Source organism: Puma concolor, chromosome E2, assembly GCF_028749965.1.
Source record: "Puma concolor isolate L17-30 chromosome E2, mPumCon1.1.hap2, whole genome shotgun sequence".
Lineage (NCBI taxonomy): Eukaryota > Metazoa > Chordata > Mammalia > Carnivora > Felidae > Puma > Puma concolor.
The window spans coordinates 35,483,541-35,555,629 of NC_141681.1; the positions used below are offsets into that span (position 1 = coordinate 35,483,541).

Below are 72,089 nucleotides of genomic sequence, written 5' to 3' on the forward strand. Positions count from 1 at the left end.
TACAGGAGTACTGATGCATAGGGGCACTTGTACCCCAATGTTTATAGCAGCACTCTCAACAATAGCCAAATGATGGAAGAGCCTAAATGTCCATCAACTGATGAATGGATAAAGAAATTGTGGTTTATGTACACAATGGAGTACTAAGTAGCAATGAGAAAGAATGAAATATGGCCCTTTGTAGCAACATGGATGGAACTGGAGAGTGTGATGCTAAGTGAAATAAGCCATACAGAGAAAGACGGATACCATATGTTTTCACTCTTATGTGGATCCTGAGAAACTTAACAGAAACCCATGGGGGAGGGGAAGGAAAAAAAAAAGAGGTTAGAGTGAAAGACAGCCAAAGCATAAGAGACTCTTAAAAACTGAGAATAAACTGAGTGTTGATGGGGGTGGAAGGGAGGGGAGGGTGGGTGATGGGTATTGAGGAGGGCACCTGTTGGGGTGAACACTGGGTATTGTATGGAAACCAATTTGACAATAAACTTCATATATTAAAAAAATACTGTTTTTTATTTAATTTAAAGCTTATTTATTTATTTATTTGAGAGAGAGAGAGAGAGAGTGAGTGAAAGTATGAGTGGAGGAGGCGCAGAGAGAGAGGGAGACAGAGAATCCCAAGCAGGCTCCATACTGTCAGTGTGGAGTCTGACACAGGCTTCAAACTCACGAACTGTGAGAAGATGACCTGAGCTGAAATCAAGAGTTGGATGCTTAATAGACTGAGCCACCCAGGGGCCTAGGCATCATGGACCAGTGCTTCCTTAAAGACCCATAAACTGAGCACAATTCCAACTCTGCTTGAGAGCTCTTTTACCTGCTTCTAAGAATCAGCAGAAAACCTACCAACTGCCCCTTCCTCTCTCTCTGCCTTCCTCCATCACTATCTGAATTCTCCTCTGCCTCTCACTGTTCCATATTCTGGGAGTTGATTTCACACTGGTCAACAACAATTATATGCACCAGCCCTCTGATGCACAGAAGACATTAATGAAGGGGGCTTCCCAGTGTCTTGGTTAATCAGTGCGTGGGATCCCACACACAGGCCACTCTCAAGATTTAAATGCTGGAACAACGTATCCAGGAAATGTCTTGATGCAGATCCCATTCTGACCAGACTCTATATAGAGTTAAAAAATTGTAAGTAGAAAAATCTTTGACCTGTTACTGGGCCAGTCAGCAACAGCAGCAAGGGGTTGCTCAGATCTTCCCTGAGAATCTACTCCACGTTTGCCAAGAAGATGCCCTCGTTCCAATTCCATACAGCCTAAGAACCCCAGGGAATATTTAGAACCCTGGAGACAGAAACAATATAAAGACAGTCATTTCTCTCTGAAACAACAATTTGTATTTTCATATCTTTGATACACAGTCTAATACTCAAATCAATAGGCCAGTGGAGATTCACCCAGTGCAAGTTTAATAAGGAAAATAGTTTTAAAAAAGGGGGGGAGAGATTGGGAAAGCAAGAGAGATATTACCTGCAGGTGTGTTCGATTGTGAGAGTGGGGTTGTCAGTGCTTTCTTCTTTCCCTAGTGTAATGAAATAGAGAAGCTAAACCTCTGAGTTGATTATGATCAGACAGAAATGGGAGCTTCTGGCTGTTTTCTGCTCCCTATCACCCTTCCTACGCTTGCCTCAATCAATACAACAAGTTTTATCTTCTCTGATGAAAACTCGACTTTCTGGCTGTTTTTTGTTTTTGTTGTTGTTGTTTTCGGGTGTTTTTTTTGTTTTGTTTTGTTTTGTTTTTTTTGTTTTTGTTTTGTTTTGTTTTGTTTTTTTGCAATTTAGGTTTCTTCATGCTTGGTCTGGGTTTGCAGTCAGGCAAATCAGCTTCTAAATCCAAGGCATGAGTTTTGGAAGCCCCCAGCAAAGGCCTATTCCAGAAGGTGGGTAGGCAAAATTGATTTTTTAAAAAAGTCCATAAAACAGGGTTAAGAAGGCCCAGAGAGGCTGGGCAGCAGATAGAAGCTTGCTCTTGAAGACCCCTTTCCTTATCCCATGGCTGTCTTCTCCTTGATGTGTTATGATTCCCTGGTTTTTAAGGTCAAACTCAGTTCACCAACACAATGGTTTCTGGCTCCTTTAAGAATAAGAAGTGTGACCATGAAGCTTCCATATTAGTGTTTGATTGGAGCAATTAGCTTCCAGGCTATATCTGTTCAATAAATATTCCCTGAATGCCTATTGTGTACCAAGTACTTTTCTAGGCCCTGGGGATACAGCAGTAAACAGTATAGACTAGCTCATGGAGCTTATATTCTAGTAGTTTATATTTTATTGTCTATATAAACACATAAATGAACAAGTTAATAAGATAATATCATATAGTGAACATGATATAAGGAAAATATTTAAAGGGGTACTAGAAATTGGAAAAGTACTTCTTTAAAAAAAGGTGGAGGACTTGAGCTAAGGTCTGAATGAAATGAAGGAGCCAGTTATGTAAAGATCCGGGTGAAAGGTCTTTCAGGTAGTTAAAAACTGCAAATACAAAGGCCCTGCGGTAGAAACAAGCTTGGTCAGAAGAATAAAGAATTTCTGTAGAGCCAGAGTATAGCATGGAGAGAGTTGTATGAGATAGTTTAAAATTTAGTCAAAATAAAGATCATCTAGAAACTTGTGGACTTTTATAAAAAGTTGTGATGGGAAATAATTACTGATTTACGTTTTGGAAATATCTTTTGGCTGCTGCATGGATAATGGGCTGTTAGGGGTGGGGTGGCATGGAAGAATGAATGTAGGGAAAACAGGGGCACCTGGGTGGCTCAGTTCGTTGGGCATCCAACTCTTGATTTTAGCTTAGGTCATGATCTCAGGGTCATAAGATCGAGCCCCACATTGGGCTCTGCAGTGGTCATGTAGCCTACTTAACATTCTCTCTCTTTCCCTCTGCCCCTCTCCCACACTCCTGCTCTCTGTTTCTCTAAAAGTAAAAAAAAAAAATAATTAAAATCAGAGAAAACAATTAGAAGGCTAAGGCTGTAGCCTAGGCAAGGGACAATGAACAGTTGATCCAGGGTAGTAGTAGCAGAGAGAGAGAACTGGATAGAAGTGGGGAATATTCTGGAGGTAGTGTTGATGCAACTATTTAATGCATTACTATGTAGGGAGAAATACAAAGAAAAAATTCAGAGATGACCCTTAGGTTTTGACTTAAGCATCTGGTTGATTGGATGTTTGCCCACTCCTGAGTTAGGAAGACAGGAGACAATCTAAGAGTCCTGTCTTGGATGTCTAATTTTTGGGATCATCATTTGACATCCAAGAAGAGAGGTCAGGAAGGTATTTGGATATAGGGGCCAAGAGCTCAGCTGTGGGAATTTAAATTCTCTGGACCAGCCTTTCTAACCATCAAGCTGTGGATTTCATTCTTGCAATCAGCTCATTGTTCATTTATTCAACAAGCATTCATTGAGTGTCTACTGTGCTAAAGGATCTATGCTCTGTGAGTTAAGATGAAGAAAATAAGACTTGAGGCGTGACCCTGCCAATAAGGACAGGACAGTCAACTCTGGATCCTTGATATATAACGGGACACTCTGAATTTTGTTTTTCTTGAAGAATGGCCATCTCATTCAATATTAGTGTTCTACTCATTTATTCCAGGAATTTCCCATTTTGGGATCCCAGAAACCCATTTAGAAAGGAATCTCAGGAGAGGGAAGATGGCGGTGTAGGAGGACGCTGGGCTCACCGCGTGTCCTGCTGATCACTTAGATTCCACCTACACCTGCCTAAATAACCCAGAAAACCGCCAGAGGATTAGCAGAACGGAGTCGCCGGAGCCAAGCGCAGACGAGAGGCCCACGGAAGAGGGTAGGAAGGGCGGCGAGGCGGTGCGCGCTCCACGGACTGGCGGGAGGGAGCCGGGGCGGAGGGGCGGCTCGCCGGCCAAGCAGAGCCCCCGAGTCTGGCTTGCAAAAAGCGGAGGGGCCTGACGGACTGTGTTCCCACAGCAAGCGCGACTTAGCGGCTGGGAGGTCATAAGTTAACAGCTCTGCTCAGAAAGCGGGAAGGCTGGAGGACAAAGGGAAGGAGAGCTGCTGAGCCCCCTGACTACAGAGCTCAGTTTGGTGGGGAACAAAGGCGCTCGCCAGCGCCATCTGCCCCGCCCATCCCCCAGCCAAAATGCCAAAGAGAACGAGTTCCTGCCAGGGAACTTTCTTGCTCCGCGCAAACACCCAACTCTGCGCTTCTGCGGAGCCAAACCTCCGGCAGCGGATCTGACTCCCTCCTGCTGCCACAGGGCCCCTCCTGAAGTGGATCACCTAAGGAGAAGCAAGCTAAGCCTGCCCCTCCTGCCCCCGTGCACCTTGCCTACCCACCCCAGCTAAGACGCCAGATCCCCAGCATCACAAGCCTGGCAGTGTGCAAGTAGCCCAGACAGGCCACCCCACCCCACAGTGAATCCCGCCCCTAGGAGAGGGGAAGAGAAGGCACACACCAGTCTGACTGTGGCCCCAGCGGTGGGCTGGGGGCAGACATCAGGTCTGACTGCGGCTCCGCCCACCAACTCCAGTTATACACCACAGCACAGGGGAAGTGCCCTGCAGGTCCTCACCACGCCAGGGACTATCCAAAATGACCAAGCGGAAGAATTCCCCTCAGAAGAATCTCCAGGAAATAACAACAGCTAATGAGCTGACCAAAAAGGATTTAAATAATATAACAGAAAGTGAATTTAGAATAATAGTCATAAAATTAATCGTTGGGCTTGAAAACAGTATAGCTGACAGCAGAGAATCTCTTGCTACAGAGATCAAGGGACTAAGGAACAGTCACGAGGAGCTGAAAAACGCTTTAAACGAAATGCATAACAAAATGGAAACCACCACGGCTCGGATTGAAGAGGCAGAGGAGAGAATAGGTGAACTAGAAGATAAAGTTATGGAAAAAGAGGAAGCTGAGAAAAAGAGAGATAAAAAAATCCAGGAATATGAGGGGAAAATTAGAGAACTAAGTGATACACTAAAAAGAAATAATATACGCATAATAGGTATCCCAGAGGAGGAAGAGAGAGGGAAAGGTGCTGAAGGGGTACTTGAAGAAATCATAGCTGAGAACTTCCCTGAAGTGGGGAAGGAAAAAGGCATTGAAATCCAAGAGGCACAGAGAACTCCCTTCAGACGTAACTTGAATCGATCTTCTGCACGACATATCATAGTGAAACTGGCAAAATACAAGGATAAAGAGAAAATTCTGAAAGCAGCAAGGGGTAAACGTGCCCTCACATATAAAGGGAGACCTATAAGACTCGTGACTGATCTCTCTTTTGAAACTTGGCAGGCCAGAAAGAATTGGCACGAGATTTTCAGTGTGCTAGACAGAAAAAATATGCAGCCGAGAATCCTTTATCCAGCAAGTCTGTCATTTAGAATAGAAGGAGAGATAAAGGTCTTCCCAAACAAACAAAAACTGAAGGAATTTGTCACCACTAAACCAGCCCTGCAAGAGATCCTAAGGGGGACCCTGTGAGACAAAGTACCAGAGACATCACTACAAGCATAAAACATACAGACATCACAATGACTCTAAACCCATATCTTTCTATAATAACACTGAATGTAAATGGATTAAATGCGCCAACCAAAAGACATAGGGTATCAGAATAGATAAAAAAACAAGACCCATCTATTTGCTGTCTACAAGAGACTCATTTTAGACCTGAGGACACCTTTAGATTGAGAGTGAAGGGATGGAGAACTATTTATCATGCTACTGGAAGCCAAAAGAAAGCTGGAGTAGCCATACTTCTATCAGACAAACTAGACTTTAAATTAAAGGCTGTAACAAGAGATGAAGAAGGACATTATATAATAGTGACAGGGTCTATCCATCAGGAAGAGCTAACAATTATAAATGTCTATGCGCCGAATACCGGAGCGCCCAAATATATAAAACAATTACTCATAAACATAAGCAACCTTATTGATAAGAATGTGGTAATTGCAGGGGACTTTAACACCCCACTTACAGAAATGGATAGATCATCTAGACACACGGTCAATAAAGAAACAAGGGCCCTGAATGAGACATTGGATCAGATGGACTTGACAGATATATTTAGAGCTCTGCATCCCAAAGCAACAGAATATACTTTCTCCTCGAGTGCACATGGAACATTCTCCAAGATAGATCATATACTGGGTCACAAAACAGCCCTTCATAAGTTTACAAGAATTGAAATCATACCATGCATACTTTCAGACCACAATGCTATGAAGCTTGAAATCAACCACAGAAAAAAGTCTGGAAAACCTCCAAAAGCAGGTTTTTTGAGCTGAGCCACCCAGGCCCACTACTAGCGAATGAGTGGGTCAACCAGGCAATTCGAGAAGAAATTAAAAAATATATGGAAACAAACGAAAATGAAAATACAACAATCCAGGGGCGCCTGGGTGGCGCAGTCGGTTAAGCGTCCGACTTCAACCAGGTCACGATCTCGCGGTCCGTGAGTTCGAGCCCCGCGTCAGGCTCTGGGCTGATGGCTCAGAGCCTGGAGCCTGTTTCCGATTCTGTGTCTCCCTCTCTCTCTGCCCCTCCCCCGTTCATGCTCTGTCTCTCTCTGTCCCAGAAATAAATAAACTTTGAAAAAAAAAAATTTTAGAAAATACAACAATCCAAACGCTTTGGGACGCAGCGAAGGCAGTCCTGAGAGGAAAATACATTGCAATCCAGGCCTATCTCAAGAAACAAGAAAAATCCCAAATACAAAATCTAACAGCACACCTAAAGGAAATAGAAGCAGAACAGCAAAGGCAGCCTAAACCCAGCAGAAGAAGAGAAATAATAAAGATCAGAGCAGAAATAAACAATATAGAATCTAAAAAAACTGTAGAGCAGATCAACGAAACCAAGAGTTGGTTTTTTGAAAAAATAAACAAAATTGACAAACCTCTAGCCAGGCTTCTCAAAAAGAAAAGGGAGATGACCCAAATAGATAAAATCATGAATGAAAATGGAATTATTACAACCAATCCCTCAGAGATACAAACAATTATCAGGGAATACTATGAAAAATTATATGCCAACAAATTGGACAACCTGGAAGAAATGGACAAATTCCTGAACACCCACACTCTTCCAAAACTCAATCAGGAGGAAATAGAAAGCTTGAACAGACCCATCACCAGCGAAGAAATTGAATCGGTTATCAAAAATCTCCCAACAAATAAGAGTCCAGGACCAGATGGCTTCCCAGGGGAGTTCTACCAGACGTTTAAAGCAGAGATAATACCTATCCTTCTCAAGCTATTCCAAGAAATAGAAAGGGAAGGAAAACTTCCAGACTCATTCTATGAAGCCAGTATTACTTTGATTCCTAAACCAGACAGAGACCCAGGAAAAAAAGAGAACTACAGGCCAATATCCCTGATGAATATGGATGCAAAAATTCTCGATAAGATACTAGCAAATCGAATTCAACGGCATATAAAAAGAATTATTCACCATGATCAAGTGGGATTCATTCCTGGGATGCAGGGCTGGTTCAACATTCGCAAATCAATCAACGTGATACATCACATTAACAAAAAAAAAGAGAAGAACCATATGATCCTGTCAATCGATGCAGAAAAGGCCTTTGACAAAATCCAGCACCCTTTCTTAATAAAAACTCTTGAGAAAGTCGGGATAGAAGGAACATACTTAAAGATCATAAAAGCCATTTATGAAAAGCCCACAGCTAACATCATCCTCAACGGGGAAAAACTGAGAGCTTTTTCCCTGAGATCAGGAACACGACAGGGATGCCCACTCTCACCGCTGTTGTTTAACATAGTGCTGGAAGTTCTAGCATCAGCAATCAGACAACAAAAGGAAATCAAAGGCATCAAAATTGGCAAAGATGAAGTCAAGCTTTCGCTTTTTGCAGATGACATGATATTATACATGGAAAATCCGATAGACTCCACCAAAAGTCTGCTAGAACTGATACATGAATTCAGCAAAGTTGCAGGATACAAAATCAATGTACAGAAATCAGTTGCATTCTTATACACTAACAACGAAGCAACAGGAAGACAAATAAAGAAACTGATCCCATTCACAATTGCACCAAGAAGCATAAAATACCTAGGAATAAATCTAACCAAAGATGTAAAGGATCTGTATGCTGAAAACTATAGAAAGCTTATGAAGGTAATTGAAGAAGATATAAAGAAATGGAAAGACATTCCCTGCTCATGGATTGGAAGAATAAATATTGTCAAAATGTCAATACTACCCAAAGCTATCTACACATTCAATGCAATCCCAATCAAGATTGCACCAGCATTCTTCTCGAAACTAGAACAAGCAATCCTAAAATTCATATGGAACAACAAAAGGCCCCGAATAGCCAAAGTAATTTTGAAGAAGAAGACCAAAGCAGGAGGCATCACAATCCCAGACTTTAGCCTCTACTACAAATCTGTCATCATCAAGACAGCATGGTATTGGCACAAAAACAGACACATAGACCAATGGAATAGAATAGAAACCCCAGAAAACCCCAGAACTAGACCCACAAACGTATGGCCAACTAATCTTTGACAAAGCAGGAAAGAACATCCAATGGAAAAAAGACAGTCTCTTTAACAAATGGTGCTGGGAGAACTGGACAGCAACATGCAGAAGGTTGAAACTAGACCACTTTCTCACACCATTCACAAAAATAAACTCAAAATGGATAAAGGACCTGAATGTGAGACAGGTAACCATCAAAACCTTAGAGGAGAAAGCAGGAAAAGACCTCTCTGACCTCAGCCGTAGCAATCTCTTACTCGACACATCCCCAAAGGCAAGGGAATTAAAAGCAGAAGTGAATTACTGGGACCTTATGAAGATAAAAAGCTTCTGCACAGCAAAGGAAACAACCAAGAAAACTAAAAGGCAACCAATGGAATGGGAAAAGATATTTGCAAATGACATATCGGACAAAGGGCGAGTATCCAAAATCTATAAAGAGCTCACCAAACTCCACACCCGAAAAGCAAATAACCCAGTGAAGAAATGGGCAGAAAACATGAATAGACACTTCTCTAAAGAAGACATCCGGATGGCCAACAGGCACATGAAAAGATGTTCAGCGTCGCTCCTTATCAGGGAAATACAAATCAAAACCACACTCAGGTATCACCTCACGCCAGTCAGAGTGGCCAAAATGAACAAATCAGGAGACTATAGATGCTGGCGAGGATGTGGAGAAACGGGAACCCTCTTGCACTGTTGGTGGGAATGCAAATTGGTGCAGCCGCTCTGGAAAACAGTGTGGAGGTTCCTCAGAAAATTAAAAATAGACCTACCCTATGACCCAGCAATAGCACTGCTAGGAATTTATCCAAGGGACACAGGAGTACTGATGCATAGGGGCACTTGTACCCCAATGTTCATAGCAGCACTCTCAACAATAGCCAAATTATGGAAAGAGCCTAAATGTCCATCAACTGATGAATGGATAAAGAAATTGTGGTTTATATACACAATGGAATACTACGTGGCAATGAGAAAAAATGAAATATGGCCTTTTGTAGCAACGTGGATGGAACTGGAGAGTGTGATGCTAAGTGAAATAAGCCATACAGAGAAAGACAGATACCATATGGTTTCACTCTTATGTGGATCCTGAGAAACTTAACAGGAACCCATGGGGGAGGGGAAGAAAAAAAAAAAAAAGAGGTTAGAGTGGGAGAGAGCCAAAGCATAAGAGACTGTTGAGAACTGAGAACAAACTAAGGGTTGATGGGGGGTGGGAGGGAGGAGAGGGTGGGTGATGGGTATTGAGGAGGGCACCTTTTGGGATGAGCACTGGGTGTTGTATGGAAACCAATTTGACAATAAATTTCATATATAAATAAAAAAAAAAAAAGAAAGGAATCTCAGAGTTATTACTCAAATGTCCTCCAGGTATATTCTTACATCAGATTTGAGTCAACTACTATGCTCTTTGAAAAATTCTTTTTTTTACTGTTATTACCCTCATTTTAATTTTTTTAATATGAAATTTACTGTCAAATTTGTTTCCATACAACACACAGTGCCCATCCCAACAGGTGCCCTCCTTAATACCCATCACCCACCTTCCCCTCCCTCCCACCCCCCATCAACCTTCAGTTTGTTCTCAGTTTTTAAGAGTCTCTTATGGTTTGGCTCCCTCCCTCTGTAACCTCTTTTTTTTTCCTTCCCTTCCCCCATGGTCTTCTGTTAAGTTTCTCAGGATCCACATAAGAGTGAAAACATATGGTATCTGTCTTTCTCTGTATGGCTTATTTCACTTAACATAACACTCTCCAGTTCCATCTACGTTGCTACAAAAAGGCCATATCCATTCTTTCTCATTGCCACATAGTATTCCATTATGTATATAAACCACAATTTCTTTATCCATTCATCAGTTGATGGACATTTAGGCTCTTTCCTATGACCCAGAAATATAGCACTGCTAGGAATTTACCCAAGGGATACAGGAGTGCTGATGCATAGGGGCACTTATACCCCAATGTTTATAGCAGCACTTTCAACAACAGGTCTTTGAAAAATTCTGATAAGTCTTTGGAATTGGGCTTCTCAGGGAGCAACAGAAAGTGTGGGGTCAAACTACCAAAATTTATAGTTACATGGTAAATCTTTTGTGAGCTGCCGGAGGGCCTCTAAGGGTACTGTGGAGGGTTTACAGATGGGTTCCAGACTTCCCCAGGAACTTAAGTGTTTTCATGTCTAGCCAGCCCACACTTAGAAGCTGAAGTATTTCTGGAAGAAGATAAGACAGGCAGAATGCATAGCTTTATTTTGGAGATAATTGAGCTCATGTTCCCAGGTATCTGCAGAGATAGGTATTGGTTAAAATTTATTACCCCCCTGAGACTGACAGAGCCACACACAAAACCCACAAGCTTTATTTATGGACTTTCTTCCATGGTCAGAGAGAAAATAGTAAAATCCCCCCTCCTCCCATTTAGAGAAGTCAATCCTTGGTACCTCCATATTTGACTCTGCCAGGGCCTGTGTCCACCCACCCACAGATGTTAGCTGCTCTCTCACCCCCTCAACCTCCACCTCCACCTGCTGTCATGTCTCAGCTCTCCTGAGTCACCCAAGCTTTAATTTGGGCTAATCTCCACTCCTGACTCAGGTAGGTGTGGTGGTGATAAATCAAAATGAGGACACAAGCTGTCAGTAATAAAACTGGAGAGACTTGTCAGTCTAATCAACTTTATTAGCAGCGAGTCACAGGAAAGTCTCCGGCAGCTTTTTCTCCTCTTTTCCTTAATTCTTCCCTTTAACTTCCATGAAGCTGCCAGCAAAGCAGATGCAACCAAGTTAGAGCTGAATTAGCAAAGAAGAGGTGGGGGCAGAGGAAGCTTCATGTGGCTCTCCAATGGGTGGCCATAAATACCACTGTGACCAGGGAAGCCTGGTTTTCTCAGGTGGTATTCTGAGGGTCTTCTCCCCCTGTGAATGGTGAAATTGTAGAGCCTTAGAGAACCTGTCTGGAGGTGGATGGGATGGAAAGACTCTATTAAAATTAACTTTTTGCTTCGGGAAAGATCTTTAACAAACTCTCCCCAAATAAGAGGGAGATAACATGTGATAGAAGTGGCCTTTAATACGTGGTGGCTTTGCAGCCTTAGTTCTAGACTTTGCTGAGGCCATGTTTCTTGCCTTGGGGTCTCAGACCTGTGTCTTTAAGATGTATCTTCCCTTTTTTGCTTTAGTAGCTCGAGTGGGCTTCTGTTTCTTACAACCATGGCGATCCTAATTAAGAGAGTATATTAAAGCACAGCATTTTGAAACATGCATATGCCAAATAAGTCTGCGAACTGGATTTTCTCTGAGCCTCAGAGTTGTACATCCAGCTGCCTGGTGGACTCACCTGATGGGGTCTTCCAGGCCCCTCAACTCAACAGCAGTCCTATTGTAAACATGGGAGGTAGAGCTAAAGGCCTTAACCACATTCTATGCTGTATCGCCTTTTTATATTTCAGATTATAAACAGCACTTCACAGAAATTCCTTTCAAAGGCTCTTTGGGACATGTGCAAGGGCTTCTCTGGGATAGGCGCTAAGGGCTAGATTTGCCACTTCTATCTTCTTTACCTGTCATGCAGCCCAAGGAAACCATGAGCCTGCCTTCTCACTGGCACTATCCAGGGTCTTGCCTTCCAAACTCATTTCCTCTGTTAGTCTTCCTGGTGCCTCTCTCTTTCAGACCCACTCCCCTCCTGCCTATACCACTGTACCACTGTGACTGACCACTTCCTTATTGCCTGACCACCCCCCTCCAAGCTCAGGCTTGGCCACTTCTGATCCACCTCTACCCTCTGCTAAAGAGACCCACTGAGAATGGAAACATAATGGGGTTGTCCACTGCCTATCCACAGGCTGCCCAGTGCTCTAAGGGTAAGTGCAAGGCCTTTGTGATCCAAGTCAGCTCCCCAACCCAGATTATTTCCCTGTCACTTCTGCCATTAGCTCTCTAGAAACAGAGAACTGGATATAGTTCTCCACTCATTTCCAAACCACTATATTTTGACTCCTTGCTTTTGCACATGCTGTGTCTTCTGTTTGGAGCACTCTTGCCCTATCTTGGATTAATCCCTACACCTTCTTTAAGATGAGAGCACCAGCTCAGGTGTCCCTCCTATCTCTCTGGAAGTATGTGCTTCCCCTCTAGTGCTGTCCTTCCTACCAGTGTACCTGTTCTTCCACCAGACTGAGTTCTGTGAGACGAACACTTGGTTTCAGCCACCTCTGTGCCTGAAGAGCATAAAACAGCTCTATCCCACTCTTAGCCCATCCTTTGGAGGGATTAGGCTTTACTTCCCAACTCCAACAGGTTGCCATGCGACCCAGGCTAAAGTCAGTCAGTGGAATTGGGAATCAAGCCCAGAACTTTTGTTCAAACTATTGGGGAAGAAAGGCTCTCTTTTCAGCTGCACTTGGATGAAAGGATATAAAGCTGGTGAATCTGCAGCCATCTGGCCACCCTTGGGAATTTACCCATGTGAGAATGGAAGCCAAGAGAAGGAAAGAATAAACACTGGGTCCAAATAGCTTCATTTGAGCTCCTAGATCCAGTCATGCATACTCCACTGGACTTTCCATTTCTCAAAATCAATATATTACTTTTCACTTTAAGCTTGCTTGAATTGTTCTCTGTCACTTGCAACTGAAGGAGTCTACTGATCATGCCAATAAAGAGCATGTATGCCTCATACTTTTGTGTAGTCCCTCCTACACTGAATAGGCTGTGACAAATAGGATACTGTAGATGTGACTATTTGTCACATCCAAGGCTAAGCCAGAAAGAGCCCTATAGTTTTCACCTCACTGCCTCTTAGATGGCACCCATGGGGGTGGGGGTGGGGGATGCCAGACACCGTACTGCGAGGACACTCAATAGTCTTGTGGGCCAGCCCATGTGGAGAAGAACTGAGACTTCACACCAAATTGCCCACCATGTAGGAGAGACACCTTGAAACCAGGTTATTCAGCATCGGTCAAGCCTTAAAAAGATTGCAACCTCAGGAGAGACTTCAAGCCGGCACCCCCAATTAACCCACTCCTGAATGAATGACCCACAGAAACTGGGAGAGATAATAAATAATTATTGTTGTTGGCAGTCCCTAAATTTGGGAGTAATTTGTTATGCAGCAAGAGATAAATAATTCACCCCTCCCAAATCTGCTCCAACAAGGAGCCCCCAGCCCTCAAAGCTCCTCAACCTTTAAATGGTACCAGCATTTATCTAGCTTTTCAGGCTAAAAAAATATGGGAGTCATCATTGAATTCTATATTTTCCTCACAACCCACATCCACTCCAAGTGTTAATACTGTTGGTTTTGCTTCCAAACTATATCCTGAATCCCACCATCTCTCTTCATTTCCACCTTTATAACCTCAACCCAGCCACCATAACCTCTCAGCTTGACTGACATAATGGTCTCCCAACTGGTCTCTTGACTTCACTTCTACACCCATATAAAAAGTTCTTTACTTACAGACCAGAATTATTGTATTAAAATTCACAACAGATCCTACCATGTGCCTGTTTTTTCTAGTGGTTTTTCAGCCCAATTTGAATAAAACACCAAATCCCTGCCTCAGTTCAAAGCTATGCATACTCTGACCTGGGATCCCTTACCAAAACCATCTCCTTTTGTCCTCTGCTATCTACTGTGACTTCCTTCTGCCCCTCACACTGGCCAAGACTGCTGTAGATCAGGGCTCTCTGTCTGGACTACTTCTCCAGATCTTCATGTGACTGTCCCTCCTCCTTGCTCAGTTCTCCAGGAGTCATTGCTCATCTGCTTTGATAGCCTCCTCTACCAGTAGCCTCTAATTAGTACCTTCTCCACCTACATTTACCTCAACAATATTATTTTTTTCAAGTGTCTTCCCTGCCTCCCCCACAACTGAAATAAGCTCACTAAAGGCAGAGCCATGTTTCAGTATTCACTGCTATAGTCCTATTGCCTCAGTGAGTGTTTGGCTTATAGTGGGTGTTCAATAAATGTTGTCATCTGCGCAGCTGATTCTTGTTGCACAGGATAGACTTGGGGCAATACTTAGCTAAGTCATCTCAAAGGTCTGTAGCAGTTCCCAAATGATGCTTATACTTGTTCAGCCCAACTCTGCCCTTCCTTTAGCCAAATACCACCATGAAAGGGGGAAAACTTGCTTTCTCTTTGCAACTGGAGCTTTCCCATCATTGAGGCAAGGTAGCCATGGCTTATCTAGGGCTGATGGCTTCCTGAAAGCTATACAACCAGTGTGGGTCAGAGCTGGGAATTTGAATTCCACTATGCCAAACCTGAGAAGACATGAGATGGAGGAGAGGGAGGACAAAAGGGCTGGCAGAGTTTGATTATTAGTGGAATTACCACAAAACAAATGGAATTCCAGGATCCTCACATGCAACAACTCCTTCCAAAGACCCGGGAAAGGCACTAACAAGGGGTTCACATGCCCAGATGTTTTTGTAAAGGTTGCAAAAGTAAGACACTTGAACTACATCAGTTAGGACTGCTGTTTCTTTCCCCTGCAATGTGCTTGTGTCAGGAGGTTTTGGAGAGTTATGGGCATTTGGGGATCTGCCTAAGAAGTTGGGTTAGAGTTACATTTAGCATGAGTATAGTGGGATATATAGAGAGCTTTTAGTTAATTTCATGTAGAGTAAAGCTATTGCCAACTGTTCTGGTGTGGAAATGGCTTCCAGGGATATTCCAGCTCTCACTCTTACTGACTTACCGAGCATTACAACATGAAGGTGTAAGGCCAGGGGTCATATCTCAAGAAGAACATGCTCAACACCAGAAGGAAGTGAGTGAATGGACAGAGCTAGAAGCAGCCTGTGGGATGTTATTCTAATCCTTAGACAATGTACCATGGGAAGTGAAGGAGTTCATCCTCATTGACACCTCACCAAAATGAAAGCTTTCTTCTGCACAAAGAATCTTTCTATTCTCTCTATAGAAAAATCATATAACCTAATCACTGATGTATAAAGAAGCAAAGAGAATATGAAGCCAATACACATAGAGAATAAAAAAGTATTTTAGAGGTATACCAGCAGTTAATTAATACAAACATTACTGTTTTTCTGATATTTGTGCATCTTGTCAGGTTTTAATTTTTTTTCTTATTCATTATGAATTACTCTCTTCATTCAAAATCAATATTCACTTTCATACCTAAATTTGTGTTCTTTTTTCCTTAAAGAGGATCCCTATGTGGTACAAGCTTGTAGCCACACCTGAAAACCAGCCTGGACTTGGACTTGGGTAAGGAGGTAGGAGAGGCAATGGAAGATTGGGAGGAACCCAGGGTGGGCATCCTGGGTGGGGAGGTCTGTTGTGGCCAAGAAGAGCTAGTCCTGGTTTGTGCTGCCGGGAACAGCTGCTGTCCCCTCCTCCAACACTGAAATCCTCATCCCTGCAGCCCTCATTTTGGGCTGAAGGCCAAATGATTTCCTGTGTTTTCTCTGTTCATCAGCTCTCTATTATCATGATGGTGAGAGCCACCCACTCAATAAAACAAAGCAAACAAACTCCCACAAACCCACAAACAGCTCTGAGTGCATAGTCCCCGATTTCATTTCCTAATTAACCAGTCATTCTCAGCCAATCAGATGATTTGCTTGTCATCCCATTCAGCTTTGTGGGCAAACAAATCATCCCTGGGTCTCAGACTGTAGCTCCTGGGGCCAGAGAAGGGAGGGTTTGGGAGGGGCCTCATTACTCTTCACTGTGGCTTCCTAAGTCCCTCCTCCCTACCCCTCTTCTGCCTGTCTGTACAGAGTTAATAGGCTTGCTGGGCTGCCTGTTTTGGGACTGCCAGAGCCAAGGCCATGGACCAGGCCCCTGGGGAAGCCCCTTTCCTCTGAAGCTCCACAGTTCTGTCTTTTTCCTTTTGCTGTACTTGTTGGTGCCCAGGCTCTAATCAGGGAGGTGGACCCACAATGACTGCTATTCATGCAGAGAACATGAAGGTAGCATCTTCATGGCAAGCAGATCAGGGACTGTGGCCTGGCCTTTCCAGAGCCTCTTGCCAACACACTGGACAAGGAAGTGCAGGAACCCTAGGGAGAGAGGGAAAGGAGTCCTGCCTTCCCAGAAGGCTCATGGATGCTCTCAAACACTTCCTTGCCATTCTCCTCACCACAACCCTCTGCTTACCACCGGCTCTGCCTCCTTGGGCAAGCCACTCCCCATCTCTGGCCTTTGTCTTATCACCCACGAAAGGAAGAGGTAGTATTTTAGTCTCATAATGGTGGGTGTCACACCAAACCTAGCCAACAGATATATTTTGAGGGTATTGCATACTGATTTGTCTTATTTTGTTTTTGTATTTGAATTAGTTGACAAAACTTTATAAATATGAAGACACCATTTTTTCAGTGTAGATTTCAGGCTTTGTTCAAAATACTCTAGAGGTGCCTGGGTGGCTCAGTCAGTTAAACATCCAACTCTTGGTTTCAGCTCAGATCATGACCCCAGAGTTGTGGAATCTAGCCCTGAATTGGCTCCATGCTGAGTGTGGAGCCTGCTTGGGATTTTTTCTCTTCCCCTCTCTCTTCCCCTACCCCACTCAGGCTCTCTCAATGAATGAATGAATGAATACTCTGAAGATCTGGATTTATTGGACCCACATTCCCTCCTGGAAACAATTAGCTGAAAATGAGAAGCTGCCTCTGAGAGATGTGACATGCCCTCTCCAGTTCCCACAGTTCCCACACTTTCCTATCAGATTCTACCCAACCCATTTCACTCTTCAACATTATTTGTGTGACCCTTAAAGACATGTAAGTTTGTGATGATGGACCTTCTTTTGTTTCATATTCTGTAGTTTTAATTCTGTGTCCCTTCTGAACATTTATAAATCATTCTACAGGTATTTATTGACCCTCTCCCATTCTCCTGGTCCCACATTAAGCACTGAGGAATACATGGAGTAAAATGTGGCCTCTGCCTGGGAGAGCCTGAAGTTTGGTTCCAGGGAAATGGAGACTGGCTAAATAAGAATTCATGCTAATGAAAGAAACCTTTCTCCCTGCTGTAGGGAAACACAAGACCAGTTTAGATTCTCTCTGTTATCCTTGCATAGCCATACAGCTAACATTGATGTGGTATATGAGAGTTTTCAGGACACTTTCTTATCTATTAGATCTTTGAGACCTTACTACAACCTAGAAAGGTAGATATTCCTTCCAGATGCTCACAGATGCTGCTGTGGTCTAAATGATTGTGTCCTCCCCAAATTCGTACTTTGAAAACTTAAGACTCCACGTGATGGTATTAAGAGGTGGAGCCTTTGGAAGACGCCCAAGGCTATTAGATCAGGATTGCAGAGCTCTCATAGATGGGATTACTGCCCATATAAAAGAGGCCCTAGAGAGCGAGCTCAACCCTGCTGGAATATGAAGTTACAACAAGTAGTCTGCAACCCAGAAGAGAGCCCTCATCAGAACTCAACCATGCTTGGGACTCTAATCTTAGACTTCTCAGCCTCCAGAACTGTGAGAAATAAATTTCTGTTGTTTGTAAGCTACTCAGTCTCTAGTATTTTGTTATAGTTGCCTGGACAGACTAGGATAGATACCCAGTGACCTGCTCTAATCCTCCACAGGTTGTGCTTTTGATACTCAGCACAGACAACTCCAGACATAATTTTAAGACTTGGCACCTGCCATTCAGAGAGCCAGGAGTGCTGTACCCACCACACTCTTCACCCTGGTCATTGGTCTTTGTGCTCTAGAAAACAGCCCTGGTTCATAGCCTAAAAAGATATTGGAGAGGTATCTCAACCAAAGACAGAACAAAAATCTATTCCTCTCTGCATGTCACTGACCTCTTAACTTCCCATTTTCTCCCAAATCTGCTTATATCACCAACCAGCACCTCAAAAAGCAACAGTCAGCCCCAGACTGCCTGACTTCCTATGGCCCAGTTAGCAACCTGGCCAGCCCTCTCTGATTGTGTATATGTGGAGGGATAGTTGTATTCCATTCCCATTTTGGACTGATCAGAGAATAAATGTCCAAGATCATTTTGAATGATAGTCTTTCAGTTCTAGAGAAACCATCAAAGTGATCCTAACCATCAAAGTGGTCCTAACAAACTGTAAAAGATGTGGGGGTTGGGGTCTATAGATCTAAGGGTTCTCTCTTCCTTGGAGGACATAATTCTGAATTCTCTTTCTAGGCTTCATTCCAGGGGTCAAAAGCCTGCTTCATGCTTGGCCGGTGACTGCCACAAAGGTGGGCATGAGTGGTGGTGGTGATGGATAACCCCTTGACAGGCTGCCAAGGACACTATAAGCTGGGTTCCCATCTTTGCAGGCATGTATGATGCTTCTCTTATAACAAGCTTCTCCCTGGTTGAAAGTAATACATCTCCTGTGATTTAAGTGACAGGCTGTTGGAATTGTTTCCTTTGGCTTTGGCATAAAGAGGAAATGTGAATCCAACATGATCTGGAGTGGAAAGAATATATCAGATCCTAAGACTTGGGTTTTTACATCTGGGCAGAACTTAGGAGACAGACCCCATTAGGGACCTGAGGTTACTCACCTGGTAGACAATATGGTTAAGATACAGAAGTAGATCCTCAGACTCCAAATCAGGTGTCACTTTTCTCCTTCATGCTGTCCCATTCTTCACTTCTATCTGCATGTTTCCCTACTCCACTTAGGTGCCCAAGACCCCATGTTATTAGTACATTCTTCTCACCCAACTAAGCTTCCTTCATCAGTGTCCCAGACAGCATACCTTTTCTTTCCCACCCCCTCACCCAAAAGGATCTTCTCCAACTAAGGGGCACATGCTGACTCACTTTCTGGTGCTAATGTCTAAAGGTTACCACAAACCCTTACTCATACAGAGAGTCATATTTTCCCCAAATTCTTTCTTTTTTTTTAATTTTTTTTTCAACGTTTTTTTTTTTATTTATTTTTGGAACAGGGACAGAGCATGAACGGGGGAGGGGCAGAGAGAGAGGGAGACACAGAATCGGAAACAGGCTCCAGGCTCCGAGCCATCAGCCCAGAGCCCGACGCGGGGCTCGAACTCACAGACCGCGAGATCGTGACCTGGCTGAAGTCGGACGCTTAACCGACTGCGCCACCCAGGCGCCCCTCCCCAAATTCTTTCTAATTGTTCCCACATTGTGTGGACCTAGAACTGGCCAGACTTGGGCATCAGTCAAAGAGATGGACTGAGCTAAGGTGAAGCAAGAGGTTTCACTGAGCCAAGGAATGAGGGGAACCATATAGGATGCTAACGTCATGGGGACACAAAGCCAGAGCTCCTACACAGTGCATGACCCCAATAGGTGTTCAGTGCACTGTGATTGGATGAGTAAGCAAATGAATGACTGAGTAAAGACCTGAGGTGAAAACTTCAGGAGGAATGCTTGGAAGTGCCAAATCTGTGAATGGTATAGCAAGCAAAGCATGGAGGGTTAGCACAAAGATATAGAAAATCAGGGTCGGTTGGTGGGGACATAATGCTGTGGCTACATAGCACCATGTTCCCTTCCTCTGGTAACAGACTTTGGTTTTCCCCTTTCTTCACTGCATGCAGTAGGACTTCCAATCAAGGTGATCCTGGCAATGTCTGGCATATCATCCCAACCAGGCCAATTAGTCCTTCTCTCTCATGAGAATTTGAGCCTTGAGCAGAGTGACAAAGGGACAGAAAATCCTGGTTGCTGATTCATCCCACCAGTGATGACTTGAACAGACTGCCCATCATTTCCTGCTGCTTTGTCCACCAGAACTGGCCTGGTTCTGTCTCCTCAAAGCTTTGGAGTCAAGCATTTCCTATGAACCACCTCCTGTCCTTGTAATGAATTTCTTTTTTTTTTTTTAAGTTTATTTATTTTTTGAGAGAGAGGCAGTGCAAATGGAGGAGGAACAGAGAGAGAGGGAGAGAAAGAGAATCCCAAGCAGGCTCCACATTGTCAGTGCAGAGCCCAAAGAAGGGCTTGAACTCACAAAACCATGAGATCCTAATTTGAGCTGAAACCAAGAGTCCGGTGCTTAACTGCTTGAGCCACCCAGATGCCCCATGAATTTCTTTTTTAAATTTAGATTAGCCAGAGCGATTTCTGTCATTGGTAACCAGATAATCCTAAATAATATAAGATCAAAGGTCAAGAATGTTGGAAGTGGCAGGGTCTTAGACAGTTTCCAAGATATCTCTCTAGAAATTATGGTTTACCATGTGCCTGATGTGTGGGAGAATCTGCCTGGTTTTGAGACCAGGAGAAATGACACCAGTAAGTCCCTCCCCGAGAATTGCTCATAAGCAATGAGTCAGTAGGGTGGGTGCAGCCAGTGAGAGCTTTCTCCAGGACATTTGTGTCTCCAGACTCAAAGCCTCAGGCCCACCTCAGATCCACTGGGCCAGGACATTCCTAAGAGGGGCCTGGGATACTCAGGGGGGCAGCACCGATGGGACATAAATGCCTTCAGTGTAATAACCACAGCAAGAGATTTTCCTTCTGCTTCCACCAGAGACTGACAGCCCAGCCAGCAGGACGTGCAGGTTCATATAAGAAACTACTTGACAGGTTTCTCCAGGAAATTCTCTCTCCAGCTCTCTCTTTATCAAGTAAAATCCTCCCACACCTTTGTCAGACAGCATTTTTAAAGAGCATGGCTGCTTCATTGTCCCACTCCAAAGAGCTCTGAAGTCTCATTTGAGAGAAAGACTAAGACAGAGAAAGAGGGAAGGAGACAGGGAGCAAGAACCAGGAAGGGCAGGTGATGGGGGAGGGAGTCAGACTCTGAGCATCACATCAAGTCTCCTCTGATGATGGACCAGACAGGAAAGGAACTGGAGAAATGATTCAGTTGGACAGGGAAAAGCAGCCAGTTCACCTAATGAGCTAAAGTCATTAGCAGAGTGCAAGAGTCAAGAGGTGCATCCACTTGGCTTTTTGGCTCCCAGGGCCGGAATCCTGTTCCAGCCCCTCACCAAGATTACATAGGATTAATATTAGGATACAGGGCAGAATAGAGAAAGCTGGCCAGCTCCACTTTAAGACCCAGGATGGATACAGGGGGTTTGGGGACAACTCCAGCAGCTGGATCTTATGTTACTCCCTCACTAGGGCTACCCTTTACTCCCTAGCCCCAAGTGTCTCCCATCACATATCATGAGATATGTGATCTCATCTCTGCCCCCACCATTCCCACCGCCACCACCTTTTGTTCTCCCTATGCTTTCTGTCCCTTCATGTCTCTCACTCTTTTCTCTCTGTGGCTCTTTGTCTCACACTCCACCTTCTACCAACTTCTCAGTTGTTACAGCTTAAGTTCAAAGTCCTCAAAAGGGAAGCTATGATAGATTTATCCAATGGTCATAAGTATAGGAAACTCTGACTTGCAGGACTTGCACACCAAACTTTTTTCTGGTTTGCCGGCCTGCCTGGGGACTGGCTCCCCCCTGGCTGATCCAACCAGCTACAGCCAGGGTAGCTGGGTCATGTGGTATAGGACAGGTCAACTAGCTGGAAATAACCTTCAGAAGAAGGTGAGGTGGGACTGCCTGGGGCTGTGTAACTGGAGGCTGGTGTGCTCTACCTGTCAGTCACTGTTGCAGAGACCCCCACCCAGTGGGCACCAATCAGTGACATCAAGACCCAGAAGAGCCATGGTGCTGGCGCAGCAGCCACTGGCCAGTGAACAAAAAAAGTCTGAACATGCAAAGACAGTCAGTCATCTGAGATGTCAGAACTGTAAAAGACCAAAAGGACCAGTCAGTCAAAATTTCTCCTTTTAATCAAGTGGCCATTTAAACCTGCAGATTAGGTGAGAGGGACAGCCAAGGCTGGAGCTTCTGATCTAAGCAAGCAGATGATGAGAAGAAGCTGCCCACTCTGGCTTCAGGGTCCTCGTCTATACAATGGGATGATAACAGTGCCAACCACATGGGGCTGCAGAGAGAGGAGGTTAAGATCACATACAGATGGCCTGCTCAGCGTCTGGGCCACAACAAAGGCTCCATTTGGTTAGTCTTTTTAAAGTGATTTTCATCCACATTAAAATAATTTTTATCTAAAATTTAATATTTTATGAAAATGGTGATTAATACTATTAGCCAGGCCCATCTCTCAGAGAAACAGATCTGAGCAGAGTGGGAAATAACTCAGAAAGAGACTCCACCAAGAACGCAAACCTCAATCGGCCTCTCCATGCTTCCCTTTGTTCGCACCAAGAAATCCCCCCTGTTGGGGCATATGAAGAAGGTTATAACAAGAATCACATTGAAAATTATTAATCCTCTGTTTTCAGCTGTTGCAAGGTAATGTTCTTCTTACCGAGTTGCCTGAAGCCAAGTTGGCTGACCTCTGGGGTAGGACTTTTCCACTGCAGTGACAGTGGCATTCTCCTGGAAGAGGAGCAGCCTCAAGCTACAAGAATGGGGCCAGGGGTCCCTCCCACTGGGCTACATTGTGTTTCCTCCTCACTGTGCCCTGACCAGATGACAGCCCCTGACAGATGCTGGAGGTGGGGATGGTGGGTGGCAGCAGAAATGTTGCTAAAAAACTAGCAGCTCTTGGTAGTGGAGGCGATTTCTAGAAGCTATGTTGGCATTTCAGACATGGAGAATGGTCAGTCTGCCCCCTTCCCTATAGCACCAGAGGCTGTTAGAAGAGGGGATCTTAGATTCTTTACTGCTAACCCTAACCAGTTGCAAAGAAAACAGTCTTCTTCAGCATGTTTTTTCTATGAAGCCAGGTCCCTTTCTTTTCTATGTCTTCTTTCCTTCAATCATTCTCTTCCCCTATTTCCCTGTCCCTTTATGTCCCCTGGTTTTTAACTGAGTTGACTTGTCTGCAGTCCCAACAGAGGCATAGAATCCAAGAGCGGAACCTCTTCATGCACAAGAGAAGCCTGAGGCCCAGAGAGAGGAAGGAACTTGCCAAGGTTACACAGTAAGTAGTGACAGAGATGAGGTCTTCAGGTAAGGCCCTGATCTTAGGTGCATCCCCCAGCAGGAAATGTGCCTCATCTGAGTTCTACCTAACACTACTTCTGCTCAATGCTAATAGGGATGAAGTCCAAGTGAAGAGGTCTGTGGCCAATTATCATGGGTAGCCCTGGGGTTGGACAAGGTTAAACATGCTTGCTTGGTGCAGGATTTCTCAGAGCCTTTGATATGTTATGGTACGTAGGACATTAGGGTAGTTTAAGGAGGGAGGTATTCTGGGACATACAGTATTTTCCAAACTTATTTGACCTTTCCCTTTTCCAGTGACCATCTTGCAGCCCAACATCCAGCAAACCACATTGGAATACAACGTGCCACAATGATGGTGCTTCATGACCCAGCCCCAAGAATGGATACCCCTTTTGAAGTGTCTACCCAGAGGAGAAGCACCTCCATCCACACCAAGAGACTGGGCTGTGTTCCTGGAAACATGAGCCTTTAAAAGTGAAGCTATAGTGTAAAACAAATTCAAACATAAAAAAGCTTTTTCTTTCACCTGATTTTTGTTCTGGAGCTCTACATTTAATGAAATATTTAATGAAATATCAGGGTGGAAGGGGCAAAGAGAGGAAAGGTTGCGCTGCTCCCAAGAATACACCACATTTCAGTCCAAAGCAAATTAAGTCAGGGGCTCTTTAGACTCAAGTCCCGGGATGAGAAGCAGAGAGTAGGCTAACGGGTTCTGGGCTGAGCCCCAGCCAACTGTGGTAATAAAACACAGCGCATAGACATAGAGGCTTTGGAACAAAAATACCTTGTAGCTATTATCTTCACGAGTCTCTCTGCCCATCTGCACACCCCCTCTTCCATTCTTTTAATCTGGAGCTACTGAGAATCGGTATTTTTCTCACCTTTGTAATATGAGAAACAAGTTAATTAAAATCAATCCCAACTCCAGTCTCAGAGCGTCCCTGCTTTGGCTGCAGATCCATCAACAGTGTGTTTTGATAGCAGTGCACGAAGGTGGTTATTCGGAGACACTGATAATTGCATTAATTTAGGAGGCATTAGCTAAGCCCTACAATTAATTACACAGGGAGCAGACAGAGCTGTAACCCACCAGATCGCTGAATGAATAAGATAGAAACGTCAGCTCCTTTTTATCCAGATCCAAACACTCAGAACACTCAAATAACCAACCTGTTTTCACTGCTCGCAGATGTTTTAACAGTGACCTTGAGACACTGAGGCCTTGAAGGTCTTTCTGAATCCTGAAAGAGAGATTAGAGGGCTATTTGAATAATGTTCATTTTAAGGGAATTTTATTGGACTCCATCTTTTTGAAAGCTGCTCATTTATGAGGGATATTTGTGACACATCTCGTGGAATCAGAATCTCTAGCTAATTAGTTTTGATCCCATTTCTTCATTCCTTGACAAATCTGAGATGAATAGAAATTAGAAATCCTCTCTCCCCCCACCTCTCTCTTTCTAACCCCTCCCCACTTTTCACAATACACACACACACACACACACACACACACAGATTAATGTATATGCACATACCTTTCCTATTAATATAAAAATTACATACATGTACAGTTAACCCCTGAACAATGTAAGAGTTAAGAGCTCTGACCTCCTGCACAATCAAAATCTGTGTATAATTTTGAATCCCCAAAACTTAACTACTAAGAACCTATTGTTCACCAAAAGCCTTACTGATAACATAAACAGTCAATTAACACATATTTTGGATGTTACATGTTTTATACATCATATTCTTATAAAAATGTAAGATAGAGAAAAGAAAATGTTATTTAAATAATCATAAGGAAGGTAAAATACATTTACAGTACTGTCCTGTATTTATTTAAAAAAAAGTCCGTATATAAGTGGACTCATGCAGTTCAAGGCCAGTTGTTCAAGGGTCAACTGTATATACATACATAAATAGTAAAAAAGAAAAAATGAGAAAATAAGTGAAGACTTAGTCTGAGCAAAATAATTTTAAATATAGAGAAGGCAGAGGACTATGTGGGGAGGTGGGAGGGGTTTTCTGCCGCTGTCAGAGTCCTATAGTCCCTTCTCCTCACCTACTAAATTATACACATTTCTTAGGGCCCAAAACCCAAGAGCCTTGCTTTTTCTTGAAGAGTTCACAAATGCCTGCTTGGAATGCCAGAGGTCTGGGCTTCAGGTAAATTTTAGGCATATTTTCTGGCCCATAAGTGAAATGTGAGCCAATACTAACATAAGCAACTGGCCAGGGTGTGGCCTCAGAAGGGACCCCTTGAGATGGGTGTTAACCTGGTCTTGCAGATGGGAAACCAAGACTTAGGGCTGTGTCATAACTTGTGCAGCACTCACGACTGCCCAACTCCAAGCCCAGGCTCTTGGCCATACTGCTGCCCAGCCCTCCAGGCACAGACTGTCAGTGCCCAGTAGGCAGAGAATGACTCGACCCTGCTCAGGTTCTGAGAACTGCTTTCTCCATGGAGCCATGGAGACCCTCTGGGGACCATGTGGTTTAAGAAGTACATTCTTTGGGTGCAGTCTCACCACTGGGTATGGAAAGGAAACAAATTTTATGTGTATTACTCAAGTAATATATGAGTGCATTCTCATTATAAAAGCTTCAAATGATCAGAAGTGTGCCAGGAAACCCCAGATGGCCATTTGTCCACCCTTACTCCCTCTCTTCTCCCCAGAGCCTACCACTGTTAACAGTTTGGATCATGCATCCTTCTGATCATCTCTATGGACATCTACAAAAATCAAAGTTATGTTCTGTTTTATGAGCACACTGCCTTTTATAAGATGCTTCTTTATTTAATAATATACCTTGGAAATCAGTTCACAGTAGCATATATAGATCTACCTCCTTCAATGCAGCCCATTCCAATATTGCTTTTACCAAACCATCTTATAAAATACCTGTTTGTGAACACATGCAAGTAGATTGGCAGGGTGGCTTCCTAGAAGTGAAATTTCTAGGTGCTACAGATGAAATATGTCCCACACCCCAGTTTCTCATGTTGTAGTCCTAACCCTCAGTACCTCAAAATGTGAATTTATTTGGAAATGGGGTCATTGAGAGTGTAAGGAGTTAAGATGAGGTCATTAGGGTGGGGCCTAATCCAATGGGGCTGAAATTCCTTATAAAGGGGAAATTGGGACATAGAGACAAGCCCACAGGGCTTATGCCATGTGAAGATGATGTCAGAGATTGGGCTGGTATCTCTGCAAGCCACACAAAGCCAAAGATTGCCTGCACACCATAAGAGGCTAGGAGAGAGGCACAGAGCAGATTCCCTCTCACAACCTTCAGAAGGAGCAAATTCTGCCAACACCCTGATCTTGCACTTTCAACCTCCAGACAGGTAAGACAATAAACTTCTGTTGTTTAAACCACCCAGTTGTTGGTACTTTATTATGGCAGCCTTAGCAAATATGCCATTTATGTACGTTCAAGTTTGGTGTATAGTGCCAGATGGCTCCCCACACCAAAAAATTGTTGTCATTTCACAGTCCCAAATAGAGTATGAGATGGTGAGAGGCTTCAGACCCAGCAGGTACCATATGCATATGCATCACCAGTCGTAAAAGCCCTTGTCACCTTTGTGAACTGCATGAGTCCTGCTTAGTACTGGCACTGAGTCTGTTCTGATTTCACTCCCACCAATTTGAGCCTTCTTAGCGATATTATCACAACCTTTTGGGTGGTAAGGTGAAGAAAAGTGCTTCGCTACAAATCCGTATAGGCTAAGACCAAAGAAGCAATAAAGGCAGGGAATGCTCAAGGTTCAGAAGACGGAGAACTCACTCCTTGCTGGCATGACCTATGGAGAAATGGACCCCAGAGCTTGGGAGGATGGAAGTATTCTCTGCCCACTGGGCACCAAGAATCTGTGCCCAGAAGGCGACACTATGGCCAAGAGCCTGGGCTTTGGAGATGGGCAGTCCTGAGTGCTGCACAAGTTATGACACAGCTCTGAGCCTCAGTTTCTCATCTGCAAGACCAGGTTAATACCCATCTCAGGAGGCCCCTTCAGAAACCACACCATGGCCATACAAATGTGAAGACTTCCCTCCATCATATCCTCGGGTTTATATTTGCCATGTATCTGACATGACTGTTTTCTTCAAAAAGAAAATTAGAAAACCCAGAAGATGATGACAGTCGGGGCCAGACTGACACTGCCCTCTCTTCTCTGGCCCACAGTGAGGTTTAGTGATGGGTCAAGGGGAGTGGTGAGGCACCTTTCTGATGTGTTTTGAGAGAATAATAGAAATGATAAGTGGCTCCAGAATCATGTAAAATATGCTGAAGGGGCCACATTTGCATTAAGTTTTGTGATTATTACATGAAAGTACACTGAATCCACTTAACAGATAGGGTTCAAACTTGTCCCTGTAGGACATCTAGGGCCATAGAAGTATCCGTGGAACTTGATGTGTATGGTAAATATAGACAGTATCAGGAGCAGGGTGTGATGGGGGTCCCATCAGCAAGTTCAGGGGCTTTTCTGCCAAACTGTTAGAGAGGGAAGTATTGCATAACCAAGGTTGTCTGGTTGCAAGTGACAAAGATCAGCTCATGTTGTCTCAAGCAGGGGAGGAGATTTATGGGCATTGTCATTTGGCCTCTGTCCCCTTCCATCTTCCAACTCTGCTTACTTTGGTTTCAATTCTATTCAGGCAGGCTCTTCTGTGATGGGAAAAAAACCTCACTCAATGAGTCTTAGTTTATACGCTCCTCTAAATAACTCCAGTGGAAATTACAACTATCCACGAATCTTATTGGGTCAGCTTGGATCATGTGCCCATCCTGAACCAGTCAGTGTGACCAAAGGGATAGGGAATATGCTCACTGACCACCAGCAGCACATGGCAGTTCAGGCTTGGGAAGTAGGACTGAGAGTTTGAGAGGTTTTGGGGAGTGGAGGGGACCTAATAAACAACACTCCTTTTCTCTGCCTGAGTTCAGAACACTTGAGAGATGGATTCAGGGTCAGGCAGACAGAGCTCAAAACATCACAATTATTACTGGTAAAACTAGGCACATGGAATGTTGCTTCAGTGTTCAACAACAGGATTCTAAATACTAAAATCCCAGAAAGAGCCAGCCTATCACAGGCAGAACTGGATAACTGCAAGTGTCCCCCCTTGGTGTCCTAAGAATCATGGACACCTAAGCTTATAGAATCATGGCTTAGAAGAGAAAGAGCTATGTATTCCCTGAGAGAGAAGTGGGGGTGCCCTTCCCTCAATGTACCAAACAGGTAAGTCTCTCCTTCTCCCAGGGGAGGGATGAAGAATAAGGGGGAGGCCAAGAGAGTTACTGTGGTGGAAGCCCCTCTCCTTGGAAACAAGAAGAGTGAGGATTAAAAGCCCTGCCCCTTGCCCCATAATAGATGGGGTTCCGCAACAGGAAAACTGGGCAATGGTGCAAAGGAGTTAGAATGGTCTCAGAGCCAATAACAGCAGCAGTTCTGTGACAGGCATAAAAGAAGAAATGTCTTCACCCATTCTCTTTCTTAAGGATGCGGATTAATAGTCACACCAAGGTGTATACTCAACATGTCTACATTTATAAATGGAGTGACATAGTCCAATCTGACTTTGACATAATCAAAATCTCAGATTGTTTATAGAATCCTTTGTATGTGAAAAATTCAAAGGAAAACAGAATCAGTCACCAGTGTGGTCTGGGACCAGTCCTAAAAATCACAGGTGGCCTCACCCAGAGTTCCAGAAATGGACTCAAAAGAACTGGGCTCTGGCTCAGCATCTGGACCTGCAGGGTGCTCTAGGACAAAGACCCTCCCCCTCCAGAACTTCTGTTGCCTCCTATGAAGAGGATTCTAACCTGGAGGCCCAGTTGACCTCATAGTGTGGTTAGGGTCACATAGGACAAAAGGAAAAGCACTTCTAATGATAATAATAGTTAGCATTGGAAGCATTTATCATGTGCCAAATACTGTTCTAACAGCTTCACATGTGTTAACCCCTCTAATCTTTAAAACAGCCCTACAAAGTAGATGCTCTTAGTGTAATCGCCATCTTATAGATGAGGACACCGAGATACAGAGCAGTTGGGAAGTTTGCCCAAGGCCTTGCAGGCTATAAAGGATGCTGCTGCTGTGGTCACAAACAAGGTAGTCACTGTTGACAGGAGAGCCCAGGGTAGTAGCCAAAAGAAGAATGGTCAGACAGATGGGGTCAGTGGCCATGCTGGCTTTATGTCTTCTCACAGAGGAGAGGTTTCTGAGCAAGGAGGGAATCTTTATTTTTTTATTTTTTCAATATATGAAGTTTATTGTCAAATTGGTTTCCAAACAACACCCAGTGCTCATCCCAAAAGGTGCCAAGGAGGGAATCTTAAGACTTGGTCATGGGTCCACAGTGGGGCAGGGTATACAGAGCCAGGTGGGGGCTTTATCCATGTCTCATCAGAAGGACCCAGTACCAGTCATGGATGCTTCTAAGCCCTCTGCTCACAAGTTAGCCCCTCCCTGGATACCTCCTCTTCTTGAAGTATGGAGACAAACCTAGGTGACTTTATTCAGGCCTTTGAGGAAGTAAGAAAGCACGTCACTCAGGATTGGTCCTAGGCCAGTGATACCTTCCCTACCACATAGCCCTCACTTACAATCTCTTAGAAAGCCTAGCTCTCCTTTTAACCAAACAGATCTCAGAGTTTACTCAGCAAATTTAATATTACTTCTGAAGCAATCTGTCTATTGTAGCCTGTGCTTTCTAGAGAGAAGGAAGAACATTTTTACCAAGGCCTCCCAGTTCCCCAAAGACAGGGGGATATAGATGTTCCCTCTGGCTAAGAGAGAGAGTGAGAAGAAATCATTTTTTACCACCTGGCCAAGTTGTGGTATACTGTATTAGATGATTTAACTTTGTTTTTTAGCCTACGTTTGATTTTGTTTGAAGATTTATAGTAAAGCTGCAAAAAGATGTCACAGTGTTTCCTTTGCCCAAATAAGAATGGCAAATGGCTACCACACATAGCCCTACCTTCCTCTCTCACGTCAGTGGCAGGAATTGCCAATCAATCATGATGCTCTGCCCCACCAACCCCAGACATGGCCTTAGAAGCCTCAATGTAGCTCTCCAGGCTATCTGAGCTGGCACAAGCAATGAAAACCATTTGCTATCCCTGCCGAAGAAGGAGGAGAAGCTGAGGAGAAAAAAAAAAAAAACAGTAGAAGAGACAGGCATAATATCAGGTGACTGGGAAAAAAAAAATACTGAGAAGGAACCAAGAGCTTTGCCAAGTGGATGGTTCCGGGAGACAAGTGATAGAAAACAGGCGTGGAGAATTTAAACTGTGTTGATAAGCTGTAACTCTGGTAACCAAGAAGAAAGTGTAAATGTAACACTTAACACATGGACTGTAACTCTTTAAGAGTTGCAAATAAGCTGGGCAAAGAGTCAGAGCTATAAAGGGGGCCAAAGACAGTCAGTAGTATTTGTAGGATAAACACAATAATTATTTAACCCTGAACTTTATGGCTGTTAAATGAGTATAAAAGTAGATACAGGTATAGATAGGCATACATGGAAACAAAGCTTCCTATTAATACTGACAATAGCTAACATGTGAGTGTCTGCCATGTGTCAGGCACTGTGCCAAGGGTTTTTCACACACTGTGATCTAGGGACTATTTTCCCATTTTACACATACAGAAACTGAAACGCAGGCAAGCGAAATAACCTACAAGATCAAATGGTTAGAATATAGTCGAATCAGAATCTGACTTTAAGCAGTATTACACCAGCTCCTTCCTAAATACACAAATTCATATCTATATAAGAACCTACAAAGCAGGGAGGAGAATCTAGTCCAGGTGTTCTTATGTCTGGGGAATTGTTGTTCTTATGTATGTATTGTGTACTCATTCATTCATTCATTCACTCACTCATTTACTCTTCCACAAATATTTATTGTTTGCCACTATGTGCCAGATACTGTGTAGGCACTGGAGATGCCAAAGGAATAAGACAGTTGAGGAACCTGAACTCACATAACTTTACTGGCCTTTCCAGTAAAATTACTGGCTTTTCTAGTAATCAAAGAACTGTGCAGCTGCTACAATAACTTAGACCAAGACCTTCATGTTATAGTTGGGGAAATGGAATTGGTATTTGGGATGGGAGGAACTGGAGGCAGCCCAGGTTCACCATGTGCAGTTCTGGGCTTAACAGACATGCTGAGCCCACCTCACACCCAGCTCTTGGCTTGGCCAGGTTCAGTGGGAGGTGTAGCCTCTTCTGGGTTGGGCTGGGGCAACAAATATCCTCTCTGGTCAGAAGGGTTATTTGCTTCTGGATGATTCTGATGTGTAGCTGAGGTTGAGAACAACTGGGATGGAAGAGGACCCAACAAATGCACCAGTCTGAGGTACAGAAGACAGGATGGCCTTGACTTCTCTGGACCTCCTGGCCCCAACTGTAATATGAAGAAGGTGGCATAGGGTGTCCAAGGGTCTCGACCTATGACATTCTCCAGTGCAGACCAGCTTAGGATTGGTGCTATGACGATCCAGCCCCTCACTGTTCCTTGGAAAGCCTTGCAAAGCAACACTTGCAAAACGCACAGGCAGCAGGCAAAGGGCACAGGATCAGCAATGACGCTAGTAAACCAGTCTGGGCAGCCCAGCGGCAGTGGTTGTTTGGATTCATTTCAGAGAGTATTTTGAGAATCTGATCCAAAAGCCTCAGACAATTTTAAGTTCATTTTAAGTTCAAACTGGCTCAATGGGTATTAGGGTCTTTTCCTGATGTTAGAAAGAATAAAATTACCTTGGCACAGTACATAAATCTATAAAGAGAAAAAAAATCTGACTTGGTTGGATACAGTTTGGGCTTTTGCAGATAAATCGATGTTTTTAGCTCATGGTTTCACACATTCAAACCCCTGAGTACAATCTTACTGGGCAAGATCAGTCTGATTGTCCTAACCGGAGTGGGGTTGGAGGGATGGGAGACTGCAGCATCCATTAACTTGGACCCACAGAGTGAAGAACATTTTGTGGAAGGTGGGGAAGTTTCTGTAAAGGAGAATTCATTTCTCCCCTGTGTCTCGCCTTTACTACTCATACAGAACACTTCATTTCTGACACTTCTGGTCGCCAGTTGGTGGTGCCGGGTGGGGGGGTCCCCCACTAATCAACTGTCACCATCTGAGTGTCCTACAATTCAATTCAATTCAATTCAATTCAGAAATTAACTGAAGTTCGTGCAGAGCAGACCCTACGGGCTAAGGATTCAGTCCCACAAGGATGCCCCTGACTTCAGATGCAAATGACCAGTGGTATGTCCCTAGATTACCCACAACTTCTGTCCAATTTGGCTACTAATTCGAAGTCCCATAAACCAACCCCCTCACCTTGGATTCAATTATTTACTAGAACAACTCACAGAACTCAAGGAAACACTTACATTTTCCAGTTTATAATATAACAAAGGATATGATAAAGGACATAGCTGAACAGCCAGATGAAGAGATACATAGGGCAAAGTCTAGGAGGGTCCTGAGCATGGGAGCTTTCATTTCTGTAGAGTTGAGGTACATCACCCTCCAGGCAGGAAAATGGTTCACCAACACATGAGCTCTCTGAACCCCATACTGTTGGGATTTTTATGGAGGCTTCAACATGTAGGCATGATTGATCATTAACTCTGTTTCCAGCCCTCCTTTCCTCTGTCCTCACTGGAGAATTGGGCATGGGGTGTGTGGGGGAAGATTGAACATTTCAAGCTTCTAATCATGGCTTACCTCTGACCCCTTACATCCAGGAGTTCAACAAGAGTCACCTATTAGAACAAATGACACTCTTATCACTCAGGAAGTTCCAAGGGATTTAGGAGCTCTGTGTCAGGAACTGGAGCCAAAGACTAAATGTAAGAACAAAAGATTTTCCTAACATCTCTCTTTGCAAGGGTTTAGGAGTCCTGTGTCAGAAACTGGGGACAGAGGCCAATATATACGCATATCTCATTTTATTGGCCTCACTTTATCGCTCTTTGGAAATACTGCATTTTTTACTAATGGAAGCTTTGTGGCATTGTGCAAGTCTATCAGCACCATTTTTCCAACAGCATTTGCTCACCTAATGTCTCTGTGTCACATTTTGGTAATTGTCACAATATTCCAAACGTTTTTATTGTTATTATATTTGCTATGGTGATCTGTGGTCAGTGATCTTTGATGTTACTATTGTAATTGTTTTGGGGCAACCATGTAAGACCATGAATTTAAGCAATGAATTTTGTGTGTGTTCTGACTGATCTACCAGCTGACCATTCCTGTATCTCTCCCTGTCCCTGGGGCTCCCTGTTCCCAAACACAATATCATTGAAATTAGGCCAATTTAATAACCCTACAATGGCATCTAAGTGTTCAAATGAAAGGAAAAGTCACATGTCTCTCACTTTAAGTCTAAAATTAAAAATGATTAAGCTTAGTGAGGGAGGTGTGTCTAAAGCCAAGACAGGCTGAAACCTGGGCCTCTCGTCCAGTTAGCCAAATTGTAAATGAATGCAAAGGAAAAGTTCTTGGAGGAAATGAAAAGTGCTACCCCAGTGGACACATGAATGATCAGAAAGAGAAATAGCTGTATTGCTGATATGAGGTAAGTTTTCTTGGTCTGGATAGAAGATCAAACAAGTTACAACATTTCCTGAAGCCAAAGCCTAATCCAGAGCAAAACCCTGACTCTCTTCAATTCTCTGAAGGCTGAGAGAGGTGAGGAAGCTGCAAAAGAAATGTTAGAAGCTAGAAGAGGCTGGTTCATATGGCTTAAGGAAAGAGGCCGTCTCCATAATATCAAAGGACAAGGTGAAGCAGCAAGTGCTAATATAGAAGCTGCGGCAAGTTGTCCAGAAGATCTAAGATAATTAATGAAGGTGGGTACAGTAAACAACAGGTTTTCAATGTAGACAAAACAGCCTTCTATTGGAAGAAGATGCCATCTAGAACTTTCATAGCTAGAGAGGATAAGTCAATGCCTGGCTTTAAAGCTTCAAGGACAGGCTGACTCTCTTGTTAGAAGCTAATGCAGCTGGTGACTATAAGTTGAAGTCAGTGCTCATTTATCATTTCAAAAATCCTAGGGTCCTTAAGAATTATGCTGAATCTACTCTGCCTGTACGGTATAAATGGAGCAACAAAGCCTGGATGACAGCACATCTGTTTACAACATGGTTTACTGAATATTTTAAGCCCTCTGTTGAGAACTGATGCTCAGAAAAAAGGATTCCTTTTCAAATATAACTGCTCTTTGACCATGCATCTGGTCATCCAAGAGCTTTGGTGGAGACGGACAATGAAATTAATGTTGTTTTCATGTCTGCTAACACAACATCCGTTCTGCGGCCCATGGATCAAAGAGTAATTTCAACTTCCAAGCCTTATTATTTAAGGAATACAGGGGCACCTGGGTGGCTCAGTCAAGCATCCAACTTCAGCTCAGGTCATGATCTCATGGTTTGTGAGTTCGAGCCCCACATCAGGTTCTCTGCTGACAGCTCAGAGCCTGGAGCCTGCTTCAGATTCTGTGTCTCTCCTACTCTCTCTGTCCCTCCCTTGCTCATACTCTGTGTCTCTCTGTCTCTCAATAATAAATAAATGTTAAAAAAAAAGAAATACATTTCTTAAGGCTATAGATGCCATAGATAGTGATTCCTCTGATGAGTCTGGGCAAAGTATGTTGAAAACCTTCTGGAAAAGATTCACAATTCTAAATGCCATCAAAGCATTCATGATTCATGGGAAGAGGTCAAAATATCAACATTAACAGGTGTTTGGAAGCAGTTGATTCCAACCCTCACAGATAACTTTGAGGGGTTCAAGACTTCAGGGGAGGAAGTATCTGCAGATGTGGTGGAAACAGCGAGAGAACTAGAATCAGAAGTGGAGCTCAGGGTCACCTGGGTGGCTCAGTCGGTTAAGTGTCTGACTTCAGCTCAGGCCATGATCTCATGCGGTTTGTGAGTTTGAGCCCCACGTCAGGCTCTGTGCTGACAGCTCAGAGCCTGGAGCCTGCTTTGGATTCTGTGTCTCCCTCTCTCTCTCTCTCTCTCTCTCTCTCTCTGACCCTCACCCACTCACACTCCGTCTCTCTTTCTCTCTCTCTTTCTCAAGAATAAATAAACATTAAAGAAAAAAAGAAGTGGAGTTCAGAGGTGGGACTGAATCACTGAAATTTCATGATCAATCTTTAATGGATGAGGAGTTGCTTCTTAAATGAACAAGAAAGTGGTTTCTTGAGATAGCATCTACTCCTGGCAAAGATCCTGTGAATATTGATTGTTGAAATGACAACAGAGGATTCAGAATACTATATAAACTTAGTTGATAAAGCAGCACCAGAGTTTGAGAGAATTGACTCCAACTCTGAAAGAAGTTCTACTGTGGCTAAAATGCTACCAATCAGCATCACAGGTTACAGAGAAATCATTTGTGAAAGGAAGAGTTAAACAATGTGGCAAACTTCATTCTTGTCTTCTTTTAAGAAGTTATCACAGTCACCTCAACCTTCCAGTAGCCACCACCCTGATCAGTCAGCAGCCATCAACACCAAGGCAAAATCTACCAGAAAAATAATTACAACTTGCTGAAAGTGTTTTTATTTTCTTTGGGTAAATACCCAGTAGTGAAATTTTTGGATCGTATAGTATTTCTAATTTTTTTAATTGACGAACCTCCATACTGTTCTCCCCAGTGATTTCACCAATTTACATTCTCACCAATAGAGCACAAGTGTTCCTTTTTCTCTACATTCTTGTCAACACTTTTTATTTCTTGTCTCTTTCAGTTTAGCCATTCTGACAGGTGTAAGGTGATATGTCATTGTGGTTTTTATGATCATTTCCCTGGTGATTAGTGATGTTGAGCATCTTCTCATGTGTCTGTTGGCCATCTGCATGCCTTCTTTGGAAAAATGTCTATTCATATCCTTTGCCCATTTTTAATCAGATTGATTTTTTGGTGTTGAGTTATATAAGTGCTTTATATAAAGTATTCTTGAATTCAAGAATATATATTGTTATTTTAGACATAATGCTATTGCACACTTAATAGGCTACTATATAGTGTAAATGTAACTTTTATGTGAGCTGGGAAACCAAAAAATTCATTTGGCTTACTTTATCGTGATATTTACTTTATTGTGGTGTCTGGAACTGAACCCACAATATCTCCAAAGTATGCCTGTATTCATTTCTTATTATTTCACAGGTTTCCAAAAAAGGTAAAAGCAACAAGAACCCCAGAAAACTTCCCTCTGTGACAGAGCCAACCCCAAATCCCTTTGGATCCCAGGGCCCCAGGGGATAAACAAAATGTGCTCACAAATACATCCTAGTAAAAGGTCAGCAGAGACAGTTACAAAATGAGGCCTGGAAACAAAAGATGAGTGGCTCAGTTAAACGTCCAACTCTTGACTTCCACTCAGGTCACGATCTCATGGTTTGTGTGTTCGAGCCTGTGTTAGGCTCTCTGCTGTCAGTGTAGAGCCTGCTGCAGATCCTCTGTCCCCTCTCTCTGTCCCTCCCCTGCTCTTTCTCTCTCACTCTCTTTCAAAAACAAATAGACAGTAAAAAAAAAAAAAAAAAAAAAAAAGAAACACATAGATGAATCTCGGGGGAAGGAGAGGTATGAGGCTCACTTGGACAGGTGACACAATGAAGTTGGAGGCTAATCTTTTGCTTCATTGACAAGAGACCTGGTAGGCAGGTGCCAAGGACAATTCCTGGAACCAGAGAGTAAGGTCCCCCAGGAAGGGTAGGATGAGCCAGCACTCCATCCTGGGCAGGAACAGATGGAGCTAAATTAGCAGCCTTGCCTATTCCACTAGGTTTTACTAAGCCTGGCTGCTAACTCCCTTCCTAAGGATTCCTGGCTGACAGACCTAGGGGAGAAAGAAGTATCTGCAGGGCAGAAGCACCCAGGAAACTCATACCATACTTGGGCCCCATTAGTGTGGCACCAGAAGTCCATTCAGCCCCCTAAAACCAAGTCATCCCACAGAAAGATGTAGCTCAGTCTTGCTGTCTAAAGTTGCCCTTACCTCCTCCATGTCCTCCTGCTGAGACTGTCCGTGAAGACACTTGCCATAGTCTTGCTTATTTATCTTTTTCATTTATTTGTAGTCTTGTCCATGGTCTGCCACCCAAAATTGTGTTAAAGAAGGCAGGGACTCTAGTCTATGTGTTTTTGTGTTTCCAAGACATGGAACAGTGCCTGATCCATTAAAGGTGCTCAAAATTTGTTCAACTGAATGAGTGGATGGATGGATGGATGAGTCAAGAATCCAGAATTCTATCCAGGGGTGTTACAAAGAAGATGAGGAGAGGGAACTGTAGTCAGTGGCTCAGGCAGGAGAGAAGGGATGTGACAAAACTGAGGGTCTTCAAGGGCCTGAACTGTTTTGCTCTAGTTTCTTGCTTGGGCCACCCAGTGACAATGGGGTTGTGGGATAGAGAGGTTGGAGGTGGCTCAGGGTACATGTAGCAGGGTGTGGCTGGGATTGTTAGGAGCATAAGCAGAAGGAAGAGCCACGAGGAAGGGAATCAGTGAACCAGGAAAGGAAAGTAAATTCTCCAAAATGAAGATTGGGGGCAGGTTCCATCTCTTTGGGGTTAGACTCACCACCTCAAGTTCCAGCTCTACTTCTGGGGCAATAAATCAAGTTTTTTGAGCCTCATTTTCCACATCTGTGAGACAGGGTAACAACAGTTCTACCTCTTAGGGCTGGGCTGAGGATTTAGAGAGATGGCGTAGGTAAGAGCATGGCACAGGGCCTGGCAGGTAGTTGTTTTTCTTGTGGCAGAAGCTGCGATTCTACGGCAGCTTCTCTGGAGTCTTTCTGAGCCCCTGGCATAAAAAAAGATCTACCTTGGGAAGATGCTGGGGAAAGAAATCGCTTTAGCACTCTTGGGCTTAGCATAGAGACACAGAACCCATTCTAGTCCACTCAAATAGTTCACAGGATTATTCTTGCACAAAGGCAACCATTAGGTGCCAGCGACCCCCTGTATTCTTTACTGGTTTGCAACACTAATGGGCATTTCCAAAATGCACTGACCATAAACCTAAGTAAGTGTTCCTAGCAGGCAAGCCTCTTAACTTCCACCAGATTGAGATGCTGAACTTGGATCCTTCTTTCAAAGGAGCAGACTATGAGAAATCTTTTCTCTCTGACCTTCTGTGTCATGGAAACCACCTTCCTCCCAGGTCCACAAGGATCCTATGTCACAGGTCAGAGGATCAAGTTATGAGAGAGACACAAAGTCTTTTTCTTCTGTTGAACAGAGTGTGCTAGGGAGAGGAGTCAATTGGCTACATTCTCAAACTGCCTTGGGATGGGACAGCAGCATGGACAATCCCACAATACCTCAGATGGCACTTGGCTGGGCTCCCAGCAAGTAGTTTGGGGCTTGCTCTGTCTGGAGGCAGGTGGGGGTTAGTGACCTTGCTTTCTCTACCAAGGGTATGGGTAGAAGCAAGGCCTTGATTTTTCAAAAACATGGTAAGTACCTGTAAATTTTCACCAAACAAAAATGCCATTGCCAAGGGGATATTTTGAGAGCTGTTTCACAGTCAAAGATGCTTAAAACATTCTATGATTCTCCCTTGTGGAGTTTCCAGGAATCTTGGGGTGCCTTGTTTCCTACCCTCTTGTTGGTTTGCTCTAGACTTGAGTACAGAGAAGACACTGTTGACTCCCCTGAGCAGAAGTGTACATTGTGGAAGAGTTGTCAGTAGGGAAAGCAGAGATGAGAAACATGTTCATTCAAACTAGCTGAGGTAATGGGGAACTGGGAAGGATATGAGTGGCCAAGGACAGGAAACAGAGGACAGCTGGGCCACATGGGGCCTGGCACTGGGTGGCCAGTGTCCAAAGCTGTGCTTCTCTCTCATACCTCCTCTCCTCAAACATCCGCTCCATCTTCTAGTTGCTTACATGCCATTTTATGCTGGCATGTGACCTCTCTGCTCTTCCAAAATGTTGGCTACAAGGGTGGATTGGCTTACCTGTCAGTTTAAGTTCTGTGCCACCATAACTGAGATAATGCAGACTCAGAAGCAGACTACCTGGTTCAGATTCCTGCTCTATTGTGTACCGCATGTGTAACTTTGGACATGTTCTGTCTCAGGTTCCTCCTCTGTAAAAGTGGAATAAAAATTGTTTCTATCTCATAAAAATGGTGCAAGTATTATATGAGTTGACTGATGAAAAAACTCAGAAGTAGTGCCTGGAAAATAAGTGCTTAAAAACATTAGCTACTGTAAACCCCCATGAGGGATACAAACTCAAATGCCCACCCAGCAAGGAGATTCCTGAAGACATCTGCAAAGTAAAACTGGCCCATGATTACCAAAAGAAGGAAAGGATAGAACTGAGAAACAAAAATGGCAATTATCCATCCCAGTAAGATCACTATTTCTAAAGAACACTGCTAGAAAACTCTGTTTAAAACAATAACAACACAAGAGAAGTTCTCCCTGATATTTACCCAAGTTTTGCCTGATTTTTCTATCTATTCTATCCACTCCTTTTAACCTGTCCTCAATGAGTCAAAAAGAAGCATTCAGCATGGGTTTGAGAGTCAAAAAAATTTGGGTTTGAACCAGCTTTGCCCTCTTATAATGTGACTTTGTGCAAACTACTCAATTTTTGTGATTATTAGTCTACTCATCAATAAAATGGGGATAATAACCCTACCTCCATGACAGCATTATAAGGAAGGAGAAAAAATATTTTTTTCAAGCACTCTTCAAGAATTCAAAGCTGAATTCCAATACCAAATCTTCTTGTCTCTAGGCTAATGGCCTTCAACTCCTCCAGCCACTCTTTGGGTGGCCTAGTGTCCAAATCCCTCCCAATTTTACCAGACTTGTGTTGACTTTGCCTGCCTTCCTAGATGTGTTCCTTCTTCTTTAGACAATGACATCCTATTCTGTTTGAGGGAAACCACCTCTCCCATTGTACACAGTCTGATGGGACTATCAATAAAAGTGCCCTGGCTTCTGCTTCTTAGGCTTAGCCAATCAGATGTTCTCCCCTCAATCTTCCATGTTAAGCTGAGTGATACAAAAGTTGGTGCTCATTCGCCTTGACTGGAGAGATGGTCCAGCTTTCTTGCCACCTCAGTGCCTTACTTTTTCACCTTCTCAACCTATGTCTTCAGCTTTTCAATGACAATGTGTCACTAACAAATTCTTTTTCTGCTTGTTAGACAGAGTACATTCCCATTACTTACAACCAAGGAACACTAATGTAACACATTCCAGATGGAAAATTGGGGGTTTTGGAGGAGGTTGTGAGTATTCCTGTGGGAAAGTTTAGGATGAACTCTGAGTCTGATGAGATGGGAAGTATTAGAAGCAAACATCAGAATGAGAGTGTCATTTGGGAGAAAGACTTATTAAATGGAGAAAAATTCACACCTGCATGTGGTCCAAGGAAGAAGTTGGATGTGGTAGGATTTTAGGAAATATCTGTCCAGGTGAACTAGTTGGCAGATGTCACCAGAGCACCCCTGCCCTTTCTGCCTGCTACCAATGTAACACTACACCTAGAATTGAGAGGACACAGGAAGGTTTTTCTAACTGGCACAACTCCCAAGCTTTGAGGGAGAAAGGGAGAAGTGCTAAAATTTGTTTCCTCCAAATGTTCTGGAATGCATCCAGGTGCACCCATAAAAGAAAGTTGGCACCCACCTCACCAATAAGGAGATATATTTCTCTAAACTGCAGTCATAATTCCTAATTGAATGTCTCTCTCAAAAATTCATGACACGAAAGACTGAATTATTAAGTAAATAAAATCATAAATGAGGATCATAACGGAGCTAATGGCTGCACTACACAGCTTTCCATTGTGCAGGAGCTTGCCAACAGCTCCCGATGGTCCAGTGTAGCTGTATCCCTGCAAACTTACACAACTGTCCCTTCACCCAGCAAAAAAAAAAAAAAAAAAAAAATGGTGTGCCCGCCCTTCAAATCTTGTTCGCAGATTGAGTTTTTCTACCAATTAACACAACTTAGAAGCACAACTTTTTTCCTGAAGATGATCTCAAACTTGGAGGCAGCCCCAGTTTGCCTGTTTCTCATTGAGCTGTCACTCACATTCTCTCGCATCAAGTTCTGCATCCCTGATAGCCTTTGACAGCTACAAGTCAATGTACCATTTAGACCCCCAAATCTGATTTTGATTTCTAGCTACTTTGATCAATATTTTAGAAAGTTCAGCAGTTTTCTTCCATAACCTTTGTATTTAAAGTCTGAACTCCAAAAACTAGTGGTAGAGATGGAGATTTTTAAGTGACTCATGTTCAGCCCATTCTGACCATCCATCATTCAACAAATGTCTGGTGAGCTCTGCTTTGTGCCCGACACCGTGCTGGTGAGAAGTGTTCTATAGTGGACAAAATAGCCATTCCACTAACCTCCATTACTTCATCATTCAGCAGAGGGGAGGAGTTCAGCAAATAGGCCCACAAATAAAATTAAATTCTCAAATTGGGATATGTGCTATGAAGAAACAAAATAATCCCATTTGAGGAGGAGAGGTTAGAAAAAATTTATTTGAGCAAGACATGTAAGCTGAGACCTGAGGATGTGCAGGAGATGGACAGGCAAGGCGGGAGGAGGGGGATGTGCATGGTGAGGAGAGCTTTCCAGAGGGGGACACGTGTGTGAAATCCCTGAGGAAAGACAGATCTTGGTCTGTTCAAGGCCCTGGGAGCCAGCCAGTGTGGCTGGAGTAGACACCGGAAGGAAGGGTGGCCAGCTGCCTCTGATGGACAAGGAATGTTGGTTAAGCAGGGTCTCCTCTTAGGTGGGGGTGGAGCAGCCCCATGCCCTTAAGCAGCAGTTGTTAGGGAGTCACTGAGGTACAGTGTGAACCACCCTAATCTGGATGTCATGATGCCAGGTTCTGGGGAAAACCACTTAGCACTATGGCAGGGGTTAAATGAGAGAAGGAGGGAGAACGCAGAGCAAAGGTCTTGCATATAGGAAGCACTCAATAAATGGTGGCCTCAGCTCTCTTGTGCCGAGTAATGGTAAGTTCCTTCCTTTTCTTGGGTCACAGAGTCTATAACTAAAGAAATGGAGCAAATGTCTTGAAAGGTCCCTTCCTGTAGAATTTGGGTGGGGAGTTTGCACACTTGGAGGGAGGCAGCCCATCTGGATTTCAGGGTCTCTTCCTGGGTGGAGATGGTACATGCTTCAGACTCCTAAACCCAGGCCTGTCTGTCCCATCTCTTCTCCCAAGCACCACAGGTCCAGATGCCTGGCTGACTTGCTGGATGCTGGCTAGGCCCTGACTTGATCCGGGGGTCTCAGTAGTTAGCAAAGCATTAGTGACAGGACCCTGCTAGGTCAACAAAACTGCCCTGGGACCTTTGTCACTGGTGCCCATCAAAGCATCCTCAAATTAAGAATAAGTAACATGTACCTGACTTCCCCTCAATCCACCCTGACCTCTCACTTCACTCCCCACTGCAAGACTGTCTCCAAATTTCTAACCCCAAGTAGCTAAGTATAGTGGCTAAGAGCTACCACACAGTCCAAAGGACTTGGGTTTGAATCTCACATGTGATCTGGGGCAAGTTTCTTCTCTGAGTGCATTTCCTCATCTGTAAAGTGGGGATTACAATATCACCAGTGTTTTTGGGGGGGTCGCCTGAGATAAGACACACAGACTGTGTAGCATGGTGCCCGACTTACTGAACATTTTCAATATGGGCTAGTTGTTAACATCATTGAATTATTATTTAAAAAATTATTGTCATAATCAGTAACAGAATGACTTCATATAAGAACAGTGAAACTAAGGGGCACCTAGATGGCTCAGTCAGTTGAGCAATTGACTTGGGCTCAGGTCATGAACTTGCGGTTGTGGGTTCGAGCCCCACAACAGGCTCTGTGCTGGCAGCTCAGAGCCTGGAACCTGCTTTGGATTCAGTGTCTTCCTCTCCCTCTGTTCCTCCCCTGCTCACACTCTGTCTCTTTCTCTCTCTCTCTCTCAAAAATAAGTAAAGATTAAAAAAAAATTAAGGGGCGCCTGGGTGGCTCAGTTGGTTAAGCATCTGACTTCAGTTCAGGTTATGATCTCCTGGTTTGTGAGTTCGAGCCCTGCGTCAGGCTCTGTGTTGATAGCTTGCTCAGAGCCTGGAGGCTGCTCTGGATTCTGTCTCCTTTTCACTCTGCCTCTCCCCCACTCACACTGTCTGTCTCTCTCAAAAATAAACAAACATTAAAATTTTTTTTTAAATTAGGAAAAAAGAACAGTGAAACGGAGAGCAAAGTAGGGGCTGAAGTCAGATACTCAGCTGGTCCCAGGTCCCCAAAGTTTAGATCATCAAAGACAGAAAGAAAAGCAGAAAGAGCCTCAGGCTGGCAGGGCAGGAGGTAGCAGCAAGGCATAGGCATTCTGACAGCACCTGGGAAATGTCATAGGTGCCTCCCACAGTTTGGGGAGTGGGGTTAGAGCCCCACCACGGCCTCCTGAGTCTCAGGCATGGCTCAGGAGCAGGAGGAACACTCTGGAAGCCCAGTCTCCTGTGTGAGCTGACTGCATGGCTGCAAGGCTACCGTTTGTCTGTAGCCTCCCTCTGACCACACTCCAACCCTCTCCAACAAGAAGCCCCTTACACAATCAAACTGGACATGTCAACTAAGCTTAAGGAATGACTTTTAAGCTGTCCCAAAATTGGAAAACTAGGGAATTCATATATTTCCATATGATAAGTAATGTTGACAGGTTTGGGCACCAGATTTTTTTCTAAGTACTTGATAAGAATAGACTAGTTTAATTTTCATCCCCTCTGAGGCAGGGCTGTATCAGTAGACCTATGTTACAGATGATGGCTGGATGTGGAGACACCTGCCCCATGTCACTCAGCTGGTACCTGCAAGTCAGATCTGCTTGACTGAAACCTACCCCACTAGAGTAAATAAAATAGCTTATGGCCTCTGTGCCAGCCCATTTGGGCTTTATGCCACCACACTCAGACCCAGGAATCCTCAGCTGGCACAGTCAGGACTTCCACACCACCAGCTTGGCTCCAGACCCCACACATGGTGCCAGGCTGCCTCTCAAAGGGACCCACATAACAAAAACCAAATTTTCTTTGAGGTTCCTTCTGATTCAAGAGTCAGGGAATCCCAGCCAGAACTGAGTTCTCCTGGGGCTGTACTTAGCAGCATAGGCTTTGAAAATATACAGAGCTGAGTTCCAATCCTGCCTCCTCCATCTTCTGAGACAAGTCACTCAGCCTAGTTTGCAGTAAGAGTACCTACTTCCTATTGCTTAACCAATGCCTGACACATAGTAAGTGCTCAGAGCTCTGCCCATTGCCAAGAAAACCAGGAGCAACAACCTTCTCACCCAAGCCTAAGCCGCAGGCAGCTTTCCAAAAGTGACCTCCAACAGGTTTCCTTGGCAATATGACCACATTATCCCAACTTACTAGCCATCCATGGCTAAGAGTTTGCATCTTGTGACCAGTAGGCTCAGATCTATGTCCTGAAGACATCCACTGTTTTTGCTTTAATTGACTGAAATACATTTATTTGAGCCACATCCATCCACATCCAGGCCAGGAGTCTATCCCAACAACTGAAGGAAACAGAAAGGATTCACCCAGGAGCCACAACCAGGGACCCGAGCAAACAGCTTGACCCTGAAGCAAATTACAAGACCCTTTCCTTCCCTTGTGTCTTCATAACTGTTTAAGTGCATTAGTAATGGAAGAAACGTTGGTTCCTGGCTCAGGTAAAAGCAAAGCCTGAGAAAACCCTTGAATTATCCAAGTGGCCTGGGGCATTCTTCTGGCTCTCTGTCCCTTTTGTTCTGGGCTCCCCACTGTCTTCGGTAGAGGTAACACCTGTCCCTTTACACTTAACTTACAGTTATCATTCACTTAGCATTTCTCCCAGAGTGTCAGAGTTATGAACTCCTGACACTCAGGGTGTAAGGAAAGCCTCTTCTCATAAAAAAAAAAAAAAAAAAAAAAAGACTGAAAATCTTAGGATGGCTCACATGGAACAGTGTGAGCAGCAGAAGGGAACATTGCTTCAGACTGAGAATTCTCCCAGATGTGGTGCAGGGACAATGTCTTACTGAGATTACTTGTTTTGAAAAACAGCTTTGGCCCTATGCATCAGCACTCCTGTATCCCTTGGGTAAATTCCTAGCAGTGCTATTGCTGGGTCATAGGGTAGATCTATTTTTAATTTTTTGAGGAACCTGCACACTGTTTTCCAGAGCAGCTGGTACCCCTATGTTTATAACAGCACTTTCAACAATAGCCAAATTATGGAGAGAGCCTAAATGTCCATCAACTGATGAATGGATAAAGAAGATGTGGTTTATATATACAATGGAATACTACTTGGCAATGAGAAAGAATGAAATCTGGCCATTTGCAGCAACATAGATGGAACTGGATGGTATTATGCTAAGTGAAACAAGTCAGGCAGAGAAAGACAGTTACCATATGTTTTCACTCATATGTGGATCCTGAGAAACTTAACAAAGAACCAAGGGGGAGGGGAAGGGGGGAAAAGTTACAGAGAGGGAGGGAGGCAAACCATAAGAGACTTAAATACTGAGAAAAAACTGAGGGTTGATGGGGGGTAGGGGAGAGGGGAAAGTGGATAATGGGCATTGAGGAAGGCATCTGTTGGGATAAGCATTGGGTATTGTATAGAAACCAATCTGACAATAAATTATATTTAATATAAGGATAAATAAGTAAATAAATAAATAAAATATTGGACACGCCAAAAATAAACAAAATAAACAAATTAACAAAAATCAAAAAAAGAAAAAGAAAAACAGCTTTTGGATGGGGTGACTGGGTGACTCAGTAGGTTTAGTGTCTGACTCCTGATTTTGGCTCAGGTCATGATCTCATGTTTCATGAGTGTGAGTCCTCCATTGGGTTCTATGCTGACAGTGTGGAGCATGCTTGGGATTCTCTTTCTCCCTCTCTCTCTGCCCCTCTCCCATTCTCTCTCTGTCTCTCTCTGTCTCTGTCTCTCTCTCTCTTTCTAAATAAATAAATAAATAAATAAACTTAAAAAATTTAAAAATTAAAAAAAAAATAACTTTGGGGCACCTGGGTGGCTCAGTCAGTTAAGCAACTGACTCTTGATTTCAGCTCAGGTCATGATCTGAAGGTCGTGAGATTAAGCCTCACAATGGGCTCCATACTGGGCATGGAATTTGCTTAAGATTCTCTCTCTCCTTCTCCATCCCTCACTCTCGTGCTCTCTCTTTCACTCTCTGTTTAAAAAAAAAAAAAAGACTATATTCAGCACTCTCACTAGCCAAATTATGAAAGAGCCTAAATGTCCATCAACTGATGAATGGATAAAGAAATTATGGTTTATATACATAATGGAGTACTACATGGCAATGAGAAAGAACGAAATATGGCCTTTTGTAGCAACATGGATGGAACTGGAGAGTGTGATGCTAAGTGAAATAAGCCATACAGAGAAAGACAGATACTATATGTTTTCACTCTTATGTGGATCCTGAGAAACTTAACAGAAACCCATGGAGGAGGGGAAGGAAAAAAAAAAAAAAGAGGTTAGAGTGGGAGAGAGCCAAAGCATAAGAGACTCTTAAAAACAGAAAAAACTGAGGGTTGATGGGGGGTGGGAGGGAGGGGAGGATGGGTGATGGGTATCGAGGAGGGCACCTTTTGGGAGGAGCACTGGGTGTTGTATGGAAACCAATTTGACAATAAGTTTCATATATTGGAAAAAAAAGAAAAATATATGTATAAAAATTATTAAAAAAAGCTATATTGAGGTATAATTGTTTTACAAAGAGCCACACATATTTAATATGCACAATTTGATGAGTTTGTAAATATGCAAACATCTATGTTACCACCACCACAATGAAGGGAATAGGCATATCCAATACCTCCAAAGTGTCCTTTTGTCCTTTTGTGGGTTTATTTTTGTTTTTGTTTTTGATTTGTGGTATGAACATTTAACATGAGATCTACCCTCTCAACAAATTTTGAAGTGCATAATATTGTATTATTACCTATAGACATTGTGTTGTACAACAGATATCTAGAACTTATTCATCTTGCTTAATTCAAATTTTATAGTCATTGAACATCTCCCCATTTCCCCTTGTCTGCAGCCTCTGGCAATCACCATTCTGTTCTCTGCTTTTATGAATTTGACTATGTTAGATATCCCTTATGTATAAGTGAAACCATGCAGGATTTGTCCTTCTGTGACTGGTTTATTTCACTGCCACTTTTGAAAGGTCCATCAAGATATTGGCAGTCATACAAATAAAATAATTTAATAGTCTTTTTTTTTTAAGACTTCCATAGACTAATACTGAAGATTACCTTTTCAAAGTTCTTTGAGAGCTATTGAAACTTCCACTGACTCCTTCAGGCAAGCACCTCCCCAAAGGGAGATGCCTCTGGTGCCTCTATCCTAACAATTTCTGCATGTATGACATTGCATCTCAGCTGCTCCTGTGTGTCCTTTCTCTCCATTAGAGCAGAGCTAAGAACAGAGGCTGTGTCTTTTTGCAGATGGCACCAGGCACGTAGGTGCTCAGAAAATGTTTGTGGGGACAGGGATAAACTACAACCACCATATGCACATTATCTCTAGCACACAAGAGGTCTGCAGTTGGTATTGTTTTTAGCCAGTTTATGGAAAAGTAAACAGGAAGGGAGAGACTAAGTGGCTTTGTGGGGACACAAAACTGAAATGTGCTACTGGGGCTGAAACACATGTGTGTCTAAGCTCCTGCTTTATGTTCCCTCCAGGATATCAATCTGCTCTCACAATGAAGTCAGAGAAGGCCTGCTCTCTTCAAGTGTACCCATTTTTCAGGTTAATAATGAGAGGTCCAGAGATATGCAAATTAATAGTTAATAAGAAACATGATCAGGAAATGGCACCCAGGGTAATGACACCTTCCCATGCTGGCAACATCAGGACTCTACACCTTTCTTCCTGAACCCTGCACCTGCTGCTCCCTCTTCCCAGACCTCACTCACTAGCTCATGTGCATACACACTCACCTGGCCCTAGCTGCATCCTTATGACCTGCTATGAGCTAAATGTTTGTGACCTCCCTAAATCTATATGTTAAAACTTAAATCTCCAGTGTGATAGATTTTGGAGATGAAGTTTTGAGGAAGTAATTAGGTCATGAGATGAAGCCCCCACATGAGATTAGTGCCCTTATGAGAAGACACACAAGAGATCTTATTCTCTCTCTCTCTCTCTCTCTCTCCTTATGCCATAAGAGGATACAAGAGAGATGGCCATCTGAAAACCAGAAAGAGGGTTCTTGTTAAGAACCTGAACATGATGGCACCTTGACCTCAGACTTCCAGCCTCCAGAACTGTGAAAGACAGATGTTTGTTGTTTTTGAAATGTTTAAGGCACACATGCTATGGTATTCTCTCTTAGTAGCTGCAACTGATCAAGATATGACCAAGAATTATCTTAAGCCCCCCCCTTTTGTCCCTCCTGGGTCACCTCAATCACACTCCTGAATGACTTAGGTCTCCCCTGCAATTTTTGGAGCACTGTCATCCTCCCCACCTTGCCATGAGCCAGAGGGCAGGGCCTATGCCAGATATGTCTTTTGTGGAGTCCCATGAATGACCAACTTGCTATTGCAGATGACTGACCCAGAGCACAATGTTCCTCCAGTAGGTCTTCCTTCTCACTCTCTTCTTGACCCTTGGCTTAACTAAACCAACCTATTAAATTGAAACACTGGTCGATTGTTTTTATAGCTTAGCCCAAACTTAAGAGAACCTAGCATTCTCATACACCAGTCTTGGGAATGAATACTGGCCTGGCTTTTCTGAAGGAGAATTTGATGCTTCAGCTACACCTGCCTTGGAAATGTACATGACTTTGACTATGATTTTTCTTCTAGAAATGTATTTGCACATTAATTGATGCTGTCCCCCAAGATTTGTGTTTGAGGACAGTCTAGGCAGTATTGTTTCCAACAATAACAAAAACGAATTATGGTCAAATAATTTTCCAACAATAGTAGAATTAAGTCAAACAATTGTGGTTGATCTACATAAGGAAACCCTCTACATACAACCTTGTGTGCTGTGTTATAGAGGTATATCTATGGATGTGGGAAAATTCTCATTATACAGCGTGAATTGTTCTTCTGAGTATATCATAGTGCATAATAGATATTTAAAAAGCAAATACAAAGAAAAAGATCAAGTTAAAATATACCAAGCTTTTAGCAATGCTAATTTCTGCACTGTGGCACTATTGAGTGTTTTTTTCTTTTCTTTCTACTTTTCTGTATGTTCTAAATTTACTACAAGGAAATATTTGGGGGTACATGGGAAATGACATCTATTCTACTTTATTACCTAAAAAGAGGCTTTCCTTTGAATAATTTTTGGATAATCTGTCTTTATAAAAACATGTAATTGAGGCAGAACAAAAAGGCACAGACACAGAAACAAAAGAAGCCATAATCTGCCTGCCCAGATAAGTCCTGTTGACCACAGTAAACTTTTATAATCAGAAATCCAAAAGTTACTTCCTCTCGTCCTAAACTCCTATCTCCATGTGGTCAGCTGACCTGGTCAGGGCTGGTCTAGGTTGTGGCACAGATGGCCAGTTGCCCACCAAATATCTATTCTCCCTTCTGCCTTAGTAGGAGACTCCAATTTTATTCTGGAGTCAATGTGCCCAGCCAGCAGGACCCTTATTTCCTAACCTTCCTTGCAGATCGCAATGGCCAGTGGGCTTCCCACAGACATGTCACGTGGGGTGTAGAGACACCCCCCCCTCCTTTGAGCAGGTGACAGCTGACAAAATGCCCTTTTGCCACCCTCCCCTTCTGCTTCCTGGTGGTAATGTGGCTGTGATAGTGGGGGCCCCAGGACCCTTCTGGACTGAAGGCAATCTTGATGAAAACCACACTGCAGAGGTTGGTGGAAGAGAAAGAGCCCAGAGCCTGGTACCTTAGTGATGGCACAGCCGCCACACTAGCCCTAGACTGCCCATGTCCAGACTCCTTTCATAAGTGAGGGAAACACTTGCTCTGCCTTGCTCCAGAGCTGTTAAGTCTGTGCCCTCTTACAAGTCTCAGAAAGTGCCCTTCAGAAGCTCACTCAGCTGTTAATGAAATAAGACCACACTGTTGGTCCAGCATTGTTCCTGTGTGCACACCTCCCTCCTGCAGGAACCCCAGTGAGCAGAAGTGTTGTTGTGGTGCAAGGACACCTCCAGCTCCCCAGCACTGTCTAGTGAACATTGTTACAGGAGGGAGAATCTTGTCTGACTCTGGGTGGGACAGGGGAAGGGGATGGGAAGATAGCTTCCAAGGGGAGTCAAATACGCATACACATCTTTATATTCTTCTGTGGTCTGCTTGCCATTTTAATAATATTTTTCAAATGCTAATTTGGTGTAAGTCGTGCTGGTACATGCAGCTCACAACTACTGACCAATTAATCTAGGCAGACAGGAGGTTGAGTACTTATGAGGGGACTTGTCAGACCTTATGAAAGCAACACCACAGTAACTAGAGGCACCATGGCACCCCTCCCTCATGGCCAAGTCTGGCACAGCCCACAGAGCTGCACCTCACAGCCAATGGCCTTTGCAAAGCTCTGCGGCTCTGAATGCAGCCCAGATGGTGGTCTCCAGGGGATCATAGGGCCCTGAAAACTTGTCACAGACATGTTGTCGCATGACACCTTTCTGAGATCTGGCACCTCAAATGTCCTGCCCTGTGGCATTTTCAGACCTCTGCTCCATGAGCAAGCACCACAGTCCTCCGCACCTGGCCCTAGGGGAATGGGCACAGAGAATCCTGCAATCCCAGGGTTTGGGAAAGGACTTTCATGTGCATATGAGTTTGCTAGAGCTGCCACAACAGAGGACCACAGACTGGGTGGTTTCGACAACAGAAATGTATTGTCTCACAATTCTGGGAGCTGGAAGTCTGATGTCAAGGTGTCCCCTGGGCTGTTTCCTTCTGAGCACCATGAGGGAAGGGTCTGTTCCTGACCTCTGTCTGATTTGTAGATGGCCTTCTCCCCGTGTCTTCCTCTGTGTGTGTCTGTTTCCAAGTTTCCCATTTTTATAAGGTCACCAGTCATGATGATGTTATCTTAACTTGGTTACCACAATAAAGACCCTATCACCAAATAAGGTCATATTCTGAGGAGGTTAAGATATATGAGTTCTGGGGGAAAATAATTCAACCTGTAACTCTATTCTTCAAGTCTGGGGGCGGTGGGTCACAACAGGAGCTATGAAGGTAACATAAATGAATGATCCCCACACAGGTGGGAACTTGTGTCAAAAAAACATCAGACAGGTACAGTGTCAGCCCCAGGTAAAGGTAACTGTTGGGCAACTTCTGTTTGCCCCTCCAGCCCCCTCCTCACCTTTCTCCACTCTATTCTGTGCCCAGCAGTCTAGTTTTTATGGGCTGCATCTGAAGGCTCCCTGGCCCTGTTTCTTTCAGAAGGTTCGGCCAATGCTGTAGAACATAGCAGCCACTGTGTTGCATATTAGAGTCCTCCAGAGAAAAAGAACCAGCAGGATATATACAAATATACATAAGCAGAGATTTATTCTAGGAATTGGCTCACACAGTTATGGAGGCCAAGAAGTCCTATGATCTGCCATCTGCAAGCTGGAGACCCAGGAAAGATAGTGGCGCAGTTCAGTCCAAGTCCAAAGGCCTGAGAACGAGGGGAGCCAATGGTGTAAGTTCTAGGCTAAGTCCAAAAGCCAGGCACATCAATATCCAAGGGCAGAAGATGGATGCCCCATCACATGCAAAGAGTGAATTCACTCTTTCTCTGCCTTTTTGTTCTATTCAAGCTCACCTGCACAGGGTGGGAGGTGGTATTCTCTACTCAGGATACTGATTCAAATGTTAATCTCTTTGGAAACACTCTCATTGACACACCCAGAAATAATGTTTTACCAGCTATCAGGGCATCTCTTAGCCTGGTCAAGCTGACTCAAAATTAAGCATCACAAGTAGCTATTTAAATTTAATTTCAAATTACTTGAAATTAAAATTTTACATTTCAGTTCCTCTGTCACGCTAGTCACATTTCAAGTGCTCGATAGCCACAAGTGATTGGTTGCTATGGTTTTGAACAGTGCAGATATATAGTGTTACCATCATCACAGAAAGTTCTATTGGGCAGCACTGGTTCAGACATGAGAAGCCCCAGGAGTCGATATAGAAGGTGAGAGGGGAATAGATAAGATGTCTGTTCCCCAGCTTCTTTCCTGCCAGGTTGCCTGAGGCTGGTTGTGGTTCTGTTGAGGCCACATCCCTTACCAGGGAGCCCTTTCCTACAACTATTCTCTCTGGCTTGCCGTTACTGCTCCCTCCCTTTGTGCCTTCAACCTTGGGGTGCTTATAGCTCCCCACTGCCCTGGAGTGCAGTACCGCCCCTTGCTGGTTTCCCTGACACTAGACCCATGCCTTTACCTGAATCTATCTATATACCCTGTCTAATCACTTACCTGTTCCTGTAACAAGGCCACACCCTATTGTATTGCCCAGAACAGTGTTGTCAATTCTTCTCATTTTGCAAGAAAAGCTGTAAATCTAGATTTTTATATGAAATCTACAACTTGAACATAGCAACCATCTCAAAAACAATTTCCAAACATTATGTATGCAAAGCAAAACTCATCTACTTCTGAGTGTGGTCCATAATTAGCAACCTAAGCTGGTGGTTACCCACTGTGTTTGAGCAAGCCCCCTCCCCACTGGTTTTAGGATGTCTTGTGATATCCTCTGGGTAACTACCATTTTCCTATCTCTCTTTTTCCCAGGGACTGAAAGGAATATCACTTTCCGATCTCCAACTGTGACGTGCTCTCTGCCTTTCCTTGGTATGGTAGTTACCTATTATCATAGTGGCTTGAAACACAAACATTTCTTATCCCACAGTCTGTGGGTCAGGAATCACACACAGCTGTGTTGAGTCTGGCTCAGGGCCTCTCATAAGCTGACATCCAGGTGTCAGTCCAGGACACTGGTCATCTCAAGGTTCTATTTGGAAGGATCCACTTCCAAGCTCACCCATGTAGTTGTTGGCAGGATTCTGCTAGGCTGTTGGACCAGGGGCTTTGGTTTCTTGTTGCCTGCCCACCAGCATGTGGGCCTCTACCCAGGGAGGCTCACAATATAGCAGCTGGTTTTGCCAGAGCAACGAGCAGGAAGAGCCAAGCAGAGAGTGAGAGTGTGGTATCAACCCTAATCTTGGAAGTGACACCCAATCACATTTGCTGTGTTCTATTGATTAAGAAGCCCCTAGGTTCAGCCCACACTCTAGAGTGGGGGATAACACAAGATTGTACAATCTAAGAGGGGATCACTGAGGACCCTCTCAGAAAGCTGCCTGGGATATGTATTCTGCAGGTGAGGAAATAAAACTGGGTTATAATTTAAAAGTGAATTGGGGTAAGATAGGACCACCAGAAACTGGGGAACCCCAAGATATCTGTAAGCCAGGCCTGCCAGAAAATAATTCCTGAGATCTTCATAAAATTTCTTTCTATGTTGCCAAATATCCCTGTCTTTTTGTTCACTCTATTCTCTGCCTAAAATTAATCTCTACTTCTCAACATATTCTTTTTCAAGACCCAACTCAGACGCCTCCTTCTGTGAAAGCCTTCCTGACCCTCCCAGACAGAAAGGTTGACTCACCTGGTCTCCCCTAACATCACTGACATAAAGCATGTTCACATCTATCATCTTATCTTGCCTCATTTGAGCCTTATAACAACCCAGTAAATGGCTAAATATTGTTATCCCCATTTACATCAAGGAAAACTGAGGCACAGAAAGATCAAGACTCAAGATCAAGATCACACAGGTAGTAAGTAGAAGATTTAGGACTTGAACTAAGGTCTTCAGACTCCAAGGTCTATTTTGTTTTGTTTTGTTTTATTTTTCTGTTTCCTCTATAGCATTTAACATGTCTGTAGTTTTATTCATTTGTTTATTCAAAAATAATTTACTGAGGTGACCTGGGCTGCCCCACACAGAACACAGGCTGGGTCCTCCCTCTAATCCACTCTACCCAGATATCTTCCCTCATTTCTTTGCTTTGCTTAGCCAAACTCTGGCAATCCTTTAGTCCAAGTTTAAGTCATTCCTCCTCCATGAAGCCTTCGCTGACTCCTTCAGCCCACAGAATGCTGGACTTGGAAGTAACTTCAAACACTTTCATTTTATCTTGGGGAAGCTGTAGTCTCCAAAAGGAACACAGTATGTCACACAGAAGGTCCCTTTTATGCTGAGTACACTCTATGTGCCTAGCCCAGATCCCATTGTTGGGATGGACACATCCAACCCTTGACTGCTGGGAATCCCAGCTTCTGCAGACTCCTGGTGTACCCTTTTGGGGATCATCCTCAACTGCAGAGAACTGCCTCACCCAGGGTTAAGCCTGTCCCATGGCCAGTGACTGGCTGATGCAGTGGTACAAAGGCACCTCCTTGCCTCTAATTGGGACAACTCTGAAGGATCACCCTACTCCAGAGCTCCCTATAAGACCAGCTTCACCCCTGCCCCCTCCTGTTTCCCTCACCTCCTTATAGGTATTATCTCCTAAGAACACTGCCCAAAAATCCTTCCACACACATTTCTCCAACTTTTTAGGGGCCCAGTCTCTTAAAGACACAATTATTATTACTAATATAAATAAGAATGGCAATAAGTTACTGAGCAATACTGTAAAAAAAAAAGCTAACATTTGTTGAGTGCCAGGACCTCTATTTCTTCCTCACATAAACATAAAAGAAAGATTTTATTATTATACTCATTTACCAGATAGAGAGGTGAAAGTTTTTGTTATGTTTTTCACACCTTATAAGTAAAAGGTGGGGTTGGGATTCTTATTCAGGGCTTCAAGTTCTGGAGCCAAGCTCTTAACCACCTCACTGTCACTTGGTGATTATTCTATATACACATCACCTTTCTTAGCTGTAAGATCTTTGAAGACACATATCAGGTGAAGACTGTGTCACCAGGCAGACAGCAGGTACTCAATAAATGCTGGTTGGTAAGTGTCCATTGATGGATGAATGGATAAAGAAGTTGTAGTGTTTATATACAATAGAATAGTACTCAGCTGTAAGGAAGAAGGAAATCCTGCCATTTGCAACAATGCGGATGGAACTTAAGGGCATTTTGCTAAATGAAATAAGTCAGACAGAGAAACACAAAGACTGTATAATCTCACTTATATATTAGATGTAAAAAAAGAAAAAAAAAACAAAGCCCTAGAAAAGGTGATCAAATTTGTGGTTACCAAAGGCAGGAGTTGCAGGGAGGAAGAATAAGAGGAATGTGGTGTAAAAGAACAAACTTCCAGCTATAAGATAAATAAGTATGAGGAGGTCATGTACAACACAACAACTATAGTTATCACAGCTGTATGGTACATATGAAAATTGTTAGGAGAGTAAATCCTAAGAGCCCTCATCACAAGGAATATTTTTTCTTCTTCTTGCTTTTTCTTTTTATTATGTCTATTTGAGGTGATGGATGTTAACTAAATGAATGGTGGTAATAATTTAAAAACATATGTAAGTCAGACCATTGTGCTGTACACCTTAAATTTATACACTGATGTATGTTAATTATATCTCTATAAAACTGGAAAAAATTAAAATTAAAAAATTAAAAATCATTTTTAAATGCTGGTCAGCTAAATGGCTGGTAGGTTGCTTTGTGAACATGCCAAAATCAGGTCAGTAGCACAATGTGCAGGGCCAGTCTTCAGGACTTCAAAATTCTGGCTGAGGGTTCCCGCTCTTACACCTGCCTCTCTGCTATTTACTTGCAGACATTTAAAGGTCAGGGTGGTAATGTTCAGCCATGAACTTTTCACTTCTACCAGGATCATAGGCATTAAAGAAGCAGGTGTGTGTGTCTGCATGTGTGTGTGCATGTGTGTATGTGTGATCACGCATGTGTGATGGGGGCAGCTGGCTCTGAGTGAGGCAGCTGCTACCACACCCTCTTCTGGGTTTACTCCAGAGTGTCTGTTCTCTCCAAGCAGGTTTGGCAGGACTACAGTGTATTTGGGAGTCTTCTGTCAAGGGAGCTAGCTGCTTTGGGTCTCTGTGGGAACTCTAAATCCATGTCTGCTACATCACCAGGTCTCTGAGCTCCGATAGCCATTAGCTGCCTATAAGCCATTCAATCTGACAGCAAATTTTGATCTTTCTTTAAACCACTTAATTAATAATTTCAGGCAAGTCTTAACTTCATAACTAGACCAAACTCCCTCTAGCAGGCAGCAGTGACCTCATTGTCTACTCATCATCTACCCAGCCTCCAGCTGGGTGCTGGACACATGAGAGCTGCTCAAGGGAAAGTTGAGGACTGAGGAAGGAGTCAGATGCCTACATCCTTAGGGCAGCTCACAAGACCCAGCCCTGGCAATGGCCCCATGATCTTGCCTCTGGACCATGGCATGGGGTGGTGAAGGGAAAGAGGGGACACAGGAGAAAGGCTGCTCCTCAGGCGCATTCTCTATTAGCGGTGAATTTGTAACAAATTTAAGGTATGGGGTTGTCATGACTAATTGTTAAGAATGTGACAAAAAGACATGAGAGGAAGCAACATGAACATCATAGTCTGGCCCATCAGATACGTCAATGTCCTGCCTCTTAGCCCTCCAGAGCATTTGCATCACAGCACTAGAGTCTGAACTCCTCACTCTAGTCTAAAAGGGTGGGGTTTCCAGTCCTTTACATGTTACCTACCTCTCATTCCAAAAATAAAACACTTTGAAAAAAGAAATAAAAATGAGAAAACTCAAAATCAGGTAGTGGAGACAGACTAGTAATCATACATTAGTGAATAACAGTAAATGCAATGATAAAATGTTGATGTAGCTTTTTGGGCTCTTGAAGAAGGGTACCTAACTTGGGTGGAAAGGTCAGGACAAACTTATTGGAGGAAGAGATATCTTGATTGACTCTTAACAGAAGAGTAGAATTGAGGGCTGCTGTCTTCCACATCATTTAGCTGTCCAAAAAGAAGATCCAGAAAAAGAGTTTATAGGTCTATTGTGGCCTCTTGGGACACTTAAAGGCTGATGCCATATGCTCACAGCAGAAGTGGCACATCCCCATATACCCCAAGGGTGTTTAGTTATAAGGGGAAATAGTAGGACAGTTACAAAGCTAGTCCAAGCTGGGTGCAGTTAAAAGGGGCATTTGCAGAAATCATTTCTTAATTAACATCATGGCCTTCCTGCCCATTTCAGATCTCCAGCGATGTACAAAGCTGGGTAAGGCCTCCCAGGCTTTGATTCCTCAAGTTTATCTTTTAAGCCCCTCATTTCTGTTGGGTGAGATGAAATCTCTAAATTCCAACTTCACAGAGACCCACCAATCCCCTCCCCACCCCCATTCCTTAGCAACCTCTCAGAATGAGTGTTCTTTTAAAAGAGACAAGGTCCTTGCTGACATCTCTCTTTAGAGAGCTCCATCAAAATCCTGCATTTGCCCAGTGTCCTTTCCTTGGCCACTGGTAACCAAGGAAACAAGATACTATGGTAACACTGGGAGGAGAGAAAGGGAGGCATCCAGAGTCCTTGCTCACTCTCTCTCCTCTCTCTTGGAATCAAGGCAGTTACCAGGGCAGAGAGAACATCTGTTCTCAGCTTCCTGGGAGAGAGCACCAGGACACCCACATGGGTGGCTTAATAGCTGACACTCAGAGCTTCCCATTCCCCAACTTGAAGACTGGTGCCCCAGGGCCCCCCAAAACAATGTGCTTTCCCAGGACTGAGGCTCAGCCCTCTCTAGAACTTATAATATAATGTGTAAATACCAGATGTAAGGGATGCATAGATGTTTATTCAAGTGAGTGAACAAAATAGAGATTGGGATCATGTATAAGCAAAGCCCTAAGCATATTTGAAATTATGATGTATGACAAAATTACCAAGTGTTTGCACAATCTTTAACAGTGTTGGATTTATCTCTGATTTCGCCCTGCTTTTCTGCCTCCTTGTTCAGTGCCTCCCACCCCACCGTCTCTATCTCTGCTTCTCAGGTGCCCTATCCCTGTATTTTTCTCTGCTTACCTGCCTCTCCCTCTGAGGCTGCAGTCCTGCTTCTTTCTGTCTCACTCTCCCTCCTCCTTACTTCTGACCTGCAGTTCACCTGTCACTCTCAGGATGGAGTGGCTTAAAGAGAAAGATGCCCTGTGTTCTGGTGCCGGCTCAGCCCCTGCCAGTCCACTCTGTATAGAACGCCGCGTTTACTCTCGCCAACCTCACCATAGACAGGCCTTATGTGGGGCACCCTGGGGTGAGGCTTGAAGGAGGCCCAAACATTACAAACTGTGATATATGCGATGATGTCATAATCCCAGTGCAGTCCTCAGGAGCAATAGAGAAACCTACCTTTTTGTCTCCAATCCTTTGCTGATTGAATCTTATTTTACAACCTTAAGAATTCTCCATAGAGTTTTAAAATCTTTTCTTCTGATTCCTATGTTAAATCCTGCTCCACAGGAACTGCCTTTTCTAATTTTTCAGCATTGACTCCCTTCCTTAGAACAGTGTGGTGTCTGAACTGCTTTGATCACACACCCTTATCGATCAAAATATTTCAAACGTGTACCTCCTAGTATAAGTGCACGTATGTATTTATAAAGCACATACATGTACTACTGTACTAATATTTTGTGCATGATAAATATACACCAAAAGGGGAATTTGAAAGGAAGTAAAAAAAATAAAAGGAAGTGATATATCTAAAAGGAAGTAATATGTTATATCTTCTTGGGCCACCCTAAGGGACTGTCTGTACACCCCATGTTGCCTACTCAGTCCCTTTTGATAACTGAGAACCTTGCTTTGCCTCTTATGTCAGTGATTTAGGGTTCCCAGAGAACCTAGGGAAGATTGTTGAAGGACCAGAACATGATAGAATTTCTTTGTCAGGGAGGGTATTCATTTCCTGAGGCAGCTGTGACAAAGGACCACAGACTGGGCAGCTGTAACAACAGAAATGCTTTGTTTCATGGTTTTGGAGCCTGGAAGTCTGAGGTCAAGGTGTTGGAAGGTTTGATTTCCTCTGATGGCTGAGATGTATAACCTGTTACATGCCTCTTTCCCAGCTTCTGGTGGTTTGTGGGCCAGTTTTGGCATTCCCTGACTTGTGGGTGCATCACCCTGAGCTCTGCCTCCCATCCTCACATGACATTCTCTCTGGGTACATGCCTGTCTCTATGTCCAAATCTCCCTTTTTTACAAGGATGCAGGTATACTGGAGGAGAGCCTACTTTAATGATCTCCTCTTAACTTGATGATCCTGACTTACATCTAATTTCCAAATAAGCTTACTGTTGTAGAATAAATTATGTCCTTCTGAAAATCTGCATGTTGAAGCCCTAACTCCCAATGTGACTGTATTGAAGATATGGACTTTAAATAAGTAAGGTTAAGCGAGGCTATGATTAGTTGGGCACTCGTCCAGTATGACGGGTGTCCTCACAAGAAGGGGAAGAGACGCCAAGAGTGCAGATACAGAGGAAAGGCCATGTGAGGACACAGTGAGAAGGTGGTCACCTGCAAGCTAAAGAGAGAAGCCTCAGAAGGAACCAGTCCTGCTAACCCCTTGATCTTGGACTTGTAGCCTCCAGAAACATGAGGATAAATTCCTCTTGTTTAGTCCTGCCAGTCTGTGCTATTTCATTGCATCAGCCCTAGCAGACTAACACAGGCACAGTGAGGAGGGGGACACAATTTAATCCATGACAAGGGGCTAATGGTAAATTGGATAACAAGCCAGGGCCTTTACACTGAGTTGTGGGCATGAAGCTTCTCCAGGGTGGGCAAGTTGGGGCAGCCATGAGAAGCAGGAAAGAGTCCTCTTTGCCAAGCTGCCTTCTACCAGTGGGCAGGATGGCCTATATCTGAGAGTTGAGATCACCAGGCTGCAGGTCTACTCATGGGCATGGGGCTCTTGTCAGCCACTACTTCTGCAAAAGTCTCCATTCACCAAAGCAGCCTCATACTATCTTCTATTCTGAGGTTCCCAACACAGTAGCTGTTATTTGTAGAAGAGACTGTGCTCTGAAAATCTATAGTGTCTGCATTTGAAACAGCGACACGGCCAGGCTGCTTCTAAAGGAACAAGGACACACCCTCCCAACTCTTGATTGAAAGGAAGCCAGATCGTGGTGTTTGTTTCCTAAACAAGAATTGAACGTTTGTCACTCGTGCTATTTAATTATGACCCAAGAGGTTTGCTAACATGCACATTCTGTCTGTGGTGCCTGTTTAATTTTGGTATTAAAGACACGGTCTCTATTAGTTACCAAGTAACAAGTGTTTAAACCTCAATAAATAACATTTTTAATAATAAGGTTCTGAAATGCATAGATCACATCTCCCTGTTCATTCTCTAAGAAAAACATTTTAATTATCTATTGACACATATTGCACATGGAACAACCTTCTTTTTAAAAGATAAATGGGTTTATAGGCGAGTCGGGTTAATTAAAAGCCAGTGGAGTATTACAAGTGTATTTATGGGGGAATATTCACTGTAGGAGAGGAATGGTTTCTACACAGTTGTCAGAATTCTGTAAATGTATTGTTTAATAACCACTCGGCACTTAATTATAGTGAGATGGTGAGAGCTTAAATCTAAACTAAGTGTGCATTCCAGTTATCTCTTCTAAATGGCTTCTCCTCCGTGTCATAGATTCTCCAGGTCAGGACGCGCTGAGGCACGAGCTGATGACCTGGGCAATTGCCGACCGGAAACTTCCCAGGACCACAGACCTGTCATGAACAAGTGCCCACTGTGATCCTGGACACCAAGAGGAAAGGTTCAGATTCAATCCCAAGGCGAGGCCAGTTCTGAGAAAGGCCTAGAAGTTGAAGTGCAACGTCCTTATAATGCCACTCAAGGGCTTTCACCTTTGAGATGCTACCAGCTTTTCACCCCCCACACCACTCACCTCTAACCCTAAACTCCAGAGTGTGTTCTTACCAGATCCATTTCCCCCTGCCACAGAGAACAGCTGTTCTCTCAGCTTGATCCCATGGGAAGGATGAACAGTCTGATCTACAGTGAGAACACAGCATGAACAAGAAAAACACTTTGTTGTTCAAGTCATGAAGATTGGGGACTGTTTGTTATTCCAGCATAACATATCCCATTCTGACTCATACACTTCCCTTCACCAATCCCAGAGTCTGGCCTGGAGCAGACACTCTGCAAATGCTTGACAGTGAATAAATATAGGAGTCTTCCAATAAATCTTCCCTTTCTTCTCTGGAGTATTATCTGATTATCTGATCCTGGAGAATCACCTCCAGACTTCTGAGGGACTTCAAGGATCTCTCCCTGTGTGGTGTGAGCACGAAGAGCCAGCTCTGAGCTGAGAAGCTTGAATTCTGGATCATACTCATAACCTATTGAAATGCAATGATCCAGGGGTGCCTGGGTGGCTTAGTCACTTGAGTGTCTGACTCTTGATTTTGGCTCAGGTCATGTTCTCACAGTTTGTGGGATTGAGCCTTGCATTGGGCTCTGTGCTGACAGAGAGTGGAGACTGGTTGGGATTTTCTCTCTTTCCCTGTTTCTCTGCCCCTCCCCTGCTCTCTCTTTCTCTCTCTCTCTCAAAATAAATAAATCAGCATTTAAAAACACACAAAAAAATAAAATAAAATGTACCAATTCATGGTTATTACTATAAGCAAATTGGCAATTATGAAGGGTTTGGGGAAAAAATTACAGGAAGAAATGTACCACTGAAACAAATATCCATGTTTTTGTGCTTGTGTCTGTGTGTGTGTGCTTGTGTGTGTCTGTATGTGTGTGTGCATGTATGTATTTATGTGTGTGTGTGCATGTATGTTGGCCTTCTCATGACCCATTCTCTTGTTTCTGGTAATGGCTCTCCAATTTTTCTTTGGGGGACCAGCTCCCAACCCCACTCTCAGGTGTTGTGGTTTGGGTGGCATAGACCACACCCCAAGTTCTAGGAGTAGCTATAATGGGTCTAGGTCACAAAACAAGGTAATGATAAAGTCAGACCCAGACCAAAGTCTCCTAATCTTGGGCATGATTCACTCACTTTACATCTGTCTGGTGAACTCCTGCTGTGAGCCAGGGCTAGGTTCTGGGAATACAACAGTGAGAAAACCAGATGAACACTCTGCTTTCAGAGGGCTCAGATGCAATCCAGTGCTCTTTCTATCATGACACTGTCCCTCTCTCTCTACCTGAAAACCATCCTCCCATCCTCCCCCTGACCCATCCAGATGCCCCCTCTTCCCAAATACCTCTGCTGACTACTCCAACCATCACTGACTTTCCTCTGTATCCTGAATTCCTTCTGCCACAGAACCCAGCACATGAATAGAAGTTGGACAAGTCACCCATGGGAGTGGCCAGCTAGGGACAAGGGATACATGGCTCAGAAGAGGAGGGACTAGGGGATGATTGGCATGATGTTCCTTCATGGCACCCCACAAATCCCACTGAAGCTGGAGCTGCCTCACTCATGGATGGCCCAGGGCAGTTGATGAACTAACCCCTTCTGACCCTAGATTGGGGAGTTTCTAGCTTGCCCCTCCAACCATTCAACCTCTGAGCTAACATCTGGCTCCCCACCTTCAGGGAAGGAAAACAGAGAGATCTAGAAGTGACAGGGCCCTAACCACTCAGTTGGAAACAAAGTCATTGGGAGCCACAGGAAGAAGGAATGGGCCCAGAAGCTGATTGCATTGCCCCTGGCAACCACACGTCCCAGCAGGTCGAGCCAATACCACAATGCTCACTAGGATGTGGTTTCCTGAAGCTCACAAAAGAAATCTATATCATTCTCAGGAGCAACCAACCTTTCTGCAGGCAGCATGTCCCCGGCAGTCTGTGGGAAGCTTAAAGGGACACAGAAATCCAGCCCAGAAGGTGGCTAAGCCTCAGTCTCTAGACCATTAGCCTAAAGGGAATATGGCATTTCATCTCTCACTGTCCCTCCCCCTCCCCCTCACCACCAACACCTCTCAGCCCCACAGCTGCAATGGCCTCCCAACTGAGAAGTGATATTTGTTTTAGTCTCTCTCCTTTCTAATCCAGTCTAATAATAGTAACGGATGTTTATGGGGCACTCATTATATGCTAGACTATACACAAGATACTTTACAAGTATTAACTCATTTTATCCTCAGAAAACCCAGGCTTATGGGGTAGATATTATTAGTATCTCCATTTTTAAGCTGAAGAATCTGAAGGGCAGAGCAGTTAAATAACTGGCCCAAAGTCACACAGTTCATCAGAGGTAGAAGTAGGCATTCTGGCCACCATGTTATACCACCCCTCACAGAGAACCCTTCCCATAGTTCTAATGGCTAAAGGCAAGAGCTTTGGAAATAGATCAATCAAGATGAAATTTTAATTCTAGCTCTGTGTCTTGGACAAGTTACCCAGCCTCTCTGATCCTCATTTTCCTCCTCTGTCATATGGAGATGAGGACAATAGTGCATATCTTATAAGATACTTGAGGGTTCAATTAGATGATCCCAGTGCTTTCAACTCCCAGTGACCATCCTACTCTGAGTTCCAGTAACACCAAATTATCCTGTTTCCCACAAGTGCTTTGTATATCTCTGTTTCCTCTGACTGGTGTGTTATTTACCCTCTGAATCTGGCCAGCTCCTTCTCACCTCTCCGGTCTCAGATAAGTGTTGCCTCCTCTAAGAAGACTTCCCAGCTTTCCCATTCTGCACTGTCTCTTTAGAGCTCTCCCATAGCCTGCACCTTCGTACCATGTTCCTTATCATACTCGGCTGTAACTGTCCAAGGACATGTCTTCCTCTAGGCTGGATGATCTGCAAGGGTCATGACAGTGAGTTCCTCCCATCTTGAATGCACAGTGTCTTGCAAGGTACCTGGAATAAGTCAATAAATATTTTCTGTATGAACAAATGAAAATTTCTTTTTATTGATGCTTATATTCTTGCCTTGTCCCTTCTAATAGATGGCAAGTGTCTTGAAGGTGATAGCCATGCCTTATTATTTGTCTCTGAATTCCCCACTATGGCTGGCCCATAAAAGCTGACCTAGGACTAGGGTGATCCAAGTGAGGTATCTAGGGGCAAGATGTAAGGAGCCTTCAACTCAGGTTGGTGTAAGTGCAGGGTGGGCTCAGAAAGTTCTCCATTCATGATATGTGACATAAATTGATGGTTAGTCCAACACTTGGGTTATAAATCTCCATCTCTGTCCTCAAGGAGCTCTCAGACTCATGATGATTTATATTCATCATCAAGGACTGACAGAGCCACACCTATCAGCTTTCTTTGGGCTCCTCTCTGGGGCCACTCCCATCATCTGACACTATGACATCTGGCCACCAATGAGCCAGGCTGTGAGAGGAAAGGGTGCTCATGATGACCAAGGAAGTGTAATAGGCAACCCGTTGAGGGTGGGTTGACGTCAGACAGGCAGAGAGGGAGACAAGAATATTCCAGGAAGAGAAGTGAATGAAGAAAACCAGAAGAATGCCCAATTCATCAGAAACTCATCTGATTAGAAACCAGCCTGTACATCAGTGAGCACCACCAAAGAGATAACAACAACCCCTTGCCTTTGCATAAAGTCTGTTAAGTATTTTCCCATCTTTGTTTCACTTGACCTCTACAGAAGAAAAAAAAACTTATAATTACTCCCATTTTAATAATGAAGGAACTAAGGCTAAGAAATCAAGTGGCTTGCTCAAGGCACACAGATAGTAAGGTTGGATTTGAGACCTTGCTTGTCTACTTGGCATTTCCCACCCTCATAACCTGGTAGTGATACCCATTGTCCAAGTATCCTACACCTTATGTCACATTACACCTCCCATGGAGCATTAATGGGACTGGAGCTTCTTGTGACCTGGATTTGAGAGGCTTAAAGTATCTGGGATTGAAATCCTTCTCTCGAGCAACTGGAAAGAGTTCTAGGGGGACCAGGAGAAGAGTGGCTTGTTCCATTACTCTTGGCTTCTTGCCCAGTCTGGCAAATGGAATAACTAAGGCCTCCAAGGCAGTGTTTCGGCTTAAGTGAAAACAGCAATTCAAGGACTCTCTGACAAACAATGCAGCCAGCATGTCATTGCTCTCTGATGTGTCATCCAGACCTCCATCCATTCAGCCCAGGGAGGATTGTGCCTGCTGCCTTTGCTGGTATGGATGGAAGAACAAAACAGGATGGATTAGCTAATCCCCTGCTGGTGGTGAGATGGGAGGATGAAATTCAGCTCTGTGGACTCCTTGACTCCGGGGGTCGAGGAGTTTGCAGTGTCCAGAGCCAGCCCTGCATGGCTCCCACCACTGACTGCTAGCTGAATGACCCACATGGGCTGGTGGGAGACCACAGCAAGGGAGTTTCCATTTTAACCCCATTGTTTAGCCAAATCAAGCCAAGATGCTCCTGCTCCCCACTGGAGAAGTCAGCCCAGCTTCAATAATTTGAGTGCTGACAGATAATTCAGAGATATTGGATATTTCACCACCTGGGGACTGCCCTTCACTACTACAGCAATCAGTTACTGCCTGCCAACCAGGGGCCATGCGGAGGCCCTGGGCCCCCTCACGCCTTTACGATCAGGCTCCAGCGTCTTGGAAAATATTGCTTGAATTTATTTATATAATCACGTTAGGAAGGCGGTGAGTTATTGTGAAGTCAGCATTCTTCCATTTTCCTTCCTGCTAATCCTTTGTTTGAGATTCTGCTCGAAGGACTCCGATTACTAATGCAATTACACGCTACCTGGTAAAGGGTAATCCAAAAAAAATTAAACCTCTTCCCATATTGTATTTTTCACTCAGAGCCACCCTTCTTCTAAAACTGAGTGCTAACATAAATCAATTAGATACTGATTTTATGACTACCTGCATTTAAGAACACATGGGCTTTTGACACCACCCTTCCAAGTAGTTAAGTCATCTTAAAGTTAAATGCTGCCTCTCATTGGGAGCACCAGCCCTTCAGAAGTTTCTCAGTAAAAGCAAACACTCTGAACTGGTTCTGTTAACAACAGAACACAAGACCACCACCAACCTGAAAATCTGTATGTGTTGTATGCTGGTATCACTAAAACCAAAGTCTTCAGGCTGTCTCTTTGACATTCATAGGCCCCTAATATCATGCTTTCTCTCTCTTCAATTCATCATGGAATAAATGTGAGAATAAGTAATATGGCACTGCAGAGTCTGGAAATATTCTTCTTAAAGTGGTTCAGGAGGCATGACATTGAACCTGTGGAGAAGGATTATAATCCTAGGGCACAGAGTGATTCTGCAATAAACAATATTGCAAAAATCACCTAAATACTATTTATTGGGCTTCAAATGTCCCATCAATCCATAGACAAACCACATAGGCTTAGCTATGGTTACAGAATAAAATATAAATGTTACCCAAAGTAATAATATAAAAGTAGATACAACACACCTGAGTGAGTGGAGGGGCTAGAGGGAATGGAAATCTTAGAATGTGGCCAAAGTTGCATAGATGTCCAGTAAATGAAGGAAGTGATTTAATTGTATGTGGGGAGCTGGGATAGGGAAGCCCAGTCTTTTATTATGGGAGGAAGTCAAAAAACAATGTTTAGAATGGATCAATCAAAAAACTCTGTATAATTATATTATTTAGACATATGGAAGAAACTACCAGAAGAAATAAAAATAAAAACGATTAAAGTGTTTGCTTCAATTTATTCTCTGGTGTTAGAAATCAAGGTAGTTACTAACCTTGGAGAAAGATGGATAGTGGCTTTTGGGGTACTGATCATTTTCTATTTCTTGATCTGGGTGCCAGTTCCAAGAGGGTTCATTTCATGAAAAACGTTAGTTAGATACTTATAATATGTGTGATTTTTTTTTCTGTTTGTAGAGTCTATTTCAACTAAAATGTTCCTTAATAAAAATGGCTGCCTCTGGGGAGCAGGACTAAGTGAAGTGAGGGGAGGGACAGTATGTTACTCATTCTCATGATCAGCCCAGATGATGGTTCAATTATTGTTAGCTATGCAGATATTACTTGGGTAAAGATTAATTATTTTTATGCTATTTCATTCTGGGCCCTCAGATGACTTCTCACATATAAAAAGTTGCATGACCCCTAAAGGCAAAACTCTGAGCAATGTACATAAACTCCTGGGGGATGAGTATCAGCAGATTTGGGGAAGTGCTTCCTAAACATCAGAGCCCCTAACAGTTTGGGTAGTGAGTTCACTGTCACTGGGGTTCTCAAGTCAAAGAGATCAAGAAGGAGCTTTCTGCAGGTGACTAGGGAGACAGCTGGGTCCTTGCTGAGACTCTGTAGCTCTGGGATGCCTTCTGGGGGGCTGCATACAGCTTGGTCTCAGGTGCCTGCATTTTTTTCTGTACTTTTTCCTGTTTTATTTTTGTTTTTGTTTTTGTTTTTTTACCTTTTTGATCCCAAAAGAACTCAGAAGGTCAAGAATTCCAATGAAAAAAAAAATACCCCTTATAAATTTGACAAGATCAAAACTGGAAAGATGAGGGTCAAAGAGAGCCTTCTTCATATTGAAGGTGAACCACCAGTGGGGTGACCCTGGGGAAGAGAATACACCAGCTGGAACTAGGAGAGTATGGGCGTTCACCACCTGGGAACTGCACTTCACTGCTACAAAAGGCAATTGCTACCTGCCAAGCAGGGGCTATGTGGATGGTCAATGACATCAGACTTCCAAAGGCTGAGAACCTAGGATATCTTCTGCTCTGACTGAGACTTCTACACCAAGGGTCAGCTTGGCCAACTGTGACCCATGGGCCAAATCTGGCCCACTGCATGTTTTTGTACACCCTGCAAACTAAGAATGGTGTGATATTTTTAAATAGTTGAAAAATATCAAGAGAAAAATAAAATAAATTTCAGCATCTATAAAATCTATAAAGTTTAGTAAAACAACAGTTAACACAGCATTGCTCATCACTTACATATTGCCTGTGTCTGCTTTTGCTACAACAGCAGGGTTGAGTGGTTTCAACACAAAACCTAAAATATTTATTATACATCCCTTTATAGAAAAAATTTGCCAAGCCCTGCTCTACACCATAGCTAATATAAATAGCATAGGTTTACCCAGTGGTTTTAGCTCCCAAAGTACTTGTCTCACTTTGTAATTGTTTTCTTGCTTAACAAGCTATAGAAAGAATTTGGAGTCACAGAACTGGAATCAAAGAATTAACAATCATAGAATGTAAACAGGCCATCATTTACAGGACCTCCTCATTCCCCAATTTTACATCTGAAAAACGTGGAGCCTGGAGAAAGTGCCTCTACACCACCTTGCACTCAGGTCATTGCTTTGGGACTCATGCTGTGTGCCACCAAATCCCTCTCAAGCTCCCTCCCAGCAGGGGGTTCAGAAGGGGAACTTCTGGGTCAGAGTTCAGGCACCAGAACTTTGGGCCATGCCATAGATACGACAAAATGGTCTACCTCAACTCATCAAAGTGCCAACTTACTGAATTCATGGAGGTATTGTTGAGGGGAAATTATAATTGGCTTCTAATCTTCCTATTGTTTCTGTAAATGAGTGAGTTTTCCCTCAAGCACACCAGGTCTTCTCTATTGAAAAAAAAATGCTGTTTTGATTTTTGGTGGGAAAACAGTAAAGGAAGAACTGGAGTCCTCAGGTCTGTCCATCACTGGAGCCCTAAGGGGTGGTGATGATGAGCCAGAGGGGCCAGCAGGCAGGTTATTTGTTTGGCCAGTCCAAATGACTTATTATACCAGCCCCTAGCAAGGGAGTAGAAAGGAAGAAGATAAAAAATCATAGCATCGATTTTTCTAGCACGTGAAACCAGCGATGTTATTTCCAGATCCATCCTTTCTGAAATTAAATTAAATAAAGTTTAGCTCAGTTTGTCAATTTGCTGAAAACCATCTCCATCTGACTTTCTGCTTTGTAGTGAAGGGGCTCATGGAGGATGTTTTTTTCCAGGGAAGCATTATCGCATTAGAAGAAGTGAGAGCTTTTGATGATGTTCCAGAATTTTAAGAGCTTTTCAACCCAATGAGGCGTCAATTTGCAAGTGTGTTTTCCATAACCATTAGGTGGACATTTTAACAAACAGGGGCTGTGGTGTGAGTTTTCCAGAAGTGAGTTATAGCTGCAGAATTCTACATTCTTATTCAGAAATACAGTCCCTGAGGTGGGAAAATTGTCTCCCTGCCTCTTAGATACACTTTTAAAAAACCCAAAGTATATTCCTCTTTTACTTCAATTATGAGGTTTTTCTTTCCTTCAAAAACAATAAATGTTCCAGTTATTTCGGGTGAGAAAACATAATCTTGAGACTGCCTCAAGGAGAGGTATTTTCCAAGCCCAAGTTCACCCAGGTAGGGGGCTAATAAAAGCCTCCAGAAGGGCCAGGCAGGGGCAGACAGGAGTAATAAGTGACCTGTCAATCATCCTAACCAGCCAGAACCAATCAGAAGGACTTGGGGAGAGATCATACACAGTTAACAGGCTGGGAGTGGGGTGGGGTTAATAAAAACCTGTTCTATATCCCCTGGTTCACTGTGAGGAAGGTTCAATAATTACCTCCATGCTGCTCAGGGTTTTAATTTCCCCCAAGATCCTTGTTCACTGAAAGGTCAGGATCATGGTTTTCAGAAAGAGGTAAAGATGGCCAAGGGACTGTGGTCCAAGGACTTGAGCTCTTCCACGTGGCCTGAGTTGCTTGAGTTAGGTCCTAGGTTTGGTGGGATCTCCAGAGCAGCTTCAACAGGGCCAGCAGTTGAATTAGTCTTCCAAAACTGGGTTCTCACTTATTCTTCAAAGCCTGAATTGAGTGCCCCTGACTGTATGAAACCATCCTCAACCTTTTTGATACAGACCTAGCCAGTATTCCCTCCCTGTTCACAGATCACTTCACATATACCTCAGTGAGTACCCTCCAGGACCCACCACTGCAAATTATCGTGGATCTACAGCAATGCCTGGCACAAAGAGAGATGCTCAGGAAATGTTAGCCAATTTCACAAAGAAAGGGATACCAAGGAAATCTCTTCAAAAGATAATGACAATGGTTGGTCAGAAATTTTGGCTGGAGTTCATTATAATGTGGTTTGTACTTGGGACAATTTTGGAAAAATTTGGGAATAAAAGGACAGCTTAAGTAAATCATGGCATATCCATTCAATAGACTATTAGGCAGCCATTAGCAATGATAGAGCAGATGTACATTTACTGCTTTAAAAAGATGTTTGTGATATGTGGTAAAGTGGGACAAAAGTAGGTTACAAAACAATGTGTACAGCATGATTCCATTTTTAGTGGGAAAACATACATGCACATCAATACACAATGCACACATGTTACATCAATTGAGATGAGGTACCAGACCATAAGATCTACATTAAAATACCAGATTTCAGAAAAACATGACAAGAGAATCTTCATCCAGAAGCGGGGGACTAAAATGGGGAAAACCTAAAACAATGTCATTTGAACTGCCAGAACTGAGAGTTTTCCTAAGTGGGATAAAACAAAACAGAACAAAACAAAACCCCTCAGATTTAGGCTGAAGGATATAGAACCAATGATAATACTCACATTGTGAGCTAAATGTTCTTAAGACACAGAGGGAGAGGTGGCCAGAGGGAAAGATATCTGGGAAACCTTCGGAAATGAGGTGTCATTTAAACTTGGCTCTAAACTGTAAAAGCTGAAGGCAGTGCTTCCCCACCTTCAGCTATTGGCTTCCCAAGTTCACAATTATGGCATTTCCTTGTACCACCTGTGCAATTATCTACTTCATATTTTTCTGTTAAGTGGTCTTGTTTTAAATAAATTTGTTTCCAAAGATAACTTTGGAATTATATGGAAATTATATGGAAAAACTGATATCGCAGGCCACAAACAAACAAAAAGGCAATCATAAAAATATATTTTTAACACTCCAAAATTGTTAAATTGTTAAATGTTGGTGGCCAAAAGCTCTGCACCTAAGATCTGCTTCCTCTTTGTAGTAAAGAAGAGATTAACAAGTATTTTCAAGGCATTAAAGACATGGTTATCCCCCAAGGAACTCTGTCCTGACTAGAGACGCGTGAGAGAGGGTAGGCTTTCCCTCCCAACAAGGGACTTGAGGACTCCAGGACTGGGAAAAAGCATAGCAAAGGGGGTGCAGGCTTGCTGGAGGCTATAGGGAGATGGGGGTCATGGAGCAGGAGAGGCCATTGGCACTAGTGGTATAGGTATGTCTAGAAACAATACAGACCTTTTTCACTGCAATCTTGTTATACTGTTTTGATTGTTGTGCCATGTGAATATATTACCCATTCAAACAAAATATTATATATTTAATTCTTTCTTTCTTTCCTTCTCTCTCTCTCTCTCACACACACACACACACACACACACACACACACACAATCTCTTGGACAACAATATTCAAAACAACCAAGTGGTCCATACATGGTACAGAGCAAAGGCCTTGGGGTTGAGCTGCCTGGGGTTGGATCACACCCTTCCATTTCCTAACACTGTGGTCTTTTTTTTTTTAAATGTTTATTTATTTTTGAGAC

The 72,089-nt window shown here is 43.5% G+C and overlaps 1 long non-coding RNA gene across 1 annotated transcript; it reads right to left on the minus strand.

Moving 5' to 3' along the window:
- Positions 1-11,183: 11,183 nt before the first annotated feature.
- On the minus strand, positions 11,184-58,819 carry LOC147573485 (uncharacterized). The gene is made up of 4 exons (XR_015244532.1): positions 58,601-58,819; positions 39,482-39,612; positions 24,626-24,696; positions 11,184-11,282 (listed from the first exon to the last, which is right to left on the minus strand). It is a non-coding gene; the product is annotated as an uncharacterized LOC147573485 (long non-coding RNA).
- Positions 58,820-72,089: the final 13,270 nt, after the last annotated feature.